The 70,865-nt window shown below is 44.2% G+C and overlaps 3 protein-coding genes across 5 annotated transcripts; 2 read left to right on the top strand and 1 right to left on the bottom strand.

The window, feature by feature from the left end:
* Positions 1-2,123: 2,123 nt before the first annotated feature.
* Positions 2,124-6,959, bottom strand: Tex38 (testis expressed 38). The gene is made up of 3 exons (XM_008828528.2): positions 6,796-6,959; positions 6,277-6,411; positions 2,124-2,860 (listed from the first exon to the last, which is right to left on the bottom strand). Exon 3 carries the CDS (start codon positions 2,733-2,735, stop codon positions 2,256-2,258), a length of 480 nt encoding a protein of 159 aa, XP_008826750.1. The 5' UTR covers positions 2,736-2,860; positions 6,277-6,411; positions 6,796-6,959; the 3' UTR covers positions 2,124-2,255.
* Positions 6,959-34,008, top strand: Atpaf1 (ATP synthase mitochondrial F1 complex assembly factor 1). Its single transcript, XM_008828527.2, has 9 exons — positions 6,959-7,526; positions 10,044-10,152; positions 13,318-13,368; positions 14,138-14,200; positions 20,912-20,962; positions 22,566-22,613; positions 23,704-23,799; positions 25,956-26,063; positions 32,819-34,008. Exons 1-9 carry the CDS (start codon positions 7,201-7,203, stop codon positions 33,011-33,013), a joined length of 1,047 nt encoding a protein of 348 aa, XP_008826749.1. The 5' UTR covers positions 6,959-7,200; the 3' UTR covers positions 33,014-34,008.
* A 25,460-nt stretch (positions 34,009-59,468) lies between these two features.
* Mob3c (MOB kinase activator 3C) lies at positions 59,469-66,916 on the top strand. 3 transcript variants are annotated; one of them, XM_008828526.3, is made up of 5 exons: positions 59,469-59,558; positions 59,896-59,975; positions 63,382-63,849; positions 66,003-66,205; positions 66,500-66,916. In XM_008828526.3, exons 3-5 carry the CDS (start codon positions 63,432-63,434, stop codon positions 66,527-66,529), a joined length of 651 nt encoding a protein of 216 aa, XP_008826748.1. In that variant the 5' UTR covers positions 59,469-59,558; positions 59,896-59,975; positions 63,382-63,431; the 3' UTR covers positions 66,530-66,916. The 3 variants fall into 3 exon arrangements, with proteins under 3 accessions (XP_008826748.1, XP_017652498.1, XP_029417163.1); XM_029561303.1 differs by having other exon boundaries at positions 59,505-59,554; XM_017797009.2 differs by lacking the exon at positions 59,896-59,975 and having other exon boundaries at positions 59,471-59,558.
* The last annotated feature ends 3,949 nt before the right edge of the window (positions 66,917-70,865 follow it).

Below are 70,865 nucleotides of genomic sequence, written 5' to 3'. Positions count from 1 at the left end.
CTAGTACCTGTAAGCCCAAACTAAAGCCTGTCACTGGGGAGGTCATAGGCCGTACTGCAGAGGCTCATCGCCAATCAAAAGTAAATGCAGCCAGGCGTGGTGGTGCACACCTTTAGTCCCAGCACTTGGGATGCAGAGACAGGTGGATCTCAGTGAGTTCAAGGCCAGCCTGGTCTACATATCGTGGGTTCCAGGACAGCTGGGGCTACAGGGAGACCCTGTCTCAAAAAGACCGAAAAAAAATAAAAGTAAATTCCTATCCATAAATGAGACATCTGTATATCCTTTCCAAGGCTCAGGGAACATCATAGAAGGGTAGGAGGAATGTAAAAGCTAAAGGAAGTGAGAATGGCATGGAACACTGACTTCTGGGCTTGATGTGAGCGTTGCACTCAAACTCCACAGCTGTGACTACTTGCACACAATTGGGCTGTTGTGGGAGGGAGGAGCTCATGAGGCCCTAATCCTCCCTAAGAATTTATATGTAGTTAATGGTTTTTGGAAAAGGGAGTTATTTTCTTCAGTGGTGTAGCCTGGTAAGGTGTCCATACTCCCGTAGACAACCCCTTGCCTCCTGTTCCTGATAAGCAGCACTAATGACACTCAGTAGGTAATTTTAAAACAAAATAGCATGAAAGAATTCTGTTTGAAACAGTGAAGGCTCGGGCTTTAGGTATGCGTAGAATGAGAGGGAGCAAAACGAAAGACCAGAGATTGCTCTGGCGTCCACCACAGAAGCTCTTTGATACTTTGAAAGTTGATTTAAAAGAGCTTTTTTGTTGTTCTATTGACTTTAAAAAATACAAAAAAAAAAGCTTAAAATCCATCGCAAGAGAGAGGTCAGATAGACAGGACTAGGACTTTTCCATACAAAAGAAAAAATTAACTCCATGTGTTTACTAACTTCTGAGATTCCCCTTGCCTCTTCTCACTATACATGCACAAAATCTGAGTGGCCCTTCCCCTTAAGGAAGTTTATACATAACGCTTTTATCATTTATAAACAGGTTTACTCATTTCCAAAGTGAAAAGGAGGGCTGGAGATATATTTCAGTGATAGAGTACTTGCCTAGCATGTATAAAAACTTGGGTTCAATCCCAGCACTGGAAGCGGGGGGCAGAATGAAAAGAAAAATTTTACATTCAGTGACTGAGTTAGTCCTTCTAATCTTAAAGCTGGGAGTATTTGTTAGTCCTGTTAGGACTGTTTTCAGAAGGTATGGAAATGTTTAACATCCCTGTGTAGATCTTCACTTTTGAAAAGACCGTGTGTGGGGACACAGGCCTATAAACCCAGCGCTCAGAAGACAGGATCAGGAGATTGAGGGCAGTCTGGGACACATAAGTTCCAAGCTGGCCTGAAATGCACAGTGAGCCTCTGTGTCAGAAAAGAGGGCAGGAGAGGAGGAGGAAGGGAAGGGGAAGGAAAGGTAGAATCAAATATAAACTACAGGTGTATTTCTTTGTCATTTTAGAGGGTACACCAACTAGCCAGTCTGTCAACCAAGTTAATGACAACCCACACACACTAACTGTTCTAACAAGACATGATTAGGGGAAAAACACCATGAGATATGATAGATTATGAACTTAGATACCAGAAAAAATGTAAACTGGAGAACTGGCTCTGGAACAACCGAAAGGTATACATACACTCTTGGAACCTGTGTCTTCATCTATAAGAGGGTCATGACGGCTATTTGGCAGTGTTCTTGGGAATATTAGAAATAAAGTATAAAGACAACCAGCTAAGAATCAACACGTGGCAGATAGCCATTCAGCCTCTAGGGTAGTGGAGTGTGTTTGGCCTACGACAGCCACTGTGGACTGCCATAGTTCTGTGCCTTCAGCAGCTGGCCTCTTGTGCATCTGTGCTTCCCATCCTACAGAACAGTGTATTTGGGAACCTAGGCCAGGGCCTGGCACACATTCAAGCTTAAATACTAAGGTGGAGGGATACTGAGTCCAGTTACAACTACTGGTTCAGTATGTCTCCCAAAAGCTAACCTCCAGTTCCCATATGTATCATAAGGCTCACAATCAGCTTGATTTGCAACTTGCCACCATCAAATAAGAAAGACATTGTCCTTCTAGGAGCAAATAAGACTGAAGAGAGACTTGGACTTTTTTTTTAATCTTTCATAATGTGACATCCAGAGGGCCCTGACCTCTATGTCAATACCACCTCCTTGAGGTCAGCTCTGTTTTCTATTATGCTTTTGTTACCTGCTGCTCCCATGCTCAATAAGAGGAGACTACAGTTCTGAAGCAAAAGGCTTGACATTGAAGCAGTTCGCTCCATGGGCCATTGTTGGGAGGGAATAGAAATGAATATTCCTTTCAGGACAGTTGACCAAAGGATAGGAGACAGAGTGGTTCTGCATGGGAGGTAGGTTGTAGAAGGATAGGGCAAAGGGCACCTCCTGAAAGATGGGAACTGGGAGTGGGGAGCCATTCTGGGGCTGTGGTATTTGTGAAGGCAGGGACTGCTGTGGGACTGCCAGGACAGGTTGCAGGGGATGAGAGGCCTCAACCGTGGGGCTGCTGTCTTGCACAGTATAGCTCCTGCCTTCAGGGATATCCAATTCCCACAAAGAACCTGGATTCTGGACTGGAGTCTCAGTCTTGGTGCCAGCAGGGGGATGGCCAGTGTTAACGTCTGTGTTCATGCCATAGTGACGTCGCTTGTTTATCCAGTACACCAGTGGACTGTAGGTGAACGTGGCTGCTCTCATCACCTCTACCCACTGATGGGCACGTTCTTCCCACTGCAAGTTCTTCTTCCAGTGCAGAAAGAGAATGCAGCCGCCTGCTACCACAGAACACAGCCCCAGGAATCCAAAGTACAGGGAGATCCACACTAAGGCAGTAAGAAAGAAAAAGGAGGCTGGCTAATGCTCTAGCTTAGGGCCTGAGCTGTTTCTCATTCCTCTTTTTGACCTAGTCATCAGTCACTCTATCCACTTACACACTCAACTCTCCCCACCCCCCATAGACTTGTCCTTTCTTGGTCAATAATAGATTTCCAGGTTACTAAAGAGGTCATTTTAACTGTACAGGTAAGAAACAGTAGGTCTAGAAGTGGTATGACTTGCCCATGCAAACTCAGTCAGCCTTCAAGGAATCCTTATTTTTCTAGATGAGGTTATCTTCCAACTGTTTAGTTCTTCAGGCAAGCAACCACCACTCCACCCATGCAAAGGGTCGTCCCTAAGTATTTGTCCCTGTGCCTAAAGGCACAAAGCGAGGGGCAGGGACTGGGGATGCATTTACTGCCAGGGAGGCTCAAACCCTCCTGTTGGAAATCTATAAAGTTTAGCGTTGGTACCCAGCCTGTCGCTCTGGGGAAAGGATATTCACCCACTCATCTCTCCTCCGATAGGAGTCCTCAGAAGGCCCTGGGCTTCATTGCTCAGGTCCTCCTGTTGGGAATCCATAAAGTTCAGTTTTGGCACCCAGTGTGTTGCTCTGGGGAGAGGAAATTCACCCACTCATCTCTCCTCCAATAGGAGTCCTCAGAAGGCCTGGACCTCATTGTTCTCTAAAGGAAAGGTCACCAGGTTCTGTGAACTGGGCATTCCATGGGCAGTGCTTGTGGAGTAGTCCTGAGTTAGTGGGATAGAGAGACTCTATCCATGACAACTAATAAGCAATGTGTACCCACTACTTCTATCAAAGACTGATCCACTAATAGAGCTGTCTGTCCTCATCTGTATGGTAAAGCCATAGAGCAGGCCCCAGGAAAGGCCCCTTGCATCCTCAAGGGGCTTACCCCATGTTGTTGATGATTAAGGACACACTGCTAGGTACCCTCCCCAGTGAGGATTAAGGTAGAGAGCACTCAACATTGGACATTCCTTTTTAACTTTTATTTATTTTGTGTGTATTATGTCTGCATGCTTGAACGTGCACCTGTGTCATGCAGTGCCACGGAGGACAGAAGAGGGTGTCGGATCCCCCTGGAACTGGAGTTAAAGACAGTTGTTAGCTGCCATGTGGGTGCTGAGATTTGAACCCTGGTCTGCAAGAACAGCTAGTACTCAACCGCTGAGCCATCTCTCCAGCCCCAACAGTGGGCCTACTTGCCCTCAATAAATCTCAGACCCAAATTGTCAGAAGAAAATCTGCTGAAGGGAACCAAGTGGTCAGCACCTGCTTTGGCTTCTACAATCTCTTATTTCATTTCCTTCCTTCAATAAGTACTAGCAAGTGTTCTTTGCACCCTCCTGGAGCTTCCCTCTATCTGATCCTACAGCCCTTTCCAGCCTAACCTCCCTTCTTATCCTTCATTCTCTGTTCCCTCTGGCCAGGCCAGACTCCCCAACAGTCCCCTCCTACCCCATACCTCTCAAGAATTCTATTCAGTCTGTTCCCTCACCCAGGAGTGTTTCTTCCCACACTTATACCACTGAACACCTACATATTTTCCCCAGCTCCATCAGTCATTTTCCCAGAAATCACTTCTCCAGTTGAAGAGACGAAGAATTGTCTAGTCCAACTCCCACCAAATGCCTGAGCCTTGTTGGGGCAAGTCTTACCTACCCAGCAACCAATTCCCCAAGACTCATTTGAGTCTCATCACCTCTTGAGCTTGATGGATTAATGGACAGCTCCATTAGAAAGCTGTTTATCAAACCACGTTAGCTCCCAGTAGAACCTGCCAACTGCTCCTAACTTGACTTCTTGCATCATTTAGTTACTCTCCTCTTTATAGTTTCCCAGTGTGTGACTTAGGACACTGTTGGTTACTTGTGTTTCTGTGACTCAAATGCCAGATAGAAACAATTTAAAGAGGAAATGTTTAGTTCGATTCATGGTTCAGCCCATAGTTGCTTGGCCCCATGTGGGTGGGCAGAACATCATGGCATGGCGGGGTCAAGGGAAAGACAGCCAATCACATCATAGCAGGCAAGAAGCAGAGAGCAGGGCCAGAGGCAGTATCTGGTCTACAACCTTCGAAGTCCTGACCCTTGAGACCTTCTTCTGCCCAACCTCTTAAGGGTTCCACAGCCTCCCAAAATAGTGCCAACAGGTGGGAATCAAGTGTTCAAAACATGAACTTGTTTGGGGACATTTCAGATTCAAACCATAACAGACACTATTTACACAGAGTTCTTTCTCCCCAAGGTCCATTTTCCCTTGGCTCTACCTTACTGTTCTCTACTTTTCATTCTTGACTGGTATTTTCCTCTTTAGCCTGATGTCTATGTGTTGGCATGCTCCAGAATTCATTCTTTAGCATTCTATCTATAGTCCCTTCTCTGTGGCCTTATCCATATTTGTTACATTAAATAACAAATGCATTGACAATTCATAACTTTGTATCTCCAACCTGGAACACACCTCAGAACTTTAGACCCAATAACCTGGTTGATGTCCTTCCTTGCTAGTCTATTAAAGTTATCTTAATCCTAGGTTAAAAGTAAGACAAATTGATCACCCTTAGAAGAACTCTGTATTTCTCCCACACACCTTGAATTCCACTAGCAGCCAGAATAAGCCTTTGAAAAGTAAATCTTGTTACTCCTCTGCTCAAAACCTACAGTGACTTCTCATCTCACTTAGATTGAAAACCAGTCCTTTAGGCAGGCCTCCAAAGCCCTGCACAGTTTAACCAACCCCTCCACCCACCCAACTCAGTCTCATCTCTAGCTCTATCCCCTCACCCACTGAGATAACCTTATTGTTCCACAGCTGTGTAAGCTTGCGCCTGCATCAGAACTTTGCATTTGCTGCTCTCCTTAGCTTGAAGTCTGTTCCTACAAGTATCATACAGTTGTTTCTCTCACTTCCTTCAGGTCTCTGCTTGGGTGTCCTATCTGTGTCTTTCTTATCTTCCTTTGTTTTTCTGCATAGCATACATTGTCACTTATCTGTTTCCACTGAAATGCAAACTCCATGAAATAATGTAAACAAGATTCTAAAGAATTTTGGACAGTGATAATTTCTGTGAAAAGAATAGCGTGAAATCACAGAGGAAATAGAGGAAAATAGACTATAAAGGGATGGAAAGGGTAAAAGCACTTGTCATCCAAGCTTTGTGCCCTGCATTTAACCCCCAGAACCCACGATAAAGGTGGGAGGAGAGACCCAACTCCACAAAACTGTTTTCTGATCTCCACAAAAGTGCTGTGGCTGATGTGCCTCCCACTCACCCCAACACACACACACACGCACACACACACACAATTTTTTTTAATGAGGCAAAGATTCATCAGAAAGGTCCCTTTGTGGTGCTGAGATGTGAACTGAGCCCAAGATGAAGTGGATGCATACCTGGGCAGAGGAAACAAGTACAAGAATCCTGAGCCAAGTGCAGACCAGCAGTCTCCCGGCAATGGTGAGTCTGATATCCGAGCACAGGCTGTATTGAGCAGAGCTGGGAGTCTATCCTTGTCTCTAGACCGGTTCCTATCAACAAAGACTCAGGTAAGGACTTCCATGCAAGGCAAACTAATGACTGCCCTCACAAAGGGTCCACTCACACTGGGAGAAGGTGAGACAGATATTGATGTCACCACCCCTAAGCTCACATTTGGTTCAGGAAGTGAAGAAAATGGTGACATTGTTGAGAACCAAAGGATGAAAAGGGGTGGGGGGAGCTAAATAAGATTTGTCAAGGACAGTTCCCAGTGTCTCTTTGAAGGGAGGAGCGTTGGCTGAAGCTCCAATCGGACGCCAGGAAGCTGAAGCAAATAGGCTTCTAAGGCATTGCCATCTTAAAAGGTGCTGGCTTTTGGGACTTTAAACACTCGCAGCCACAGCTTGGTTTCCTCATCTGTAAAACGAGAATACCTGTTTCAAGGGCTATGAGGTCAATGAAATGTTCTGCAGACAGAAACCTCAGTAAAGCTGCATATGTGATGATGATCAAACATCCTTTGCGGCTGAAGGGACTGACTGGTACAGCGAGTGCCAAGTAAATTTGGAAAGGAGCAAGTACAGTGAGAACCCTAAAGTCCTAGCCGGATTTCCAGAGACTTGGCACGCAGAGGCTGCTGGTCCCGAGGGAAGACGTAAATCCCGGCAGTCTCCCGGGAGGAGACGCGCCGTGACACCCACGGAACCGCCAGAGTTCGCGGGCGGGGCCGGGGGCCGCCAGCCCCTTCCTGTACCCCTGTCCCGCTTCTCTCGGCGCCCGGAACCTTGAGCGCACGGAACCTCGGTGGCGAAACCCGGGCGTCGCGGACCTGGAAGGCGATGGAGCAGGCGCGCGGGCCGGGAGCCGAGGCCGACGCGCCGGAGGAGGAGAAGGCGAAGCAGGCGGCTATGGCGGCCGTGGTGTCCGCTGCGGGTGGCGCGGGCCCGGCGGTCCTACAGGTGGCCGGCCTCTACCGGGGCCTGTGTGCGGTGCGCAGCCGCACCCTGGGGCTGGGGTTCGTGTCACCCGCACAGCTGCGCGTGTTCCCGGTGCGCCGCTGCTCTGGCCGGCCCTCTGGGGGCACGGACGGCAGCGGGGTCGGGGCGGAGCTGGAAGCCAACCCCTACTACGACCGCTATCGGGATAAGATCCAGCAGCTGCGCAGGTGCGGCCCCCACAGCATGGTGCGGGTAGGGACAGGCTGGCGGCGCGCGGCCTGGGCTCCTGGGCCTTTAAGACTTCCCTGCTTGGTGGGCGCTACTACTGTCCCCACTCTACCAGAAGTGCGTTTCAAGGCTCAGGTCAGGACACCTGCGTAAGGGCTAGCCTCTGCCGAGCCCTGGGCTCTTCCACTGTTGTCTTTTCGTGCTTCAGTTCTCACAACGTAGGTGGACCCTTGACAGCTCTGAGGGAAGCAGCTCAGAGAGATTTGTCCCCTATATGTGAAAGCGAAGCCTTCCAGGGAAAGAACTTGACCTGTTCAAGGTCACATGTTGAATCAGTGGATACCTGGCCCGAAGTTCAGGTTCCCAGGCTCCTGGCATAGGGCCTTGACTGCATGGGAAGGAGCCTTGGGGGAAGAAAAACGCTGCAGACAATAATAGTGTCTTTCACATTTGGCGCATAAATTGAACCCTTTCCTTAAAGTAATGAAACAAGTCTGGAGAGAAGTAGAGGCTAGTTAGGATTTGGCCAGTTTTCCTGACGTCACCACTCAGCTTCCAGAAGGTAAAATCAGGAGATTGGAAGGGGTGTAGTTTAGTGGAAGAACCGTTATGTAGTATGCACAGGCCTTGGGTTTCATCTCCATCCCCAGCACTGTGTGTGTGTGTGTGTGTGAGAGAGAGAGAGAGAGAGAGAGAGAGAAAGAGAGAGAGAGAGAGGGAGAGAGAGAGAGAGAGGAGAGAGAGAAGGTGGTGTACTGGGGGCCTAGTTCAAGTGCAAAAGTTGAAGTTCAAAAGGAGCCAGGGGGGTTGAAGGCAGTTATGAAAGGAAACCAAATTGTCTCTGCACTCTATCTCATCTGAGTTCACCCCTTTAGTTTCTCCTTCATCTCCATGAGGACTGTGTCTTCCTCTAGTGCCCAGCACTTCCAGTCTTAGAACTCTTCACCCTTGTCCATTTCACTGTGAGTACAGATAGTGATCTTTCTGGCTTTTTGAAGCAATGATGGACCAAGAAAATGAGAGTAAATGAGTTCTTTTCTTCTTCAAACAATATTTAGATATTTTCAAGTATTTGTCATTTTAAAATCATTTCTTAACCTACATTTCTCTCCACCTGTTTCACTTTTCCTTTTTTTTCTTTTTTCTTTTTTTTTTTTTTTTCTTTTTTCTTTTTTAAGTGTAGCCCTGGCTGGCCTGGAACTCACAAAGATCCACCTGCCTCTACCTCCTGAGTGCTGGAATCAAAGGCGTGCACCACCACATCCTGCTTCTTTGATCTCTTTTATAAGCATCTCCAAAGAGTTGTCTACTCCCATTCTGAATACTTAACAGTTCCATTCATTCTTACTCAAGAACAAATAATGGCTTTTCTCGCCTTCCTTACTAGATCATTCCCATCAATATTTAGACAGACTGTTATTCCTGAGAGTGAATGATCCAGGGTGCCCCATTGAATTCTGGATAATGTCCAAACTTAGTGTCCAGACTTATCTAGTATCAAAACTTCCTTTGAGTACTATGGTCTATGTCTAGCTCTAATTAGAGGGAGAGAATGGGATGTGTTTCAAATAAGGGAAGCAACACAGTCAAAAGTACAGAGTCACAGGACCACCTCAATCATTAAGGAATTTTTGAGCAAATTTTCATCATGAGTGGCACTTGTGTACATATTTATTTATCTGTCTCCTACTAGGTAGTAAGCTTCTTCAAGTAGGGACTGTGTTTTACCTATTTTCAATGTCCCTAGAGCTCAGCTGTCCAGAATGCCCTGTGCTCTCCATACATTCACCATGGCAGGCATCTGTGTATCTGTGGCTGCTGTCTGGACTGACCTAGTCCTTCTGAGTGGAATGAAAAAGATCATCCCATCTATATGGCAATGAAGAGAGTAATATTTGGTAGCATTTCCAAAATGAAGCGCTATGGAAGAGGGAGCCTCCTATAATGCCTTGTCTGGGAGGTCTACCAGAAAGGATAGCCAAGATGTACCTGGCTCTACAGACCTCACCCACGGTACTGTAGGTCTCACAGCCAAGAGCTAGAGTGTCCCTCAAGTTCTAAATCTTCAAAAGAACCTGCTTAAAGTCTGTGAATTGCCAGGATCTGAGGGGAGAGGGAGAGGGAGAGGTCAGAGATCTTAAAGTAAAACCTTGACACCCAGTAGACATGCTAAAGGATGCCTGCCTGAGGAGGTGACTAAGATGACCTAAAGTATCCTTCTCACCTTGAGGAGTCTTAAGTACCTATAGTATTTAAGTACCTGAGAATCTAAGCCCTATGTCACCCAAGGGGATAGCCTACAAGGGGAAAAAAGAAAAATGTTACACTGAGCCCTTGAATAACTGGCTTTGCTTTCCACTTGACTTTCAGGCTTAGATCCAGTTCTTGCTGAGACAAACCCTTTAGCCTCCTGAGTGCCTGTGTCCTTCTCTGTAGAGGTAGAACATGATATTTTCTTATTTCAAAATGCTAAAGGGCCTAGAGAGTGCTTTACCCTTTGATTTACCTTTGGTCAGGTCTGACCCAGCTGCCTTTGAGTCCCGACTAGAGAAGCACAAAGAGTTTCGGAAGCAACCAGTGGGACACTCCAGGCAAGGTGATTTTATCAAATGTGTGGAGCAGAAGGTAAGGCCTCCCCAGTGATTTTTTGTGTTGTAAGCTTACTAGCGACTACCCAATATTTCCCTCCAACCTTTATCCTTGAAGTGGGCTAGTTGATGGAGTAACAGATGACATCAGAGCTTTACTCATCCTCCATTTATAAATGTGTGTCCTACTCTTCCTGAGCAAGATATTGTAACCATGGTAGAGATATAGAGGCATGAAAGGGTAATCCCAGATGCCAGGGACTAAATCATAGCTCACAAGGGGTGCAGTCTAGTGATCAAATCAAGGTACACATAGCACTGGGCTATAGGGATCGAGCAAAATTTTTCAGTTAAGTTAGAACCTGATCTAGGCTGGTAAGAGTCAGGGGAATGTGAATTAAATAGGAGACTTTAATAGAACAAGTATCATCAGACATTTTCTGTTTTAAAAACCCAGTAAATATTTTAGGCTTCATAGGTGTATTTTTTTTTTTTTTTTACTTTTCCTGCTGATATGACCAAATATTTGACCAGAAGCAACAAGGAGAAAGGGTTTATTGTGGCTCACAATTCAGAGGTATGTAGTCCACCATAGTGGTGAAGGCATGGCAGCAAGTGCTGCTTGATCTGTTGTGCTGACAAGAAAGCAGAGAAGAGCTAATGTTCTTTTTATTTAGCTGGGGACCCAACCTATATAGTAACGCCACCCACATTCAGGTTAGATCTCCCTCCTCAGTTAAACCTCTCTGGAAACCTCCTACAGTCTATCATTCCGACTAAACTTCCCTAGAAACTCCCTTATTTTAAATCCTCAGATACCTCTTGATGTGTCCCCTAGGTGATTCCAAATCCTGTCAAATTAACAATGGAGATTAACAATCATGGTGGACCATATGGTCTCTGTTGCAACTATTAAGCTCTGCTATTATAATACAAAAGCAAGAGTAGACAGTGAATAAATGGATGAGTATAGTTATAGTCTAATAAATCTTTATTAACAAAAACAGTAGGCTGCATTTAGTTTGGTGATAACTGACTCCCTCCCGCACACTTCATTCTTACCCTTTTGATAAGGAATTTGCTTAAACAAAAGAAAAGCTTTAAGAAGTTGATTTCGGAACACAGTGGGGTACTTTGTTCAATTTCTATATAACCAGAGCCCTGCAAGAACTCCACTGACTAGAATACTCATGGCTGGGAGAAGAGGAAATGTGGAAAGAAGAATCAAGGCTAAAGAAGTAGGTTAGGTATTAACCTACAGGCTGAGGCAATTGAGTTTAAGAAGCAGAGGCAGGGTAACTTGGTAAGAAGGTAGGCTCTGGGACCAGATGCCAAGGACTGAATCATAGCTTTCACTTATCAACTGGGTAATGAATTATAACTTCTCTGTGCCTTCATTGCCTACCTGTGAATTAAGAACAATAATAATACCTCATAGAGTTGTGCTGAAGATTAAACAGTATCATGCAAGACTTAACACTGTCCCTAGCATATAACAAGAACTTAATGTATTATTAGTCATTATCCTTAACCAAACCTAGGAAAAAATATGTGGAAAGCTGTATGTAGGAAGATTAATAAAATGTTTTTCAAATTTTTGACCATGGTTCACAGTAAGAAATAGATTTATATTGCAATTTGGTATATGTGTGTATGCAATAACAAGTGAAGTTTTTATGAAACAGTGCTCCTCTGACATATAGTGTATTCTTTTTCTTTTGTTAGGCAGGTTCTCAGTCTTCAGTACAGGCTGTTCTAGAACTTACTATGTAGCCCCTCCTTTTTTATTTTTTAATTTTATTATTTTTATTTTATGTGTACGACTGTATTGCCTGCATGTATGTGAGTGCACCCATGCCGTGCAATTCGGTGGAGGTCAGAAGAGGCTTCGGATTCCCCTGGAACTGGAGTTAAGGACAGTTCATAGTTGTCATGTGGGTGCTGGGAATTGAATCCGGGTCCTCTACAAGAGCAGTCAGTGATCTTAATTGCTGAGCCATCTCTCCAGGCCCTGTAGCCCCTCTTAAATTCTCAGCAGTCCTCCTACTTCAACCTCCCATGTGCTAGGATTACAGGTGTGAACCACCATGCCTGGTTAGTATATTCTTATTTTTCATCTTCTAAAAAATTCTGGTGACAATCCACTGAATTGATTTTATAACCTATAATTTGGAAACTTCAAGTTGGGGAAGTGCACAGAACAAATTGGAGTGGGAGAGACTTTAACCATGTTGGAACCACTTTCAGTAGTTCCTAGCCTTTTTAGAGAGGAAGTGTATTGGTTATTATTGTTTGTCTGTGACCAGAATACCTGACATAAATAACCCAGGTGAAGAAGGATTTATTTTAGCTCATAGTGCAGGAGTTTCAGCTCATCATGTCAAAGAAGGCATAACAGAGTAAAGCAGTCCACATTCTAGGCCCAGGAAGCAGAGAAAAGGGGATATAGGAAGGGGCCAGGACAAGATAGAGCCCCTAAGGGCATGCCCTTCATAACAGACTTCCTCCAGCTGGGTCCCACCTTCTACTTTTCATCACTTCTCAGTATCCATAATATTATGAATCCAACAAGGAATTAATCCATTCATTAGATCCGAGCCCTCATCATCTAATCATCTCTGGAAGTGTCTGGAAGACAAACCCAGAGGTATACTTTATAAATCCCTAGGCATCTTTCAGACTAATCAATGTGACAAGGAATATTAGCCATCACAGGAAGTCTAATTAATGGAGGAACTGAAGACTCAAAAAGACTCTAGTATGCTGAGGACACCTACCATCAGAGGTGATGTCAGAGATAAGCAGTCTTAGAAAACACATCCTTCATTTCTCACCTCCTCCACGGCTAGTATGGAATAGGTCAGAGAACCAAGGACAGAAAACCCAAAAAGAATGAATTGAGAAGGAATCCTTCCTGTTCCTTCATAATCGTTCACAGTAGCAGCTGTAAACTCCCAGTACTGGGTTGCAATGATTATTAACATTAACAAACCCTTTCTCATCTCTACATCTCAGAATCTTAGAATAAGGAAAAATTGTCTGATAAACAATAATCTTTAGAATAGTATGTACAGTTGTTATAAAGAGCTGAGAGAAGTGAGTTCTCAGATGCAAAGTTACGAGATTGGCTGCCTCAGTAGCTTGGTTTTCTTTTTCTTATGAGTAAGTAGAGCTGAATTTCCTATCTCATTTTGTATTTTAGACAGATGCCTTAGGGAAACAGCCTATGAGCAAAGGATTCACTAAGGACAAGGTAGGTTTCTAATTATATTAGTCTGATCATATGGAACACCTGTTTACTGTGTTCACTGATTTTTGTAAGGTGACTTTTCCAATGGTAGAAATGAGGAATATTTTTCTGGATTTTTGTGTCCTTGACATGACCCCTAGCTTAAGTATGGGTCTAAGGATGTTAGAGGAAATTTGAAGGAAATGTAGTGACATTTTTTCCCACAGAAAATAACTTTAAAAATCAAAACACCACCAGGCGTGGTGGTGCTTGCCTTTAATCTCAGCACTCAGGAGGCAGAAGCAGGTGGATCTCTGTGAGTTCAAGGCCAGCCTAGTCTACATAGTGATTTCCAGGCTAGCTGAAGCTACAGGGAGATCCTGTCTCAAAAAGACCAAAAAAAAAAGAAAATTAAAACACCATATTTGGTTTGCCCCTTATCTTACAAATAAGGAGCTGCGCTGGTAAATCAATAGCCAAGGTTTCTCCTTTTTTACCAGCTGCAAAGTGCTGCAGGACACTCACTGGTAAGAGCTGAAGCATTTGAGAAGTGCATGATGACCTAATAGACACTCCCCAGGAATAGACCTGTGAAAGTGTGTGGGCTGGCAGCTCACATTCTCTGAGCATATGAGGATTTTTTTTCTGCTTATTCTATACTTCAGTTGAAGGTCTGCTTCTTTATGTTGATATCCCTTTCCATGGGGCTTTAAAGACAGAATTTATCTGGGACTGTTGTTGCTGTTGTAGTTTAAATTATCAATGTTAATTGCTTTATATTTCTTCTTTCAAGACTCTCAGTTCAATCTTTAACATTGCGATGGTGAAAGACAAAACTGCAGAAGAAATAAAACAGGTAATGGATGAAAATGATTTGGCATACTCCATGAAAATGTTCACTCTGCAAACCAAATCTGAGAATAGAAAAGATCAGACATTGACACCTTTTTCATCTCAAGATGAAAAATAAGTCATAAGGGGCACAAGGGATGAATCACATGAACAACAGAGGGATTGGAAACTTGCCTTTCTTTGTCTCGCTTTTATGTCTAATGTACTTAAATTTGCCCTTTCTTTTTCATTCCTGTTTCCCCTATCTTATTTTAAATCATCAATACTCCAGACCTGGATAACTAACTGTACTACCTTTCCAAAACGGTTTCCCTGGTATGGCATTAGTAGTAAATGGTAAGCATAGCTGCTTCCCGAATAGGTATCCCATTACCTTATCTTAGCTGAGTCCTCTTAAAGTTCCACTTGCCTTACAGAAAACATAGTATACTAGTTAAAGCATAGACTGTAGAAACAAGCTTCCAGGTAGTTTAAGTCCTGGCTCTGCCACTTACTTTCCAGAGCTGTCTAAATGGACAGGTTCATTTCTCAAGGCCCCAGTTTTCCTACTGTAAAGTAATATCAACAGTAGTACATCTACTTCACAAGTTATTTGAGAGTTAAATGAGTTAGCATTTGGGTTTTTTAAAAATATTATTTTTGTTGTATGTATATGTGTATATTGCTTGCGTGTATGTAAGTGCACCCATGTCATGCAATACCCACAGAGGTCAGAAGAGGGCATTAGATCCCCTGGAACTGTAGTCAAGAATGGTTGTTAGCTTCCATGTGAGTGCTGGGAATGGAACCTGGGTCCTCTACAAGAGTAGCCAATGCCCTTAACTGCTGAGTCAACTCTTCAGCTCCATGAGTTAACATTTGTAAAGCACTGAGAACAATGTCTGGCACAGAATAAGTGCTATAGTTGCATTTTAAAATGAATGAATAGAAATAAATACTATGTTAGGAACCTGTTTACAAATGTTCGGTGACAACACCTGCCCCTCATACTCATTTTCTTGACATTCCTACCCAAAGACCTTACAAGAGAAAGCTTCCTAAGCATCTCCCTTCAAAGCATTCATGGTCTGGCCTTCCTGTTTGATCACTCTGTGTACCTTGTTTGTATTGCTTGTTACTCTGTCTTGTGTATGATTCTTTTCTCTCTAGCCTATATGGAACTATTTTGGCATTCTTTATATTTCTATACATTATATATTTTAGATATATGTGCTAAGTATCAAAACAGTAATAAAAGGAGCATAAGGTGTCAAGTATTATGACTTGCTTCATAGATATTTCTTCATTAAGTAAATTCTGATATCCACCCTAAGAAGTAGTTGCCATTATTCCCAATTTTACAGTTGAGGAACTCTGACTTAAAGAGATTAAATGCTGAGCTTGGTGGTGCACTACTGTAATTCTAATACTCTGAAGACTATGACAGGGAGAGTCCTAATTCAAGGTCACCCTGGGCTACAGAGTGAGATGCTGCCTCAAAACAAAACAAACAAAATGAGAGCGTGTAATTTAACTGGTGTAGACTTTAATACATGTCTATTTGACTCTACATCATGTTCACATCTAGGAATTTGTACCAGATGCCATGTTTCCTTTGGATGCTATATCATTTATTTTAGCAGACATTTATTGAATCCCTATTAAATGTCAGGTCCATTACATTGTTTTGGCATGCTAAGGATTAAGATCCAGTGCCTTGAGCATACTAGGCAAGCAGTCTACCACTGAGTATATCCTCAGCCCAAATGTCAGACTCTATTCTAGATAAAATTCTCCACCCTCAAAGACTTTAGCATAATAGAAGGAAAAACACAAAAACAAGATCATCATTGGGATCTAATTTCTGATAATACAGGTTTAAGCAAAGTCTCAAGAAAACCTCAGGTAGTATCTCTGCGGAAAACTGACAAGGTAACATGGGCACCAAGCATGCTATTTAGGAAAGGTTAGGCACAGAAGGGCTAATCATATAGTTATTATTTACACTTAGAATTTTAGATGCAAATTTGTGTTAGTTGAAATGATTTTTAAATAAAAAAGATCAGCAAAACTTAGAAGTTTCTAATTCTTATAATTTTCAGTATTGGTTCATAAACTATTTACTAATATCATTAATCAGAATATACTGTCCTTAAAATAAGAGGACAATGTCTTGGCATGCTCAAAAAAAGCAAAGTAATCTTCCTTAGACTGCATTAATGAAATGGTCTGCCTAGGTCCTCAGAGGGAACAGCCCTTTGCACTCTGTATTGGTCAGACAAGTCACACACATCCTGCTCTACCTGTTACCTTTCCAGCCCTCCCTGTTTACCCTACTCACTCCTAATTATGCTTCAGTACAGTTATTCTGAAGTTTTCTGGCACTCTTCCCTAACCTGAATCAAGTATTGCTTTCTATAGGTCTGTTTCAGAAACCAGGACATGGATCACAGCTCGTTGTAGGTCAAGACCTCATATGGGGTCTCATATCAGAATGTGGGAGTCATGTGCCTTTAATTCCAGCCTTCAGGAGGCAAAGGGACATGGATCTCTGAGATCAAGGCCAGCCTATTTCACATAGTGACTTCCAATCTGGCTGGGACAAGGGAGACCATATCGAATATGGGAGTCATGAAAAATTTAGCAGCAATAAAAGGTTTCTGAATATATAACAACCAAAAATTAATTCAGAATCAAATGCTCATCTGTATTGCATCTCATAACTTCACAGAATCCTTGGTTCTGAATACAATTTATACACTTTGCACAGCCCATTCTGTCATACCCAAAACTTCGGCTCAGATTTGAGACTATATGTTATAAACCAGTGTTTTTACTGTACATGCAATGTTTTCTGCTGTTAAAGAAACATAATGGGGGCAAAAAAAGAAACACAATGGAGGCTGGAGATATAACTCAGATGGTAGAGTCTTGCTAGCATGTAGGTAGCCCTGGGTGGATCTCTGTGAGTTCAAGGCCAGCCTGATATACATAGTCCCAGGCCAACAGGGGCTACAGGGAGACCCTGTCTCAAAAAGATCAAAAAAAAAAAAAAACAAATCAAGAAACACAATGGTTTGGTTATAGAAAACAGCCTATTACTATTAGGGCGTGGTGACACAAGCTTTTAATCCCAGCACTCAGAAGGCAGAGGCAGGTGGATCGTGGTGAAATAGCCTGGCCAAGTTCCAAGCCAGCTGGGACTACAGGGAGATCCTGTCTCAAACAAACAAACAATAATAATAATAATAATTTTGATATTCTATAGTCTGTCATTCCTCAGCAGGTATCAAATTAGTATATCTTTGGATTGAACTGTGTTAGAATGCTTAATTTTTAAAATTGCTGTTTGAATGCTGATGGGTTTAATTTTTTAAAAAATCATTAAATGGGGCTGGAGAGATGGCTCAGCACTTAAGAGCACTGAGTGTTCTTGCAGAAGACTCGGGTTTGAATCCCAGCACCCACATGGCAGCTAACAACTGTCCGTAATTCCAGTTCCAGGGGTTCCAACAGCCTCTTCTGTCCTCCACGGGCACTGCACGACACAGGCGCACTTACCTACATGTAGGCAATACACGCATACACATAAAATTAAAAATAAATAAATAAAATATATTTTTTTAAATCATTGAATGAATTTTAGCTTGAGATTAAGGCAGAATTTTCAACAGTTTCTGAAATGGCTCTATGGAAACATACTTCTGCCGTTTTGTATATATTTATGTGATATGGTATTCTCAGCATTGATAATTATAAAATTTAAAAGTCACCTCTGGAAAATGTTGAAGATTCTCTGTCTTGTAATATCACTTTTCAGCCAAAATTCAGTTCTTTATTTAAAAATAAATAAGCATCAGGTGTGATGGCGCATGCCTTTAATCCCAGCACCCAGGAGGCAGAGGCAGATGGATCTCTGAGTTCAAGGCCAATCTGGTCTACATAGTGAGTTCCAGGCCATCTGGGACTACAGGAAGACCCTGTCTCAAAAACACTAAAAAATAAATAAATAAATAAATAATCAAAAATCAAAAAAAATAAATAAGCACATCCCTCCCCATTAGTATGCAAATTTGATTTGTCTTTATAAATGATAAAATTATGTTTATGAAAGAATTGTTTTAAAATAAATTTCTTTATGAGTAATAAATCAGTAAATGTTTGATTTGTATACCTATTTTATATTGTGTATACCCACAGTCTCATACAAATTTCTCAGGCGAAAGAAGTCACAAATGGAAATAATTTAAGCCCTGGTATAGGCCAAGCTCCTCCTAATGTGTCTTCCACCCCCAGCAGTGCTAGTACATTTAACCCAAGACCTCATGCAAAGCAAGTGTCAGTGATATCCCCAGCTGTAAGCATATTTATTATATCACGGTCATCTGACACTATTGAGTTGCAGGGCATTGGTGACAACATGGGCAAATATTCTGCATATAGATGACTTGCAAAGTAGTCAAGGAGATGGAGTCATATACAGATGGCTATATTATGAACTGTCATATTCTAGGCAATTTTAGGGAGCTATGAAGTGACAAAGACAATTCATTAAAAAACTTCTGACTGAAATAATCAAGGAAGACTACATGCAAGAAAAGGTATATAAGCTCAACCTTGAAAGCTAAGAAGAACTGGCTGGAAGGGAGTCAGATAGGGAGAAGAAAGCTTTCTAGCAAGGCCAATAATGTGAAAAGCCATTCACATGGAGGATAATAAAAATAATAAGAGTAAGAAATACGAACACAGAGCATAGCTATGATCTCCCTAGGTAATTTAAAAGGCAAGACATAATGCAAATATGCTATATATGTATAATGTATTACAAAATAAATTATTTCTTAAGACACTAGAAACATCAAAATAACAATTTTATAATAATAGAATGATGAACATTGTTTCTTTGTTCTTATTTTCTGATTTTTTTTTTGTCTTTTTTGAGACAGGGTCTCCTTGTAGCCCCAGCTGTCCTGGAACTCACTATGTAGACCAGGCTGTCCTGGAACTCACAGAGATCTGCCTGCCCCGCCTCCCAAGTGCTGGGACTGCAGGCGTGCGCCACCACGCCCGGTTTATTTTCTGATTTTATAATATGTAAATTTATTCTCTACCTTTGAGTATTTGCATCATAAAAATCAACTATGCCCTCCCTGTTTTCTGATGCCAGGCAGAGATAGGACTTCTGACTGATATATATCCTAGTCAAACCCAACAGACTCTATCTGTTCCTTACTCATAAGACTTTCTGGAAGCAGGATTTCAAAAGCTGCCTGTAATATGGCAGTAAAAGCTAACATTTTTAGTGTTTACTCTGTGCCAGTCTCAGAGTTATATTAGTTCAGTTAGTGTTCATAACAATCCTGTGTGGTTGGTGTTACTGTTATTTTATTGATGTTATTTAAGACATTTCAGTGATTTGCCCAAGGTAGCATAGCTAGTAAATTATCAGGGCTGGGATTTCCATCCAAATCCATCTGACTCTAGACCCTAAACTCTGAATGGCCGATGTCCTGGCTTTCTTAGAAGGACCACAGTTCTGGGTTTGGGGAGAGAAGGAAGAACCTATGAGAAAGGGGTTGTCTATCATACATAAGGAACATCTTGAGAAAAATTATTTCAGAGGTCATAGAAGCAGTTTCTTTGACAGTTTATTATTAAAAGTTACATTTTAGGGGGCTGGACAGATGGCACTGGCTGCTCTTACAGAGGACCCAGGTTCATTTCCCAGTAACCACATGACAGCTAACAATGGTCCATAACTCCAGCTCCAGGAGAATCCAACACCCTCTTCTGACCTCCGAGGGCATTGCACAACACGGATACACTTACATACATGCAGGCAATACATTCATATACAAAAATAAAAATAATTAATAAAAAAATTACAGCTTAGGGACTGGAGAGATTAAGAGAGCATACTGCTCTTCTAGAAAACCTGAGTTGAATTCTCAGCACCTACATCGGGCAGCTCACAGCAGTCTGTAACTCCAGCACTGCAGTCACATGAACAAGCCCACATACAGAGAAACACATAATTCAAAAATAATAAGGTTGGAGAGATGGTTCAGTGGTTAAGAGCACTGGCTGCTCTAGCAGATGACCTGGATTTGGTTCACAGCACCCATATGATAGCACCTTTCCTTAACTCCAGTTCTAGGGGAGCCAATGCCTTCTGGCCTCTGTGGACATTGCACACATGGATATACTTATATACATGCAGGCAAAACCCTCATACACATAAAATAAAAATAAAGTAAAAAATTTAAATAAAATATTTTAAAAGTTACAATTTAATCAGTGAGAAGAGTTTATGGTGTTAAATTTTTTATAATCATTTACTTGTTACTTAAAGCATTGCAATGGGAGCTGAGAGACAGCTCAGTGGTTAAGAGCACTAGCTGTTCTCGCAGAGAACCCAGGTTTGGTTCCAGCACCCATATGGTGGCTAACAACCATCCTTAACTTCAGTTCCAGAGGATCCAATGCCCTCTTCTGACATCCGTGGGCATTGCATGACATGGGTACACTTACATACATGTAGAAAATATACATGTAAAATAAAAATAATAAAATTATTTTTAAAAATAAAGCATTACAATGGATTTCTCCTCCCTGTTATCAAATAGCATAATACCCTGAGCAGTGAAAACTGTCAATGTTTCTTGACATACACTGAAAAAATGACCCACATGTCACAGACTGTTTATTTATGCATTTATTTATGCATTTATTGCAGATTTGGCAGCAGTATTTTGCAGCAAAAGATACAGTCTACGCAGTTATTCCTGTGAGTAATTTGGAGGGAAAATGAAAGTGTTATAATAGCACATAGGTCAGTGCTCTAACCTTCTCAGGCAGTTAGTTGCCTTTCCTTTTCCTGTGTTTATGGCATCTTGACAGCTTACAGTTTACAGCTCTAAGAGTTTTTATTATGCCCTAAGCACCAAAGATTGGAAGCTCCATATGGTATATTTATGACTTTCGTTTTCCCTCTTTTTGGTCTAGAAATATCCCCAAATCAAGTCTCAAACAAGGGAGGCTGATGCAAGTTCATGTTTCTGAGTAATTTCTCGGTGTATTTTATTTCTTTTTCATTTTTCCAATCTACCTGTTAGAATTTAAGACAATGCCTCTAGCATAGCTTTCTTCCTTTCTTGTCTGTAAATGGCATGGACTTGAGCTGAGGTAGAACTTCCTAATCTTTCTCCAGGATGTCCACTTAGCATGTAGCATTTTCTTGGTTTTACCTTCTTGAAATTGCTGCCTTGAAGATAGTCACTGTCACTGGCCATTGCTTAACCATTAAAGCCTATAACTAGAAAAGGATGCAGTCTTATCTGGTAAGATTATATCTAGGGGCTGGCTGGGGAGATGGTTCAGCAGTTAAGAACACTGACTCCTCTTGCAGAGGACCCAGGTTCGTTTCCTAGCACCCACATGGCACCTAACAACTGTTTGTAACTCCAGTTCCTGGGGATCCAACACCCATATAGCCTGTAGAGATAGCTCAGCAGTTAGGAGCATTTGATGCTCTTGCAGAGGACCTGAATTTCTAGTACCTACGTGGTGGCTCACAACTGTCTGTAACTCCAGTTCCAGGGGATCTGGCATCTTCTTCTGGCCTCTGCAAGCACTATGGTACATGAACACCCATATACATAAAATAAAAATAAATAAACTTTAAATAAAAAAGAAACGATCCAGGCCTGATGATGCTCGCCTTTAATCCCAGCACTTGGGAGGTGGAAGCAGGCAGATCTCTGTGATATCAAGGGGCCAGCCTGGTCTACATTGTAAATTCCAGGCCAGCTGGAGCTACAGGGAGACATTGTTTCAAAAAGACCCCCCTCCCAAAATAGAAATGATTAAACAATTATAGCTTACCCTGAAGTACAACGGAAGAAAGAACGCGTATATATTCTTGGTTTACATAAGTATAAGATGAAGGAGGAAAACACATACAGAAGGATAAAGCCAGGCCTTTTGGTTTTTATAACGGTATCCGTGTCTGTTTTTTAACTTAATACATATATGCTCTTTACCTTCATGAATTCAACACCCTAAGCAGTGTACATTTTTCATCATATTTTCAATCTTTCATACCAACTTGTTTGAATAGGCCTTTTCAGTTCTCCCTTGGATTCATTCACCTGGTTCCCTGGAGAGTTTGGAACTTGAAGCACTTAATCTTCACACATAATTTGTCACCTTGAACAGCAAAGCATACATCTGGTTTTTCCCATCTATCATAAGAATGATTTGTAAATGGTGGAACTTAAAAGATTGTTTCATTGATGATATAGTTCCAAAATTCAATCTTGGCAAATTTTACTGTGATTGTAACTTTGTATTTTTCTATTTGTGAGTTAATTTTTTTTTCTAATTTACAGAAAGACAAATTTGATTTGATCTGGAGCCGGGCTCAGTCTTGTCCAACAGTAAGTCTGTGGTGACCATGTAGGATTTCTTATAAATGCTGTCCAAACAGGGTTTTTTTCAAATCATTTCCTCTCACATGATATAGTGCTCTATTTAAAAAGTGTACATGCCAGGTGTGGTGGTACACACCTTTAATCCCAGCACCAGAGAGGCAGAGGCAGGCAGATCTCTGGGACTTTCCAGGCCAGCCAGGACTACGTAGTGAGATCCTGTCTCAAAAAGCAAAATAAAAAAGTGTTCACATGTTAATTGTACTGATAAGTGATATTTTCATCCTTATGAAATCATAGATATTTGACCCAATACTTCTGGCTTTTTAACTCTTCTACCATATCTCAAGCCTTTCTGATATGGGTCTTACTCTGCCAGTATAAGTGCATATTAGAAGATACCTAAGATCTTAATGTTTGCAACCTTCTTCAAGTTCCTTCTTTGTTAGCAGTTTTCTTTATGGTTTTGGCCTTGCTATTTTTTTAATATGTGCCCAAATGTAATTATTAGATTGTTGCCAAAGTAGTGAGCCACCAGAAGGCTTCTGAGAGAAGGAATGGATAGCTGATATGACCTCTGACTTTTCTAAGTTTCTTTCTCAAACATTGCTAGCAAAAAATAAAGAATACCTAAGTAAATGGAGAGATATATCATGTTTGTGGATTGGATGACAGTATTATTAAATGTCACTTCTTCTCAAATTATATCTCTAATGCTTTCTTAATGGATTGAAATGTTTGTTGTATTATTCCATAATGAATTTCATAATTTAAAAAATGTTTTGAAAGCCAAGTACTGTGGACTGGGGATATAGCTCAGTGGTAGACTGCTTTGCCTAACATGCACAAAGCCCTAGGTTCAATCCCCAGTATCCCATAAACTGGATGTAGTGGCACGTGTTTAATCTCAGCACTTGAGGTAGAGGCAGGAAGATCAGGAGTTATTTTTGGCTACATACTGAGTTTGAGGGCCAGCCTGGGATACATGAGGCCATGTGTTTAAAAAGCCAATCCTTGAAGACATAGTGTGGTACAAGTAGTTAGACATTGAAAAATGGCATCATTTGTTCATCTGTCCGCCTGTTATCTGTTTCCACAGTTTCTTTGTGCACTACCAAGGAGGGAAGGTTATGAGTTCTTTGTAGGACAATGGACGGGTACTGAGCTCCACTTCACTGCACTTATAAATATTCAGGTAGGTTATTTATGCCCTAGGAAACACAGAATAGAGAGGGGGACAAAACCCTGTCCTCCTGTCCTTTGGTTAGACTAGGAGTCCTTCCTGAGGGTTGGGGTACAGGATATCTGCTAGCTATGGCTCTGATGAATTGTCATACATTGAATATTGAGCTACCAAGAAATTAGAACTCAGAACATCTAACATCTTCTCTGTATCTGGCTTACTTTTGTCTCTTCCTCCAGACTTCTATAGCATCTATTACATGTGCCTAACTTAACAGACATTGCTAAGTCAAGATGTTATCTTTTTAACCCAATCTATAAGCACATTGAGGAAGACTTTATGTCTTACTTGGGTTTTATTAACCAAGTCAGCCTCTTCCAAAGTGCTAGATGAATAGTTTTCATTTAATAAGTGTTACTTTATTTGCTTTTTTTTTTCCTTCGTTTTATTCTCAAGTATTGGGATTAAAAAATATAAGTCAAAATAATTGAAGCTCTTAAAATAAATGTCAGTATTTTTAATCATAATAACTAGGATTGACATTTTATATTTGGAGCCCACATCTGATAAAAACAAGCATGTGTTATATTGGCTTTTAAAGTTGAGGCAGAGGGTACAAAAATAGAATGAGGGAGCAAATTTTCACATTATTTTATGATGCATTGAGCACATACTATATTAACATTTTGATATATTATTCAGTGAGGGTTTTATATTTGTCATTTAATCCTCTCAAATATACCGCTGAAATGATTACTATTATTATTTCTATTTACAGAGAAGAAGGTGAACTTAGAGAAGCTAGTTCACATTGCTAAGTGATAAACTAGGTTTGAGTTCAGTTTATCTGACTCTGGTCTATGAACTTAAATATTGTACCATTGTCTTAGTACTCCACTAGAACTTACAGATTATAAGACAAGAAGTCTGCTATCATGAAGCTCAGACCTAAGTAGAAGAGAAAGATTAAAAGTTTAAAACATAGAAGGAAATGACAGATAACAAATACAGAACAGATGTTAATTCTAAAGTAGGATTGGAAAAGGGTAGAGAGGGATCCTCAAATTGTATCTCTAATACTTTTTAAAATATTTTATTATTTTTATTTTATGTGTATGAGTGTATTGCCTGCATGTATGTGAGTGCACCTGTGTGCCATGGGGTCAGAAGGGGCTTCAGATTCCCCTGGAACTGGAGTTAAGGATGGTTTGTAGCCACCATGTGGGTGCTGGGAACTGAACCCAGGTCCTCTGCAAGAGCAGTCAGTGCTCTTAACCACTGATCCATCTCTCCAGCCCCTAATACTTTCTTTCTTAGCTGGATTAAGAGTGTGCGTGTGCGTGTGCATGTGCGTGTGTGTATGTGTTACATTATCATGTATGAATTTCATAATTTAAACCCTCATCAAGAGCTCCTAACCTCTCAGAAACAAAATGATCAAAGGCAGAACTATTAAGAGTATCTTAGCAATAGCTAGGTATGATAATTAAAAGGAACCTTGTTGAAATTTTAGAGATGAAGCCCAGGGATCTGTTTTTGAATGTCACTGTTTCCTTTTATATTGTATAAAGGCATTAGCTTTAAATTCAGCTTCTCTTCTTAGCGTAGACAAAATCTGGTCACCTCTACACTGATTATTCATCACTGTTCCCATTTTCTCTCCTTTCTTCTCCAACCAGATGGTATTTTAGAACTCTACAATAGAAATCTAGCTTGTATGCAAACCCTCCAGTACTTGCTATAGCTTAAAAGAACTCAGTCTTCAGAGCCAGCCAAGGGAAGTGGATTTCAACTATGAAATGCACTAGTCCATAAAAATGGAAATTACAAAGGCACATTGCTTTCTTTAGAACTTGATTTGGTAGCTACTTGTGCCATTTCGTTTTTAAATATATGACTACAATGAAGGATTCACTGCCTTCCATAAACATTGTCTGGGAAAAAAAATAAGCCAAACCTTTTCCAATTGAAGACACAAATAACATAGTACAAACTCAGTTTCACTGTGCCTTTGCAGGCCTGACCTTGCCCCCACATACCAGTTCTCCAACTCACTAGCCACCCAAGGGGCTGTTAAGAGCTAGAATTTCCTCCAGACTCTGTTGCTTTGAAATTGCAGTTTGTTGTGGTGGTCCCTTATTGAGCTTTGATAAGTGTTCCTCTTACAGACCCGAGGGGATGCTGCAGCCAGCCAGCTGATTTTATATCACTATCCTGAACTTAAGGAAGAAAAGGGCATAGTGCTGATGACAGCAGAAATGGATTCCACATTTCTGGTAAGAATCTACAAATCCTCTTTGGACTTACCTAGTCAACCAGCATGTATTACTCATTTGTCAGTGCCTCCAGTCTAGGTTAGGAAGAGAGGCCTGGGGATATTTTGTTTCTTATAGTTGAAAATATTTTGTCTTGCTCACATTCTTCGAAGTTGAAGTTACTACAGATGCTTAGTCATGTATTCATAATTTTTAAATCCTCAAGCTCTGAAAATAGTTTAACGTTTTTTCATTTGTGTGTGTGTGTGTGTGTGTGTGTGTGTGTGTGTGTGTTCCTACAAGTATGTCAATGCACATGCGATGGCAAGTGTGGAGGTCAGAGGACAGCTTTGGAAGTCAATTCTCTCCTTCTACCATGTAGATTCCTAAGATCAAACTCAGGCTTTCAGGCTTGGTGACAAGTGCCTTTACCCACGCAGCCATCTTGCAGGTCCTGAAAATAGTTTTATATTCTCATTTGATCACAAAATTTTGTCTACTTTAAACTCATTTGGAGTTAAATTTTCACTTAAACTATGAGGCCATTTATAGTCCTTATTAGTCTCACTTGATGTGGAATATTGTGCATTTTATTAAGGAAGTATCAATGTTTTTGTTCTAGTTTGTTTCTCCATTGCTGTGACAAAATACTCTGACCAATACCAACTTGGAGAGGAAAGGGTTTATTTGTCTTACATCTCCCAGGTCACAATTCATCTGGGAACCCAAGGTAGGAACTCAGGGAAGGAACCTGGAGGCAGGAGCTTGAGTACAGGCCATGGAGGAATGCTGCTCACTGGCTAGCTCCCTGGGCCCATGTTAAGCCTGCTTTCTTATACAATGCAGAACAACCTGCCCAGAGGTGGCACTGCCCACAGTGGGCTGGGCCCTCCCACATCACTCAGTAATCAAGAAATGCCCCACAGATATGGCCACAGGCAGGTCCAATAGAAGCCATTCCCCAGTTGAGGCTCCCTGTACCCAGGTGTGTCAAGTTGACAACTAAAGCTATCCAAAACAGTTTTTTAAATTATGGGAAGCTTCACAACACACCATTACACAGTATCTTCACCTGTACCTTTCCCTTTATTTGGTCTTTTTGAGACAGGGTCTCCTGTAGCCCCAGCTGGCCTGGAACTCACTTTGTAGACCAGGCTAGCCTGGAACTCACAGAGATCCACCTGCCTCTGCCTCCCAAGTGCTGGGATTAAAGACGTACACCACCATGCCCAGCTTCACCTATACCTTTCTAAAATCTAATAATACCAAGACCAAGACACATCTGGCCCTGAGGATTTTAAGTAAGACTGTAGATATGTGAATACTCATGAAGTATGGAGATGAGTTCAAAGTCTAAAACAGTTCTTTTAGCTTTCTCTACACCTCCATGTGTACAACATTTACCATGCACAGGGATTTCCTTTCCTCCTTTTCCATTCCCAGTTAAGTCACTAATATAGAGCATCAACCATGTGCCCATAACAAGTGATACCCATTGTTCTCCCTGTATATCCAGCCAGAGAAGGGGTTATATCTGTCTAATGCTTGCTTATTTCAATTTCATTTGTCTGACAGTTGTTCAAGTACCCTCAAAATAGTAGGCACTGTAAAGCCTTTTCCTCTGTTATAACACCCATTTATTTTTCTTCTCTGTCTCTTACCAGCCGCATGGTAAGAAAGAAGGACATCAAGCTAGTTTCTCATGGTAACCGTAGGCTCCAGATCTAAAGCACAATAAGGTTCTACGTTCCAGACTATTATTCTTAAAAATGTTCAATTTTTTTTCCTCTCATTTTTCCTTCTTCTTAAACTGTTGAATCTATCAGACTCAACCTGAAAGTCACCAAAATCCTATCCAGAAATATATATATTTGCTATTTACTGAGATAAACAAGATTTCAGAAAGAATAGTTTTAGGAAGAAAATAAAATCAGGACCTTGCTTTTGGACATGTTAAATTCAAGGTGCCTATTAGCTAGCTATCCAAGTACTAGGCAGTTAGATATATGAGCCTGGTGTTCAGAAGAGAGGCCCAACTTGTAGCATACAAATTTAAAGTCACAGAGTGAATGAAATTACCAAGGAAATAAATGAAGATACAGAAGAGAAATGGTATAAGAACTGAGTCCTCAGAGATGAAGAAGCAGCAAAGAAGACTAAAAAAAGTAGTTGGGATACAAGAGAAATTAAGATAATAGAACACCTAGAAACTAAAATAAAATGTAAGCACTAGCAAGTATTCAGCAGGACACATCTAACTCGCTTATAGGACAAATCCTGCATGTATGTGAGTGCACCCATGTCGTGCAATGCTGTGGAGGTCAGAAGAGGGCTTTGGATTCCCCTGGAACTGGAGTTAAGGATGGTTGTAGCCACCATGTGGATGCTGGGAATTGAACCCGGGTCCTCTGCAAGAGCAGTCAAGTGCTCTTAACCACCGAGCCATCTCTCCAGCCCCAAAATTTACCGGATTTTACAAACATAGAAGTGTCTGGGAATCTCAGGCTGGAGAGATGACTCAGCAGTTAAGAGCACTGGCTGCTCTTACAGAGGACCCGGATTCGATTCCCAGCACCCACATAGTGGTTAACAGTCATCTATCATTCCAGTTCCAGAGAATCTGATGCCCTCTTCTGACCTCCACAGCATTGCACAACACAGTTGCACTTACGTACAGTCAGGCAATACACTCATACACATACAATAAAAATAATAAAAAAGACACACATGCATACATAACAAAAAATGTATCTGGGATCTTTATAAAAGTAGTTTCAGAGGAGTGGTGCAATTATAAGCATGATCACATTTAGGAAAGATGGAAAAGAAATTAAGAGTAAACATTAACTCTTTCAAGGGATGGAGAGAGTAGGGCATTAGATGGAAGAAAGACCTAAGAACAAGATGTCTTTTATTTTAAATATGGAATAAATGATACGGAAAGATCCAGTAGAGAGAAAGTCAACAATATAGGAGGAAAAAGGAATAATTTTAAAATTATGTTGGGGGTCGGGGTATGTACAAGTGAGTACAGATGTCCATAGAGGCCAGAGGCATGGGATTCCACAGAAGCCGGAATTACAGGAGTTGTCAGCCACCCAACATAGATGGTAGGAAACTCAGATCCTCTGCAAGAGCAGTACACACTCTTAACCACTGAGCCACCTCTCCAACCCCAGAAATAATATTTTTGAGGAGACAAGTCTGAAGATGAGGATTTACGGGCTACAGATACAATATAGTAAAATGGGTAGAGGTAGTAGTAGCTTATAGAAGTGCTTACCAGATTTCTTTGTGAAAAGAAAGGCCATCAGCTTAGAGTAAGTATAGAAAATAGATGTTAGATGTTTGAGTCAAAAGAGAAAGTATGAAATTGTCTGCAAGCTATAGCTTGTGGGCTAGATCCAACCCTTGCTTGTTTTTCTAAGACCCATGAATTATGATTTTTCTTTCTGTATCTTAATCTTAAAATGATTAAGAGGTAGAGAACAGAGCACATTGTGGATTAAGTCTCACATAGACATATGTCTTTCCACAAGTTTTGCCTACTTTTCTGAACTCTTCAGAAAAGCATGATCTCTTCCTTTTTTTTAAACTCTTTTCTAACCATGCTTTCCCTAATGCTTTGGGCTGCCCCCGCATTTTGTGTTTCTCTACCTTTTTCTCTACAACTCCCTTCCCCTCCTTGCCATGTGGCTGCTAGTCTACCATGTGGTGTCTCTCTTACCTCCATGCAAGCTCTAAACCAGCATGACTTTATGTCTTTTTTCTTCTCCCCTCTGTTCCCCTCCTCAAGGCAGCTGCTGAGATTTACAGCTTGCCTGCCCTGAGGATTTTTCCTTAAATTCTAATAAAATTGTCCTAGGGTTTCCCAAAAAAAGGAGTTAGAGAACAAAAAAATATTATTTCATGACATTTAAAAACTATGGAATTCAAATTTCAGTGTCTATAAGTGGTCTTTCATAAGCGTATTTTATTTACTTATTTTGTGGGTTTGAGTATATTGCCTGCATGTATGTAGGTGCACCTGTGTCATGCAGTGCCCATGGAGGTCAGAAGAGGGCATTGAATCCCCTAGAACTGGAGTTATGGACAATTGTTAACCGACATATGGGTGCTGGGAATCAAACTCAGGTCCTCTGTAAGAGCAACCAGTGCTCTTAACCACTGAGCCACCTCTCCAGCCCCCATATACATATTTTCTATCACTGCTTTGACTCTAACAGAGAGTTGAGTATGAAACTGTATGGCTCCCAAAGCCTAAAATATTTGCTATTTATAGGATGTGTTTGCCAAACGACTAGGAAAATGGAAGAGAGAATTTCTGTGCAGATATAGGCACAGAGAGGATGACAGATTTAACCAGAGTTGTGGTTTAGCCATGTGGTATAATGAAGTGATTGAAGGGCCAGGACGCTTAAGGTGAATGTAAAGGAACACTTGCACTTACCAGAGAATGAAAAAATAAAAAAGGCCTGGCGGGGGGGGGGGGAATGGCTGGAGGGATGGCTCAGCAGTTAAGAGCTCTACCTATTCTTCCAGAGGACCCAGGATCAGTTCCCAGCACCCACATGGTGGCTAACAACCATCCTTAACTTCAGTTCCAGGGAATCTGATGCCCTCTTCTGACCTCCACAGGCATTACACAACACAGCTACACATACATATATGCAGGCAATACACATAAAGGAAAATAAAAATAATAAAGTATTTTTAAAGGGGAAGTAAAAAGATAGATACACTAAGACTTGTTGAGTTGAAGATTGTTGGAGTTTAGAGGAAACTAGAAAGGTAAGAAACAATAGACAAAGTGCAGATATTTCAAGCTGAGATTTGGAGAAGACATAGCTATTGATGACAAGGTTTGATTTCAACATGGAAATATGACATAGAAGTTGTACTTTTTTGGGTGAGGGGGTCTTCAGCAAAACACAGCCTCTGACCATATTTAAAATGGATCCTGAAGTCAGGAGAGGTGTTTGTTGGTTTGTGCTATTTTACTACTTCACTCTGCTAGTCTCAAACTGCTTCAATCCTTAGTACTTTGGACAATCTCTCTTCTTTTTTTTTAATGTGTCATGAGTGTTTTGCCTGCATGTATATAAGTGCACCATGTGCAGGCCTAGTGCCCAAGAAGGCCAGAAGAGGGCGTCAGGTTTCCTGGAACTATAGTTAAGGATGATTATTAGCTACCATGTGTGTGCTGGGACCTGAACTCAGGTCCTCAAGAGTAGCAAGTACTCAACAAATGAGCCATCTCTCCATTTCTGGACAGTCAGTCTTAAGTGGGAATTTTTCCATCTTTGAAGAGGGTGTTTTGTCTGTGTAAACACAGTGATGATGGATACTTATTTCTGGCCAGCTAGAACAACTAAATATCTATTTTTTTCCTTTATTTGTTATTAGTGTGTGTATGTATGTGTATGATGGGGGAGGGCACAACACTTGAATGGAGGTCAGAGTACAACTTTGTGGAGTCAGTTCTCTCTTTTCACCTTTACATGAGTTCCAGGGATCTGAACTTAAGTTGTCAGTCTTGTGCAACAAGAATCCTTCCCTATGGTTTCAGCATAGTCCAGTTGATAGAAGCAAATCACTAAGCACAGCCCCACACTAGGAATAATATTTTATTATTTTTATTTTATGTGTATGAGTGTTTTGCCTGCATGTATATAAGTGCACCATGTGCATGCAATGCCCACAGAGGCCAGAAGGGGGTATCATGTCCCTTGGAACTGGAGTTATGATGGTGTTAGCCACTATGTGCATGCTAGGAATCGAACCTGGGTCTCTGGAAGAACAGCAAATACTCTTAACCTCTGAGCCATCCCTCCAGCTGCATGAAATCTGGAGACAAATTTTATAGGCATCACAGCTGACTTTGGCACTTTTTTTCTGACTGGGGTAACCATCAGTAGTAAGTTGTCTTCAAGTGCATGTCTGGTTAGTCAAAAAATTAGTACTTGAGGCTGGAGAGATGACTTGGCAGTTAAGAGCACCAGCTGCTCATGGTGTAGACCCAATTTTGGTTCCCAGCACCTACATGGCAGCTAACAGCCATCCATAACTCCAGTTCCAGGGTATCTGACACCCTCTTCTGGCCTCAGCAAACATTGTACACATGTGAATATTTACATATTTGCAGGCAAAACACTCATACACATAAAGTAAAAATAAATTATAAAAGTTATTTTTTTCAAAGAACTTAATACTTGCAAATTAATTCTTGGAGCCAGATGACTCTTGCCTCTCCCTCTGAGATGTATGTAATGGTTTTTTTAGGAACTGAATGAAGAGAGAAATTGTAAGTTATGAATTAATTTATTTACTCAGTGAACATTATGTTACTGTATCTAGGCACATATTAAGTCATGATGGTCTATACCTTTGAGATTTGGTTGTTTTTTTTTTTTTGTCTTTTTAAGACAGGGTCTCCCCTGTAGCCCCAGCTGTCCTGGAACTCACTATGTCGACCAGGCCGGCCTTGAACTCACAGAGATCCGCCTGCCTCTGCCTCCCAAGTGCTGGGATTAAAGGCATGCACCACCATGCCCGGCCGGAGAATCTTTATTAGAGAAGACAGACAAAAAAAAAAAAAAAAGACAGAAGACAATGTGATAATAGTGGTAAACAAGATGCCTTGGTTATAAATATCTAACCAAGACTTGGGAAGTCAGGGTGTCAGGGAAGCTTTCTAGAAGCAGTGACTCCACCATAGAATTCAGATACAAAGCCCCTGTGAGGGAAGGAACCTCACTACTCTTATTGTCTTACAGAATGTTGCTGAGGCACAGTGCATTGCCAACCAGGTTCAGCTTTTCTATGCCACTGATCGAAAAGAGGTCTACGGGTTAGTAGAGACCTTTAACTTCAGACCAAATGAGTTCAAATATATGTCTGTCATCGCTGAACTGGAGCAAAGTGGACTTGGAACAGAACTGAAATGTGCCCAGAACCAGGATAAGAGCTAGAGCTGTCTGGATTTGCCTTCGCAAAGTCAACAAAGCCCTGGATAGTTTGAATCCCACCCACATCCTCAGCTCCAGAGCTCAGCATCTACAGTAAGCAGTCTGTAAAGAGTTGCCCTGTAGGCTTATTGCCAGAAATGTTTGAAGATGAGCTCTAATGCTTGATATTCAGGAGCAAAATATACAAATATTCTGATAATTACCTCTCAGCATACTTAAGGTTTCCTTTAAATGTTTTTCTGAGCACTGAACAAGAAATATTCAGGGATCTTCAGCACAGTTAACAGGATTTTTATATAGTGTAATGCTGCAGCTGCATTCTGGCCATTTTGACCTCATAGCTTCCAGTACATCTTTATAAGCTTGTGGCAATAAGCTCGAAGACTTTCTTAATAAGATATTGGCTTTATGTACTCTTTCCAGGTACCAGTGAGTTGGCCAAAAGCATAGCCCCAAAAGCCTGGCCAGACACTGAACAACCAGGTATTTCCATCGGGATAAAGACTTCTAGATGCCCTTCCAGAGTTGCCTTTAGTGTAATTTAGCAAATTTCAGGGTTAGTTAAATAAGCAGATACAGTGCCTGCATATTGTTAAACCATAGCTTATGGCACCTGCTCCTTGAACTCTGCCTGTTAGAAGCTGGTGAATCAGTGCAGTGTAAATAAAACATTTTTATAAGGAAATCATTCCAGATTTGCATGATTTTTTTTTAATTACATATTATATGAAAACGTGACTGGAAGCAAATGTCCCCAAATTGGGCATATGGGAAATGTAGCAGTAAAACAAGTCTGGCTTACAGTCTGTTACACAGAATGCTGGAACTGAGCTGGATGTGCTCCATAATGTCAGTGCTGTGGGTTGGTTTTTTTTTCTAAATTCATCTTGTGATTTAGCAATTTCTTGAAAATACTGGAAATAAGCAAGTTGTCCTCCAGCACTAGATATCTGTGTGTAGTCAGTAGTGTCACTGTGTGGCTCCAAGGTGAGTGATTTCAGAAGAGAATAGCGGTTACATACCAGCCTTCTGAACTCAAGGCCTGGTCTGTACCCCCACCCCCATCCTCACCCTCACCTTTAGTATTCTTGTCAACCACCTGTACTATACCTTGATTTCCTCAATCTGATATGTTCCACCTTATCTCTTGTCCCTGCTGGATCTAGCTGGATGCCACTAAATTTGGTGAATATGTATTTATGTTATCTATGTGTTCTGTATCACAGAAAACTAGAAGACTGTTTTTTTGTTTTGTTTTGTTTTGTTTTTAATTTGGTGGGTTTTGGGGAGGGGTTGTTTTATTTTGTTTTTGGTTTTTTTGTTTGTTTGTTTGTTTTGTGTGGTTTTTTTTTGTCTTTTTGAGACAGGGTAACCCAGCTGGCCTGGAACTCACTATATAGACCAGGCTGGCCTTGAACTCACAGAGATCTGCCTGCCTTTGCCTCCCAAGTGCTGGGATTAAAGTCATGCGCCACCACGCCTAGCTTCCTTTTGAGAAATTTAAGTTCTGTCAACTTTGTGATTTTCTTTAAATGCTTTCCAAGCTTTTGGATGTTTTATGTCCCAAGAATCTTTGACATGACATCAGGTGGGGCTCTTTTGTAAGTATCCAGCTATGTTTGCTTTTCCCTCCAGATGGACTCAGTTCTTAGCCATAGTACATTTTCATAACACCTCTACCAGAGGGTAAGATGATAAGAAAAAAATAAGAAATGGATGCTTATTTTCTGGTTCCTCCTGGTTTTGCCCTCAATCCCAACTTACCAAAGAAAGATGATGCATCCATGGGTCATTATACTAGATGTAACTAAAGGACCATCTGGCTGTTTTTTATATTTATTTAGCCAAGGATATCTAACAAATAACAAATGAAAATTGTAACATTCTGTAACTTTGTTCTATGGTGCCAGCATAATGTTTATAGGAAGTTGATAGGCTTTAGGGTTAAGTGAATCTGGGTTCCGATGTCAGTCTTGCTTTTATTAACTCATAAATGATAAACTACTTAAACTATCTAATTCTTAGTTTTTCTTCCGTAAAATGGGGATGATATCTACCTCATAGGATTATTATGAAAATTAAGTTAACATATAGACTACAATAGAATTTAATAAATATTAAGTCCCTTCTTTTCTTCTCATTTTCCTCATTCAAGACAAACACAGGGGCTAGGAATATAGTCCAGTATTAGAGTACTTGCCTAGCGTATGTGAGGCCCTAGGTCCTGTTCTAAGCACAAGAGAGAAAGGAAGGGAAGAAGGGAAGTTGCTTAGCATAATGAAGATTATTCTTCATTTCAGTTTTTAAAAACAAATCCTAGTTCACTGATGCTCAACTTGAAGATGCAATGGAGTCACCTAAAGCACTTTAGAAAGCAAATTCCTGGGCCCCTGACCTACTGGATCAAAATGTGCAAAAAGCACTGAGAATCTACATTTTAGTATGTACTCTACATAATTTTAATATAGGTAATTAATGAGCCTTCGAGTATCATTCCTTTTGAAAATGTCCACTAGACCAATTGTGCTGGATAGCTTTAATGTCAACTTGACACACCTGAGTTGAGGGAGCCTCACTTGGGGAATTGCCTTCATTGGACTGGTCTGTGGCCATGTCCATGGGGCATCTTCTTGATTGTTGAGTGGTGTGGGAGGGCCCAGCCCACTGTGGGTGGCGCCACCCCTGGGAAGTGGGCCTGTTTTTCGTAAGAAAGGCTGAGCAGGGGCCAGGGGAGCAAGCCAATAAGCAGTGTTCCTCCATGGCCTATGCTTCAGCTCCTGCCTCCAGGTTCCTTCCCTGAGTACTTACCTTGGGGCTCCCTGATGAACTGTGACTCTGGGAGATGTAAGATAAAATAAACCCTTTCTTCCCCAAGTTGGTATTGGTCAGAGTATTTTGTCATCACAATGGAAAAACAAAACTAGGACACCAATCTTTTCTTACCTATAGACACTGACATAGAACTTAGGTTCCTCTGCTCTTTGTCTTTCATAGTGGTTCCTTTATATGCCCTAGTTATATTACATTGTATTTAATTTTTGTGTGTTTATCCCTCTAGACTGTGAGCTCCTTGAGGGCCAGGATTTATCCTTTTTTTCAGTGCCAAGGGCATGACCTGAACCATAGAAGAAACTCAGTTGTTGAACAAATAAATAAGAATTTTAACTAGAACATTTATTGGCTATGTGTTCTTCTGTTTAAATACTGTCGTGTGGCTTGAGCATAAAGTCCCCCTATAGGCTCATGTGTTTGAACACTTGGTCCCAGCGGGTAGCTGTTTTGGAAGGCTGTACAACCTAGCTGGCAAGGTAGGTCAGGACCTTAAAGGTTATACCAGCATCTGGTTCAAGATTACTGTTTGCTCCCCAATCCACAGCATCTTATGTGAAGAAGCCTCTGCTACCACTCCTCCATGCCTTCCCCACCATGTTGGACTATGACTGCAGAGACCATGAGCCCACATAAATCTTTCCTTCTTTAAACTGCCTTTGTCATGTCACAGTGAGCAAAGGTAACGTTTGAACTTTCCTTCTCTTTTTCTTTCCCATCCTCTCCTTCCCTCCCTCCCTCTCAGTTTAAAAAACTTACTTTTATTTTATGTGTATGAGTGTTTTGCCTGCATACATGTAAGTGTACTGTGTGTGTGCAGTGCCCTCTGGGGCCAGAAAAGGACAGCAGATCCCCTAGAATTGGAGTTAGAAAGGGATCGTAGCAGGTCTTTAGCCACCATGTGGGTGCTGATGCCCAAACCCAGGTCCTCTGCAAGAGAGGGGTTGCTTTTAACTACTGAACCATCTCTCCAGCCCCCATCTCAGATTTTTGAGACAGGGTCTCATATCGCCCAGTCTGGTTTCATTATGTAGCCAAGACTGCCTCCTTCCACTTCCTGATTATCAGGATTACAGACATGCACCAACACCCCTGGCTTCCTCCCTCTCTTCCTCACTCTGTTTTGGGAGGCTGTGGCACTGTTTTGGGAGGTTGTGGGACTTAGCTGGCAAAGGTAGGTCAGGGAGCAGGGCCTTCTACCTCACCTTTCCTTCTTCCCTCCCTTCTTCCCTTCTTCCCTCCTTCCTTCTCTCTTTTAAGCAGAGAGAGAAAGAATTGTTCCAGTACTTAGAATTGAACCTAGGGCCTCACATGCTAGACAAGTACTGTCACTGAACTGTGTACCCAGAAAATCTCATGACACACATAGACAAGTAGAAATACTTGCAAACCAAGATACCAAGTTATACACAATATTTTTGTATCTCACCTAATCTCCTGGTGTTGTATTGATGGATGTCTGCCCCAATACAACTCAACAGTTGCTCACAAAGTGCTTACCACTATGTTAAGTATTGCTCCTAACCTCTGTACTAGCCACCTGTTTCTCTCTTGCCTCAGATTTCAAGCCCTACATCTAGAACCTGGTCTTTTTCCCTTGTCTTCTCAGTATATTCATACTAGTACTTGCTTCTCTAACGTATTTGGATGATGGAGCCACATGTTCAATTTTTGCATTCTCCACATGGTGATCTTCTGTTCAGTCTGAGAGAAGAGATACAAATGCCCACACCTGAGTCCTTTGATATAGCTGAGAATACAGCAGTGTATAGGACAAACAACACCTTTATTCTCATTAGCTTATATTCTCATAACAAAGACAAAAAGTAAACTAATAGATTATCCCAAATACAGGCAGTGCTAAAAAATAAAAAAGTAATGTGATAATCTGTGGAGTGAATGCAATAACAGTCAGAGAAGCCAACTCCACAGAGGTCACAGTTGCTATGTGAGCTGGGGAAAGGGTTCCAAATAGAGAACAGCAGGTGTGGAGATTTTAGAACATGGCCAAGCTAAGCATGCTTGTTTCTGGACACAGATTTAAAGGTTTAGTCCCTGCCCTTGAGGAGCCTACAGTTCAGACAAGACACTGGCATAAATAATGGCAAGGCAAACTGACCAGTGCCATCTCAAGGAAGGCTTGCCCCTATTTGGTGCAATGGGATGCAGAGCATGGTAACCCCTAAGGAGGTAGTTTATGGCCTAATAGAAAATAACAGGGAAACAATATTAAAATCTCAAAAGATACGTGTTTCCATGTGTGCCCACCTGCATGCATATACTTACAAAACAATGGTAAGCACAGGAAGGGAGGGAAAAAGAGAGGGTGATAAAGATGGAGATGTGTGTTTCATGTAGGAACAGAGGCCCTATGAGTCCAGAACTGGCTTCTTAATGTGTATGTGTTAGCAGCAGTATCCACTACCACCCCCCCTGCAAGGGGGGAGCTTACCATATGCCAGGCACTGAACTAATCCCCATCCCACCCCACCCCCTTTTTTTTTTTTTTTTTTTTTTTTTTTTTTTTTTTTCTCGTCTTTTTGAGACGGTCTCCCTGTAGCTCCAGCTGTCCTGGAACTTGCTATCTAGACCAGGCTGGCCTCAAACTCAGAAAGAGCCATCTGCCTCTGCCTCCCAAGTGCTGGGATTAAAGGCGTGTGCCACCACACCCAGCTGAGCTAAGCCCAACCTGCTAATGGGGACATGAACTGCCCACTCTTCTTATACCATCCTGCCCTCCCTTCAGCTCCTGCCCAGAAGAGCAACCTCCCAATCACCTCTAACCCCAGCTTCAGCAGTAAGTTTAGAAGGTATAGGTGGTGGCAAAGTCAAGCCAGAGAAACATATCTGCCAATTTTCCCAGCAATGAAAGAACAATATGCAAGCATTAAATTTTTTGATTCTGGGCTGGATGCACATCTTTAACCCCAGCACTCAGGAGGCAGAGGCAGGCAGATCTCTGTGAGATCAAAGTCAGCCTGGTCTAAATAGGGAGTTCTAGGCTGGCTGAGGCCACCAGGAGACCCTGTCTCAAAAATACAAAAAAAATTTATTTTTTTTTTTTTTTGCCTTTTTGAGATAGGGTCTCCCTGTAGCCCCAGTTGGCCTGGAATTCACTATGTAGACCAGCCTGGCCTTGAACTCATAAAGATCCACCTGCCTCTGCCTCCCCAGTGCCAGGATTAAAGGCATGAACCACCACACCTGGCAAAAAAAAAAAAATCTGATTCTTCCAGACTTTGAAAGACACCCTGACCTAACTGGGGAAAACTTTCTTGATGCTCTGCTTTATGTTCCTGGAGCACTTTGGTCCTCTTAGCTCTGCTCACATGGCAGCTTGGTGGCAGCATTTTTACCCCTGTCTGCTAAAGGAGAGATTTCAGGCACATCAAAAGGAGAGATGACTTCAGCTACTGCCTGCATCAGAAACCAATTCTGTTATAGAAGCACCTATCTGTGCTTCAGGCATAAGGTTATCATCATTTGTAATGTTTGCTGAGCAGGCTCATTTCTCACATGCGTTCAAATAGGGCTCTTCGGGTCTCAAGAACTGGAATATCTACAAGAAAAACTGGTTTAAAAAAAAAAGAAGAAGAAATCTCCTAAGCTCCCCAGAGCATTCAAGATAAAGTCCCTTTGGTTCACCTGGCAAGGGCTTCAGGATCAGGTGCCTGGTAACTTCTTCAGGCTCATCGATCTCCTGCTGAGCCCCAACTCACTCCTTAGCTCCTGCCATTCTTCTGACAATTCTCTGATCATGTTGTCTTCCTACCTCTCTTAGGGTCTTTTTGAGTACTTTTGTCTGGTTGAAATGCCCATCCCCCTTTCATCAATTCTTGTCTTTCAGAGCTCCATTAAAGCATCTCTACAGAAGCCTTCCTCCGCCCCCCTCCCCATCACACACACACACTTTGCCCCTGCCTGGGTTCTATGTTCTGTTTCCCCAGCATTTTGTGCTCAGCTTTTACAAAGATGTCCCCCTCTGCAGCATGACTCAGTTCCGACCCATGGAAACTGCCACGAAGTACCTGGATTGGGGAGTGGGGACGTGGATGAGGCAAGCGACAAGAGAAATGGAGACAAGACAGGGCTCTGATCAAGTCTCGTTTATTAAAGCACAAGCATGAGTTTAAATAGAGAATGAGAACAAAGGAGCAAAGACTGCAAATAATTGCATCAGTCAGAACACAGGGGTCCAGATGTGCTCTAAGGGAGGAATCTACTGATAACTAGAAAGGAGAACAATGTTGTGGGCCAAGGTTGTGGGCCAAGGCTATTGGCCCCGGCTGTGAGCCAAGATTGTGGACTGAATGGAAAGGTCACCAACTCAGGTCTGCCAGCAGCCCCGAGAAATGGCTGAGCCTCAGGCTCCCAACACCCCACTAAACTGGACAGCCCTTAAAGACAGGGATTATATTCACATGGTCCAGCATGAAATTTGTACACAGAGACTGGAGACCCTAGATGTTCTGAAAAACTTCCTCTTGAGTGGAAGCTGCCTAAATCTATAAGTGACCCTGAAGTCCAGCCTCAGCAGATACATTGTGATTATGTCCCCATCTCAGGCAGTGGCCATTTTGCTCCCACTAGAGGCTACATGTGGAAGACAAAGGCAAGGCAGCAGCCAAGTCTAGAGTTGGGAAGCAGAAAGAACTGAGATGATGGCTAAACTTTTGGAACAAAGCAATCATTTTAGAGTAGCAGCCTAGTATGTTGGAGTTCTTGTCCTGGCTTACTAAGACTCCACATTAAAAGGTCCTTAGAGGCTGTGCTTCACAAATTCCAGGAGCTCCCTAGAGGTGGAAAACCCTAGAATCATTACCCACAACTCAACCAGATAATCGATGCTTTATTTACTAAGTTTAAAATATTATTACTCTGCAAGAGCAGTCAGTGCTCTTAACTGCTGAACCATCTCTCCAGCCCCACGACACGGGTGTACTCGCATACATGCAGGCAATATACTCATACACATAAAATAAAAGTAATAAAAATATTTTTTAATATTATTATTGAGTCACTTGTCCGCTGTAATCCCAGATTATTTACGATATGGCACAAACCCCACCTTGCATTCTCATTTCTTCAGTCATTTCCCCATTTTGACCTGTGATCAGATGAGAGGTAGCAGACACATCTTAAATTTTGGCTCAGATGTTGCAGGGAGAAGAGAGGTATTTGCTGCGACTCACTTGGTATATGATTCCCAGCAGACTGACAGGTTTGCTTCCACTACCTAAGTTTTTCATTTGATTTTGCAACAATAAGGGTAATATTAACATTCCCATTCTATAGATGAGGACACTGGGGAGATGACATTGTAAGTGTTGAGTCAGATCTAAATTAAATCCCCAGCTTTGCCTCTTATTAGCTGTCTGACAGTGGACAAGCTAATCACTCTGAGCCTTTGAGTTCTCATCTATAAATAAAATAATAGTCCTGTCTCCAAAGTCAAGAAATAATAAGACAATAGAGTATATATAGAGTACCTACCACTCTAATAAAATAAAAGTACAAAGTAGTAGCTGCTGGATTAATATCTGGCCTCTTGTCATGCACATCTTTCTAGAGAGGTGGGACTTTCTTCTGGAACATAGATCTGCTTTTAGAATATAGACTTCTACATCTGGAACCCATGTATTTATTATGTTCTTTCCTGTATCATGTTGTCATTTTCAGAAATCCTCTTCCAGGAATTTTGAAAGGCTTAAACAGTAATCATCATATCAGACCTAGGGGCAGGTCTTGGGAATTTTGGAGTCTTGAAGCTGGACTTAAAAGCTGGAAGGAAGCCAGGTGTGGTGGCACACACCTTTAATCCCAGCACTTGGGAGGAAGAGGGAGATGGATCTTTGTGAGTTTGAGGCCAGCCTGGTCTACATAGTGAGTTCCAGGACAGCTGAGGCTACAGGGAGACCCTGTCTCAAAAAGACCAAAAAAAAAAAAAAAAAAAAAAGCTGGAAGGATAAGCCAGGTGTGGTGGTGCATGGCTTTAATCCCAGCACTTGGGAGGCAGAGACAGGCAGATCTCTGTGAGTTTGAGGCCAGCATGGTCAGCTAGGGCTACATCAGGGAGACCCAGAGACCCCTTTCTCCAAAAGTTTTTTTTTAAAAAAAAAAAAGCTGGAAGGTAAGAATAAGGAAGGGAAGGCCAAATCATACAGGTTGGGTAATGATTTATCAGTCATTAATCACTAGCCTGCTGGACCCAAAGCCCATACTTGGGCAAAGGCAACAAGAGGGTAGGGTAGTAAGATGTAGTAAGACTGCTGTGCAACCAGCAAGCAGACATCTGGGTCAACAACCAGTTAACATACGAAGTTTTGAAGGAAAGTGCCCCTCAGACCCCCTCCCTATCCTCTGAGAAAAAGCTGCCCTCCCTCTGACTTTGGAAATCCCCCTCATTGTTCAAACCCTTTCCTGGTATCTGTTTATGATTTCTATGGAAATGGTCTGGGGCAGAAGAGATAGAATGTTCTGCCCCAGGTAAGCTAGCCAATGGCAGTATACCTGATACATCTGTGTATGGTTTCTATGGGAATAATCTGAGGCAGAAGAGAAAGAACATTCTGCCCCAGGTAAGATAGCCAATGGCTGTGTAGGTAAAGTCTCTGGAAATCAGCCCTAGATTGTTCCAATCCTTTCCTGGTTATTCTGTGTGTAGTTTCTATGGATATCCCCTTGTTTGTGGTTTTTGTGGGTTTTCTGCTTAAAAGGCCTGGTTTTCACTGCTTGGGGTCACAATACAGCTCCCAAGACTATGTCCCCAGCTGGTTGGCCTCAATAAAGCACTTCTGTTTACTGAGACTCAGTATCCAAGTGGTCAATTTGAGGAATTCCTCGGACCCCGAACATTTTGGGGGCTTGTCCGGGATCCCCAAAAGGCCCTCAGTCTTTTCCTGTCTTTTTCTGTCTTCCATCTGGTGCCAGGAGATTTCAGTTCTGATTCCTCCCATGGTGAGTCCGTTTTGGTTTCTGTTCTGCATGTCTGGACTTCTGGGGGGCTCAAAGGAGAGAAACTGGAACCAATATTGCTCTCTGAGCTGGAGGACGGGGGATGCTCCAACCTTCCATCTGGTTGGTTGACTGTGCCCTCTGGGCATTTGGCATCAACCCTAGTCATTCCCACAGCAACCATCGAATGCGTAGTGATTCCCCAACGTGCAGTGCTTTTGTTCTGTGTCATCCTGGTCTCAAGTCTTTGTTTCCCGTTTGTCTAGTTCTCATTAGTCTTTGTTTTGGATTAATCCTCTTCTTTTCCATCATGGGTCAGACTCCATCATCTGAAGATACTCCCCTTGACTTAATTCTTTCTCATTTTAAAGATTTTCAAAAAGCAGCTGCGATCTCTGGAGACACTGTTTATTCGGGGAAATTCCAGACCCTCTGTTCTCTTGAATGGCCGTCCTTTGATGTGGGATGGACCTCTACTGGTTCCTTTGAGATTAATAAGCTTTCTTCTCTTCAGGCCATAACTTTTGGAAGCCCAGGGCATCCTGATCAGCTCTCTTATGTTATGGCTTACTTTTACCTTTTGGATAAACCCCCCCAAATGGTTGAGACCCTATTTATCTCTATCTATCTCAAAACCCTCCCTCTTGTCTCTGGGTCCTTGACAGACTCTCTCCCAGTCTTACCCACCTCCTGTCCTCCTCCCTTCAACTGAGGACCTTCTTTTGGATCCTCCTCCTTATTCACAGCCCCCAACTGTGCCTCCTCCTTCCCCAGCTTCTCCTCCTTCCCCAGCTTCACCTCCTTCCCCAGCTTCTCTTCCCTCCCCAACCATCCCTCTGCTCTTCACCCCTCCATACATGCATTCAGGACAGCCCTATAGGCCTGAGATGACTCCTGCTGTCCTTCCCCTCTGTGCTATGGCCCCACCAGATGCCTCTGGCCATAGTTTTCTTGTTTATACTCCCTTCTCAATTAGTGATCTTTATAATTGGAAATTTCAAAAAAGAAAAAAAAACCTCTGAAAAACCACAAGCCTTGATTGGCTTGTTGGAGATGATTTTTCTTACCCATCAACCCACATGGGATGGTGTCCAGCAGCTCCTCCTCACTCTTTTTACCACTGAGGAACGTACATGGATCCTCTCAGAGGCCCAGAAACAGGTGCCGTCTGAAAACGGCCAATTCACTGAGGATCCAACAGAAACCGAGGAGGCCTTTCCTAGACGCCACCCCAGATGGGACCCCAACACCTCTGAAGGTAGGGAGACACTCAAACTCTATTACCAGATTCTTATGGGGGGTCTCCAGGCTGCTGCCAAAAAGCCCACAAATTTGTCAAAAGTCAGGTTTTGCAGAGACAGACAGAAGCTCCAGCACAGTTTTTGGAAAGACTTATGGAAGCTTATAGAGCCTACACTCCTATTGACCCTGAGGCATCAGAGAACCAACAAGCCATAAATATAGCCTTTGTGACTCAGTCAGCACCTGATATCCACAAAAAGTCACAGAAGCTGGACGGTTTTGAAGGTAAGAGTCTTTCTGAATTGCTTGAAATAGCCCAAAAGGTTTTTAATAACCGTGAAACCCAGGAGGAACGTGAGGAACATCACAACCGAAAATTGGCTTGAGCTCTGGTATTAAGAGAAGGAGAACACCCCCCAAGAAAATATTCTCCAGGAAAGCAGAGCTGGCAGACTGGACCACCTCCCAAAAATGGCCCTCTCAAGAGAGACCAATGTGCCTACTGCAAGGAAATAGGACACTGGATTCGGGATTGCCCTCGATGTCATAAGGGAACTCAAAAGGTACTGGAACTGGATAACTGAGGGGGTGAGGGCTTGTCTCCCCTCCCCGAGCCCCGGCTAACCCTAAAAGTGGGAGGGAGGCCTGTTGACTTTTTGGTTGATACTGGTGCCACCTTCTCAGTCTTGAAAAAGCCCCTTGGCCCACTAGCCTCACTGCGATACACCTATATTCAAGGAGTTGCAGGTAGCCACTCTTATCCTTGGACTACTCAGAGAACTGTCAATTTGGGTACAGGGCAGATTTGACATTCCTTCATGGTTATCCCTGACTCTTCCTACCCACTGTTGGGCCAAGATTTGCTAAGTAAACTTGGTGCCTCAATCCATTTTGACAAAGATAAGGTCAATGTAGAGACCACTGGATTTGTTCTCACCCTGTGAGCTGAGGACGAATACTGTCTTCATGAAGGGCTCCCTCTGGATCGATTGCCATCCCTAACTGTTAAATTGATGCAAAGGATTCCCCAGGTCTGGGCTGAGGGAAATCCCCTAGGGTTTGCAGCCCACTGACCACCTGTGATAGTTACTCTGAAAGCCACTGCTAGCCCTGTTCGGTTATGACAATACCCAATATCTTTTGAAGCATGAGCCTCCATGCAGGTTCACTTAAAAAGACTACAGGAATCTGGCATCTTAGTCCCCTGTCAATCTCCTTGGAACACTCCCCTACTCCCTGTGAAGAAGCCAGGGACTAATGACTACAGACCCATGCAGGATCTGAGAGAGGTAAATAAGAGAGTCATGGACATACACCCCACTGTGCCAAATCCTTACACCCTCCTGAGCTCCCTGGCCCCTTGTCCTCTTGGACAAGGGGAGTCAACTTATCTTTGCCTTTGAATGGCAAGATCCTGAAGAAGGGTTTAGTGGCCAACTGACATGGACAAGGCTTCCACAAGGGTTTTAAAACTCTCCCACCATCTTTGATGAGGCCCTACATGAAGACCTCCAAGGGTTCCGAACTGCCCACCCCCAAGTTTCCCTACTACAATACATAGATGATTTGCTCCTTGTCACCCCAGATTACAATATGTAGATGATTTGCTCCTCGCCACCCCAGATCACCCCTCTTGCTTAGAGGCTGCAGTAGACTTGTTAAAGGAACTTCAATGCCTGGGATACAAGGTGTCAGCTAAAAAGGCAGAGATCTGCCAGGAGAAGGTACAATATCTGGGGTTTCAATTGGAAGGGGGTATGCACAGGCTCTACTCTGCAAGGAAAAAGGCCATTCTGGACATCCCTATACCTCAAAGTCAGAGGCAAGTCAGGGAATTCATGGGGTCAGCTGGATATTGTCGTCTATGGATACCTGGTTTTGCAGAGCGAGACAAGCCTCTATACGAGGTAACAAGGGGGGGGGGGGCCCCTCAGCATTTTCCTGGGGAGAAGAACAGCAACAGGCCTTTGACAACCTAAAACAGGCCCTCACTTCTGCACCAGCCCTAGCCTTGCCTGGTATCTCGAGGCCCTTCCTTTATGTAGATGAACAGTTTGGTGTAGCAAAGGGCTCACTTGCTCAAACTTTGGGCCCTTGGAAAAGACCAGTAGCCTACCTCTCAAAAAAATTAGACTCAGTAGCGGCCCCACCTGATCGCTGGCTCACAAATGCAAGACTAACTCATTACCAGTCTCTCCTGCTAGACATGCCCCGCCTGACATATGAGTGACCAGTGCCTTAAACCCTGCATCCCTGCCCCCTGAGACTGAGTCTGAGATGACTGTGAATCACGATTGTTCTGAATTGCTGCAGCATGTCTAGGGAAGTAGACCTGATCTCACCGACATACCATGGAAGAACCCTGACTTGGTGATCTACACAGTAGGAGTAGTTACATCAGAGGTGGCATCAGGTATACAGGGGCAGCAGTAGTCACCCAGGAGGATGTTTTATGGGCAGAAGCCCTACCCAAAGGAACATCTGCTCAAAAGGCTGAACTAATAGCCTGATTCAGGCCCTAAAACTGGGAGAGGGTAAGATTGTCAACATTTACACTGACAGTAGATATGCTTTTGCCACTGTTCATGTACATGGAGCCATCTAATGAGAAAGAGGCCTCCTGACATCAGAAGGAAAGACTATTAAAAACAAACAAGAGATTGTTGATTTATTAAGAGTTATATGGATGCCAAAAAGGGTGGCAGTCATTCATTTCCCAGGACACCAAAAGAACAACACACCTGAGGCCCAAGGAAACCAAAAGGCAGATCAAGTTGCCAAGGAAATAGCAGAATCCCCGTCTGAACCTGCTCTCCTAGCCCTGCCAGATCCTACGTTACCTGAAGAGCCTTCATACACAGAAGAGGATGACAAATATTTCCAGACAATTCCAAATGGGTATGTCTCCTCGGGATGGAGACACACTGCAGATGACAAGGTCATCCTCTCCCACCACCTGGGAGAAATGCTAGTTTGCCAACTCCATGAAGGAACCCACATGGGAAAAGAAAAGATCAGGTTATTACTAACCAGATGCTTCCAGTTTCCTTCCTCCACACAGGACAGGACATCACCTCCAGATGTATGGCATGCAGATGACTAATGCCTACCCAAAAAATGATAAATCCTCAGGAAAACGTGAAAGAGGGACTGCACCTGGACTCCACTGGGGGGTGGACTTCACTGAGGTAAAGCCAGGACATTTTGGATATAAATATTTACTGGTTTTTGTAGACACTTTTTCAGGATAGGTAGAAGCTTTTCCGACCAAGAAGAAAACGGCAACCACAGTTGCCAAGAAGTTGCTAGATGAACTCATTCCCAGGTTTGGTATCCTAATGCCCCTGGTGTTAGGATCTGACAACGGACCAGCGTTCATCTCTCAGGTAATTCAGGCCTTAGCAAAGGCCCTGGGGACATATTGGAAACTACATTGTGTAAACCCTCCCCAGAGTTCAGGACAGGTAGAGAGGATGAATCGGACTCTTAAGGAGACCTTGACTAAATTAAGAATCTGGCGCAGACTGGGTGACTCTCCTCCCTTTTGCCCTCCTCAGGGCTGGAAACTCCCCCTATATTCAGGGAATAACTCCTTCTGAGATTCTTTTCGGAAGACCCCCTCCTCTAGTCCCAAGATTAAAGTCAGAACTGTTGGCTGAAATATCTAATCATGAAATCCTCCAGTCTATTAGGGCATAACAGATGGTACAGGAGCATCTCTACCCCCTGATCTGGCATGTGCACGAACTGCCCCTGGTACTCCACATCCTTACCAACCTGGAGACATTGTCTGGATAAGACACCATCAGAAGCAGACACTGGCCCCTCAGTGGAAAGGACCAACCCCAGACTTACGTTTGGAGATTATCGGATACACAAACAGGAAAATCTATTATGGAAGTTACATCTCCTAGCCCTCAAGTTGCTCCCCAATTTAAAACTGACATGTGTTCCTTATGGCCGACACTAGGCTCCCTAAAACAATTGAAGGCCCACAGTGTCTATGGGGGATCCTTTGGGGGATCAGTAGCAATAGCAATGTCAGGAGCATCTGGACAAACATCCCTCCTTGCTACTGGATGCAGAGCCAGCACCATACATGCAGAGAAGACCTTGGGAACGGCCTTCTATGCATGCCCAGCCAAAACTGGGACTAGTTGTGATGATGAGGGCAGTTACTTTTGTGCATACTAGGGATGTGAAACATGGGCCCCGACATGGTTGAAGCAACAAGATCTATACATAAATATTCAATTTAAAAAAATACGTCTTGTACAGTCCCCAAGATTTGTAACCCTCTTATTATAACCCTAGAACAATGGGACACAGGCCGCACATGGGGACTGAGGGTCTATGTATCTGGCGTAGACCCTGGAACCGTATTTACAATTCAAACATTCCCAAAACCCGTACCACCTTGACCTATAGGACCTTTGGCAGAACTTAAACCTGATTCAGCCCCCCTCCTCCTTCAGAAACCCCGACTAAACTGATTTCCAGCCTGACCATTCTCCCGAATGGAAGGCCAACACCTCTGAGGGATGAAGATTTCTCTCCCCTTCTAGACGGAGAGCCCCTCATAAATACTGTGAAAGACTGCTGGCTCTGCCTGGATCCCCAACCACCCTACTACATAGGTTTTGCTCTCACTGCAAAAAGACAAGAATTAAAAATAGTGCCCCTGAATGACACTGCTTCATGTCCCTGGGAAACTACTTTCATCCTAGGGGATTTGAAGGGGCAGGGGCTATGCTTTATGTCAAAAGAATATCCGTTAACTACTTCCCCCTATCTCAAGGTTTGTAATCAATCCTTTATAGTGCCAGGAAACACCTGATCTATAGGAGACACCCAGTTGCTTGCAGCCCCCCGGCTCCACTTGGTTTGCCTGCTCCTCTGGCCTAACCCCATGTTTACACTCCCAGTATTTCATAGGAAAACAGGAATTTTGTGTACTAGTACACGTTATGCCCCAGGTTTATTACTATGAGGGGAATGCTGGAAGACATCATATGGGTCTCTCTCGGCCTTGAAGAGCTCTGGAAGCCTCCATTTTGGTTCCTCTCCTTGTGGGGACAGGGATAGCTGGGTCTGCTGCCATCGGAATGGCAGACTGGGTCACGAGCGACCGAAACTTAAAAGTTTTAAGTGAACAAGTTGATAAAGGTATCAGGAGATTACATGCCACCGCTTCCTATTTAGAACAATGGACTCAGATAATGGACTCCTTAGCTGAAGTAGTCCTATAAAATACAAGGGGCTTAGACCTACTTTTTCTTAAGGAGGGTGGACTCTGTATGGCTCTAGGAGAAACATGTTGTTTTTGTGCCAATCATTCCGGTATAATTAAGGACACCCTGCCAAAGGTAAAACAGAGTCTCCTAGAACAAGAACTTCAAAAAGTTTCCCAGAACTGGTTCGAGTCTCTATTCTCCTGGTCACCTTGGCTTACCACCCTTATCACTGCAATAGCTGGTCCTCTCTTAATCTTTATAGCATTGTTAATCTTTGGACCCTGTATCCTAAATGCTCTAGTTAAGTTTGTTAAACAAAGGGTCTCTACTGAACAACTGATGGTTATGAGGGCCCATTATAATCCCCTAGACACTACATATGAATTAATGCGAGCCCATTACAACCCCCTAGACAACCCATATGAATCAATGGTTTGATTCAAGAATTTCCAAAAACAAAAGGGGGGAATGAAGGAGAGTACCCCTCAGACCTCTGAGAAAAAGCTGCCTTCCACCTGACTCTGGAAATCCCCTCCATTGTTCAAACCCTTTCCTGGTATCTGTTTATGGTTTCTACAGAAATGGTCTGGGACAGAAGAGAGAGAAAATTCTACCCCAGGTAAGCTAGCCAATGACAGTATACCTGATACATCTGTGTATGGTCTCTATGAGAATAAGCTGACCATTGTTCAAACCCTTTCCTGGTATCTGTTTATGATTTCTATGGAAATGGTCTGGGGCAGAAGAGGGAGAATATTCTGCCCCAGGTAAGCTAGCCAATGGCAGTATACCCGATACATCTGTGTATGGTTTCTATGAGAATAATCTGGGGCAGAAGAGAAAGAACGTTCTGCCCCAGGTAAGACAGCCAATGGCTATATAGGTAAAGTCTCTGGAAATCAGCCCTAGATTGTTCCAATCCTTTCCTGGTTATTCTGTGTGTATTTTCTATGGATATCCCCTGCTTTGTGGTTTTTGTGGGTTTTCTGCTTAAAAGGCCTGGTTTTCACTGCTCGGGGTCACAGTACAGCTCCGGAGACTGTTTATGTCCCCAGCTGGTTGGCCTCAATAAAGCGCTTCTGTTTACTGAGACTCAGTATCTGAGTGGTCAGTTTGGGGAATTCCTTGGACCCCGAACAGTTTGGGTTCAAGGTATAAACTTGTGTCATTATTTAAGTATGGCTTATCTTTAAAATCTCTATTTAGGGGCTGGAGGGCTGGCTCGGCAGTTAAGAACACTTGCTGTTCTTCCAGAAGACCCAGATTCAATTCCTAGCACCCATATGGCAGCTAACAACTGTCCATAACTCAAGTTCCAGGGAATCTGACACCCCCTCTTCTGGCTTCTGGGGGCCTTGCATGCATGTGGTACACTTAAATACATGGAGGCAAAATACTCATACACATGAAATAAAAATAATAAAATATTTTAAAATGAAAATAAAAATCTCTAATTCTCTGTCAACTTAGACATAACTGTTTATAGCTTAAAGAACCCTTATCCATCTGATCGTGTCATTTTCCCACTGACTACGCATCAGAAACACCTAAAATTTTTGTCAAAGATGTCAGTTCTTGGGACCTACTACTGAGCTGTGGATTCTGTTGGTTTTCTGGTAGAGGACTGGAAAACTATCCCTCCCTCTTGGCTTCTCTCCTCCCTCTCTTTCTCCTCCTCCTCCTATTTCTCTGTTTCTCTCCCTCCCTCTCTCTTCCTCTCCCTCTCCCCTCTCCCCTCTCTCCCCACTCTCCCTGTCCCTCTCTTCCCCAAGCTCATCTTTTTTTGGAATCCCTATAGTAAGTTAGTGATTGTATTTTAATTTTACATCTGATGAAAAAGGGCCCAAACCAGGTAAAGTAACTTTCCTAAGGTCACACAGGATGTTGGTGTCAGCATTCCTCCTGTCTATACAAAATTTTCTTTGTACTTTGGTCCCAAATAACCCAACTAAGAAATATCTTTTAAAAACAAAACAAAGAAAATTTGGTAATGATCTGGCTTTAGGGAAATTTTCCAGAATGAAACACTATCGCTAGCATGCCTCAAGTAAGGACCTCAGTGGGACACAAAGGAAAAACAGGGGCCTTTAGACCTGTGGGGCCCAGATGTTTTCCTTGTTCGACTTTGAGAGCTGAGACTTTCCCTGGCTCATGACCCCTGAAGCCAAATGCTATATTAGCTGTAGCACTGGATTATCTAGGCCTGACCCCTGTGCTTCTGTGAATTGCGTATTGCCTGTACAGGCTGCAGCCCTCCATCCATCCTGTGTGCATTTGTCCTCGCCTATGGTTAGCAAGCAGAGGCGGATGATGTATGGAAAGCCAGGCAGGCAGCTGTGGGGGGAGTAACAGAATTGATGGGAAGCCAGATACAGAGCTCATTGGGAAACTCACACCCCATTGGAGCTGGGATTTATTAGCTGGGACTTTCTCACCCTTCTCAGTTTGTTTCAGAGCCAGCAGCCTGCACTGTGTCCACTGGGTGTCCCTACAGAAAGGAGACTGTGCTCAAGGTCTCTTGGTGGTGGTTTGCTTCAGGCATTCATTCTAGAAGTAAGCAGCCCCCACTCTAGAAGGCAAGTGACCCTTGGAGAGCTTTCTATTTTCTTCCTTATTTTCACTTTCTGTGCTTGGCCTCTGTTCTAGTTTGATTCTCCATCGCTGTGACAAAACACACTGACCAATACCAACTTGGGGAGGAAAGGGTTTATTTGTCTTACATCTCCCAGGTCACAGTTCATCAGGGAGCCCAAGATAGGAACTCAGAGCAGGGACCTGGAGGAGCACAGGCCATGGAGGAACACTGCTTACTGGCCTGCTCCCCGGCCCCTGATTAGCCTGCTTTCTTTCATTTTTTTAAAATATTTTATTATTTTTATTTAATGTATGAGTGTTATGCCTGCATGTAGGTAAATGCACCCATGTTGTGCAATGCCTGCAGAGGACAGAAGAAGCTGTCAGATCCCCTGGAACTGGAGTTAAGGACAGTTGTTAGCTGCCACGTGGGTGTTGGGATTCGAACCTGGGCCTTCTGCAAGAACAGTCAGCTCTTAACCACTGAGCCATCTCTCCAGCCCCTAGCCTGCTTTCTTATGCAACACAGGCCCACCTGCCCAAGGGTGGCACCACCACAGTGGGCTGGGCCCTCCCATATCACTCATCAATCAGAAGATGCACCACAGACATGGCCACAGGCCAGTCCTATGGAGGCAGTTCCCCAATTGAGGCTCCTTCAACCCAGGTGTGTCAAGTTGACACTAAAGCTATCCAGCACAGCCTTCCTATTTCTGTCTCCTCTCACAGCACCTATCTCAGCTCACACTAAATGACTTTCTCCCTTGGGTGGCAGCTGTAAATTGTGTGGAATATGACCTATCCCAGCAGATTATACAATGGTATCAAAAAAAGAGTGAGGAATCTAGTGGAGGGTCAAGGTTTCTGAGGGTGGCCAGTGTACGTAATGCTGTTAATTGCTTTAACATGCATGTAGGTACAAATCACTTTCCGAGGACAGCATTTTTGGAAGTGACTAGCTCATTTACAGCTGATTTTTTCTCCTTTCTCTAGCTCTCTGGTATATAAGCTAGCTCTTTAAGCAATACATTTGCTAAGTGTTTGGTTGATATGAGGCAGAAGTGTTGACCCTGTGATCAGGCATGGGTTTGAGTCCTAGCTGTTCGTTTTCAGCCTGTGCTTCTCAGCAAAGTCATTTCTCCTTTTGGAGTCAATATTCACCTCTCCTGGTTGTAGAAGGACTCAAAATTGACCAGGGTAGTAAAAACACTTTGTGAGGCAAAAGATTTCTTTTTTTTAAAATAATTTATTTATTATTTTTTATTTTATGTGTATGAGTGTATTGCCTGAATGTATGTGAGTGCACTCATGTCATGCAATGCCGCGGAGGTCAGAAGAGGGCTTCGGATTCCCCTGGAACTGGAGTTAAGGATGGTTCATAGCCGCCATGTAGGTGCTGAGAATCGAACCTGGGTCCTCTGCAAGGGCAGACAGTGCTCTTAACCGCTGAGCCATCTCTCCAGCCTCAGCAAAAGATTTCTTACAACTGTTAAGAGTTGTTGAAGGGTCCCATGGGAGGAAGTAAAATAAATATAAATCCACTTTTAAAGGTTTATAGTGCAAAAGGGAAAACAAAAATCTCTGTGGGTTTAACCAAGGAGCACATCTGCAAAACAGCAAGAACTTTTTGTGTCAACAGCTATTCTTGAGGAGACTGATTCTGGGCAGCTGGGGCTATTCAGGAAGACCCCTAGAAGAGAACACACCCTTGGTCCGCTCAGCCTTGGGTGAGGTGAACTCCCCAACCTGCTTCTTGATAAACCTCATACACAGCCTGGCGATAAGCTAGATAACAACTACAGGAAGTCACGAGCTGTACTTGGCATGGAAGCCAGACTCCATGGGTCAGAGTGAGTCTCCACCAAGAAGTGAACCACACCCACTGCGGAACTGCTGCCTGTTAGCTGCAACTGACACAGTCTTCCCATCTCCTAGACATGGCAGCTGGAGGGGACCCAGGGAGAACTTTCGGGGGGGTGGAGTTTGGGACCTTATCCAGGTGTTCAGCCCCTGTATGCCACATGGTGGAACTGTCTCCCACTCCTCCATCTTTCCTCTGGAGGGAAGACAATTTCAAAGCTGTAAAAACATACACTTCCCAGGTTGCCAGAAGGGAGAAATGAGAATATACATCTCAAGCACCGGTCAATAAAGTTTCAACTGAAGGATTTTTTTTTTTATGATTTAGCCTCAGACCAATCCCTGTGCCTCAGTTTTTCCATGTACTTCAATGAGATGGGACTATGTGACATCTAAGGACCCTTCCTTCTGTAAGAGCCACCCCCTTTCCGCGACCTGTTTGCTCACTAATGTTCCATTGCGGTCTCGTCTTCTCAACTAGGAAGTGGAACACTTAGGTCAATGAGAGTTCCTTAGACAACTGAGCTGCACAAGTCAGGTCTGCTCCTAGCCCAAACACAGTGCCTCTTAATAGGCCCTCAGCAAATACTTGAATGGAAAACAGATGAAAATTGAACGTACAGTTTGCATCCTGCCATGCTGTCTCTTTACATGTTAAAACTGCACTAATTTCCTACTATTATTACCCCAAAATACCACTCTTGTCCTCTGGAAACTATAAGGCCCCCACCATGGCCCCAATGGCAACTCTAAGGCAGGTGTTATTGACTACACTTGGAGAAAAGACACTGTGGAAGAAAGAATAAAGTACCGTGGGGACTGAGGTAGTTCAAGGAGTCTTCCTGTAGAAGGGCTTTGAACTGAGTGCTTTAGGCAGGTGGCCCTAGAAGCTAAGGCTGAGGACCCACAGTGGCAAAGGAGGGGATAGGGTTGAACTGAACTTTTTTGTGCAGCTTTTATATGAAAGGCTGAACCTGGGACACTGGTGAAAGCCACTTCCCAACTGTTACCTCCATTCCTGGGGTGCCCCTGGACTGGGAACTAACCCACGAGAAGGATTATCAGTGTCTCTCAGAACTATGCTGAGGTTCAGGTCTGGGGAAATATGAATTTTCTCAATTTATGCAAACCAGGCTTCTATCACAAGCTATAGAAGTCTCACTCCCAATCCTAAACCTAAAAAGTGGGAGGGGAGAGCTGGAAGGGAGGAGGACTTTGGAGAGAAGAACGTGGGAGGCTGAGGTTCTTGGAGCCAAGTGTCCTTCCTACCCTTCAAAGTAATGAAAGACACTGAACATGTTATCACAAGGGGCTGGTCCACTTCGGCTCATACATCTCCCTCCCAAAAGGGAGTACCTCCGTCCCATCAGGCTTCATGTCTGGACAGCTCGAGTGTGCCAGTGACCCCTCATGTCATCTGAGCCCTTGCTGCTGTCCTTCAGGGCTCCAGAATAAACTCAATCCTAGTTCTACACAAATGCCTTGAAGGCAGCACCCCTGAAACAGACTGGCCAGCCTTCTGCTGTTTACAAGAGCTGTCACATTAACAGCTCTTCAGTGGAGCAGGTGTTTCTATTTTAGAGAAGAGGAAATAGGCTCAAAGAGAATAATTGCCTTGTCCAAGGTCACACTAAATCTTAATGTACATCCTTGTCAATCCTGTCTTCTCTGGTCATATTTCCTTGAACTTTGTCTTCTTCCTGCTAAAGGAAGTCTCACCTCCCTTCCTCTGACTGCCATGCTTTCTCTCAATAGGAGAATAATAACAGATATTAAGAGATCCTGCCTCTTGGGCAGGAAAGGGCAGAAGCAGAACTAGAAACTTTCTCAGGTGAATGAAGAGAGGGATGACTCTAAAAGCTCTAGTAGATGCCCAATGCTTGGTAAAGTAAACTGGGGGGACAGTAACTCATTTCAGGAAAGAGATGGGGACCTCTCCTGGCATGGGAGGGACTGGATAGTCCCCAAGAAGAGGCCACCCTTTACCTGTGGAGTCACTGGGTGCTGGCCCAAAGGGGAATGGGGCTGAAAGCTAGTACTGATAAGGCACTTGGAGTAGCACTTGGCATGGGTCCTGTTTGAGCCCTCTGGTGCTACTTAGCACATTTATGACACAGTGGCAGGGAACAGTGCCTTTGCTGTATATGCATTCAGTGAGTGCTATAGGATTACAGTGGGCCATCAGAGAGGACAAGACTAACCCAATGTCACACAGCAAATACACAGTAAAGTGAGGACTTTGTCTGCAAGGTCTGGGTCTTCTTGAAAGCATACAGGCATTTGAGGAACTTGGCTACCCCTGGTTGTTCCCGCCGCCCCAATTCTTCTGTCTCCTGTCCCACAGACATCCAGGAGTATGCAGATGAAATTCCTTCAGAATGGAAAACCTACAATTTCCACAGGGTAAGAGTGTGCTTTTCACTCTTCACCAAATTCCTGCCTGCTCTATAAAACCTAGCTCGGAAGTACAGAAAATGACCATGTACAAAGCCACACAGGAAGTTGCATCAAATTCCAAAGAATCTCACAGACTAAGATCTCTGACCACAAGGCAGTGTAAGTGGAAATCAACAAGAAAAACATAACCCTTCCATAGGTTAAGAAACTAAAAACCAACTTCTAAATCATCCAAGAGTTAGAGGGGAAATTATGACATTTGTAAAGTGCTTAAAAATGAAGGAAAACACAAGCAGTTTTTAAGTCATCACCTCTAGTTCTAAGTTATCCTTGACCCCACACTACTCCTCCAGATGACTCTTTGCCCTCTACCTAGCTCTGCATCCAGGAGGCTGGGCTACAACAACAGGTTCCCTTGTCCTTGGCTTCTGATGTGATTCAGCTATGGGGACCCTCAGAGATGGGAGGAAAGGCAGAGGAAAATGAGGCCCTTATTGACCGAGAGTCCTCCCCTTATGACTGCTGCGGGCTGGGTACACCCTCTCCATTGGGCCACGGAGCTTGCTGTAGCCCTCTCATCATCTCCCACTCCATGTATCTCAGCCTAATGTTGTTGACAGCTACCCACTGCCTTTGCTACCTCTTTGGTTATACACTTGCTACATGGTTTCCCTACACCCTAACTATACCTATAAAGCAGTGACTTTATTATACTCAGGAACTCCATTTGTTTCCTGGGACACCCCACTCTTGTCTAGTAGTCAGCTATCAATGCATTACATTATCCCCTTCTCACTTCTGGATGACTAAGCTCTGACCTTGCTATCTATATGTGTTCTGTCCCAATTGTTGACCTGTCAGCACCTGAGTTCAGTGACTGATTCATCGCCCAATCCCCTGATCACAGTGCACTATCAATCTCAACAAAAGATACTGATTAGTTTATCAAATTAAATGGTAAATGTGAATTCCCTCAATATGTATTTGTTTATAGGAGATTGGGTCTAGATTGACTCAGACATAAAAATACAGAGAACTTTAGGCTGGAGCAGAAATAAGCCCTCACACAAAGAATGAATCCTCAATTCTGAGCTAAAATTCTCTTTTTAAAAATTTTTTGATTGGTCCAGGCCTGGTGGCACACAACTTTAGTCCCAGCACTCGGGAGGCAGAGGCAGCCAGATCTCTGTGAGTTCAAAGGCCAGCCTGGCCTACATTAGTGAGTTCCAGACCAGCTGGGGCTACAGGGAGACACTGTCTCAAAAAGACCACAAATTAAAAAAAAATTTTTTTATGTGTTTGAGTGCTTTGCCTACATGTATGTAAGTGCACACATGTCATGTAAATCCCACAGAGTCCAGAAGAGGGTGTTGAATACCCTGGAACTGGAGTTATGGACGATTGTTAGCCACCATATGGGTGCTAGGAATCGAACCCAGGTCCTCTGGAAGAGCAGCCAGTGCCCTTAACCGCTGAACCATCCTTCTAGCCCCTGAGCTAAAATTCTTAAGGATCTAAATGTGTTCTCATGCCACTAAGCAAACAAATCCAGACCCAAGGGGAACCCAATGGGGCATCCATGCCATGGTAAGAGACCACCTACAGCCTCCATCCCCTACCCATGGCTGTTCACCATTTACTCCTCCCAGGGTAAAGCTGACTTTGGCAGCCCAGCTGTCTGCCATAGCCATCTGTACTAGTTACTTTGGGGGAGGGGTATTGTGAGGGGTCTCCCTGTAGCCCCATCTGGCCTGGAACTCACTATGTAGATCAGGCTGACCACCTGCCTCTACCTACCTCTACCTATGTAGATCCACCTACCTCTACCTCCAGAGTGCTATTAAAGGCCTTCACCACCATACCCAGTTTACTTTTACTGCTATGGCAAAATACCTGGGGAAAGCAACTTAAGAAAGGGTTTATTTTGGCTCCAATTTGAGGATACAGTCCATCATGATGGGGAAAGCATGGCAGGGAGAGCGGCTCTAAGCTGTGCCAGCAGGAGCACAAGGAGGTTGGCCAGGTTATGTATGTGGTCAGGAAACAGAAGCATGAATGCTGGTGCTTGCCTGGCTGTTTTTCTTTTTTCCCTTTTACATCCAGTCCAGACAGTGGGAATGCTGTGATCCACATTCAGGGATCCTTTATTAAACCTCTCTGGAAATTCTCTCTCTCTCTGTCTCTGTCTCTCTCTGTCTCTCTCTGTCTCTCTCTCTCTCTCTCACACACACACACACACACACACACACATACACACACACACACACACACACACACACTCCCAGAGATGTGTCTCCTTAACAATTCTAAAGCCAGTCAAGTTGACAATGAAGATTAACCACACACCCACCTGATCTAGAAAGTCTCCTATTTCCCCTCTTATCCCAGACAGAAGTTTCTAGGCGTGAACAATGATGTCTACTGAGCACTGATGTGGCGTTATCTGCCTGTTCTCAGGGGAGGAATAGAGGTAGACAAGTAGGCAATCCAGATCAAGTATAGAAAGGACTGGAAGCTGGGTGTGGTAGCACAGGCCTTTACTTACCCAACAGAGGCAGGCAGGCAGAGGCCTGGTCTACATAGTGAGCTCCAGGCCAGCTGGGGCTACAGGGAGACCCTGTCTCAAAATGACCAGAGAGAGAGAGAGAGAGAAAGAGAGAGAGAGAGAGAGAGAGAGAGAGAGGAGAGAGAGAGGATTGGAACTTGTTGCAATGAGGGAAAGAAGCTATTTGGAAGAGGAAACAACTGAGACCTTAAAAGGTAGGAAATGGGATGGTTTGGGGTGGAGTGAGGAGAACCAACCGAGCTGACAAGTTCTCCAAGCCCCAGTGAGGAAGGTGAAGTCGGCTTATTTGAGCTTTCATGGAGGGTACTCTCAGGAATTATTATCCCTACCAAGTCATTCACTCATTCAAATGGGGTTTTGAGTGCTATGTGTAATAGTGGGCTGGAGGCTGAGCACACAGTCACGGAAAGACAGCTCTGATCCTTGAGTTTTTAGAGACAAGTGGGGCACGCATGACTCCAGGAGGGCAAGAAAACCACCATTTCTCTAGCAGCCTCTTTGTTTCTGCTTCAGATAAAAGCTGGACTTGTCCCCATTTTACAGTCTAGGAATCTGAGGCTGCCTCCGTAAGGAAGATCCAGAGCCCCCCAGAGGGCAGCTGAGCTAGTCCTCTGCCCTCCGCGGAGGCTGTGAGCCCGACAGGGACTTCCCGGAAAGAGGGAGAGGCCTGTGTACTGGGGTTGGGGGGGTCCCTTTCCCCGCCCCTCCCCGCCCCGTGGCCGCGGCGTGGCTGAGCCCGGGGCGGAGCTGGCGTGGCCTCGCGGGTGGGCCGGACGGCGGCCGCGGCCCGACGGGGCAGGCGGGCGGGGTTTTGCTACAGGTTGGAGGGCGACCCAGCGCGGCGCGGTATAACCGCGGCCCGAGGGCTGGAACACCCGGACGGACCGCGTGGGTGAGCGCCGCGTCTCCGCGGCCCAGTCTTGCTTCCACTTTCTATTCTTGGGCCCGGAGTGGCACCTTCCGGAAGCGACCCTGGCCCAAAGGCAGGCTGGCCACAGTTCTCAGCCTGGAGTCCGGGGTCGGAGAAGTCCGGGGATGGGCGGTGGGGGTGCTGGGGGGCGTGTCTTCGAGAGCGGAAATGTCAGACTGGCGCCTCTGGGTCCTATGACCCGTTTGGCCCTGACAGCTGGTGGTACTGGGAGGTTCTTAGTCTGGGGAAGGTGGGGGTGAGCATGGCTGCCAAGCGCTGAGTCTTTTCCTCTACTTTTCGCTCCGATCTTCTTCTACAGGGCATTCCTGGCTGGATTCTGAGTTCAAGCTGGGGCCATCTTCTGACTGAGATCCTGAGCCAAGCCCAGGGGAAGGGCAGGTGTGTCCCTGACAAGGGGCCAAATATTAGGAAAGGGCAGGGTCAGTCAGCCAGGGGTCTTCATTTGAGAAGCTGGAACACTCCTATCCCAGATGCTCAGTCAAGGAGTGAGCAAGCCACTGGCCACTCACACACCAACACTGAAAGTGGAGGTTTCAAGATAGAAGGGGCAGGGAAAAGGAGGGCAGAGGTTCTGTGAGAAACAATCTTGAAGGCATGAGGGTGTGTCCTGGACAGCAATAACAGACATGAGTAGGAGGGGACCAGCTCTCCTAGCTTACCTCCTGTACCCACCTCCAAAGCCTATTCTTTCTGGAAAAAGTTCCAGGCCTATAGCAGGGAGGTGGGACTCCCGCTCTGTCCTCAGAACACCCAACTCGCTGGGAGAGGGGGCTGTGTTTTGGGTAGGAAGCAGGTTGGCTGATGGGTAGGGAAAATGCTGCACTTCTCTGCTCCCTTCCTCTGGGCTTATCTACACAGCCCGGTGGCCAAACAGCAGAAAAGGGGGCCTTTGCACCTGGCCACAGACTAAGCCCCTCCTTATTCCAGTCCCCACTTCTTTTAACTTGCTATGAACAGCAGATTCCTTAAATCCCCTTTCTGGGCCTCAGTTTTCTCATCTGCTCATGTGGCTCGGAACAGTTATTTCTCAGAGCTATTTCAGCTCTAAGACTTTTTTAGGCTTATGTATTTGGTGTGTGTGTGCATGTGTGTGAGGGTGTGTGTGTACCTGTGTGATATGTGTATTGATGCCTAAACTTGATATCAAGTGTCTTCCACAAATGCTCTCTACTTTAATAAGGCAAAGTCTCTCTTTATCTTTTTATTTTTATTTATATATTTTTTTTATTTTTTTGAGACAGGGTCTCCTTGTAGCCCCAGGAGGCCTAGAACTCGCTATGAGGACCAGACTGGCCTCCATTCTCACAGAAGGCCACCTGCCTCTGCCTCCAGAGTGCTGGAATTAAGGCATGTGCCACCACACCTGACTCTCTTTAATTTTTAAATTACATTTATTTATTTATTATTTGTGAGTGCTTGTACCATGATGCACATGTGTAGGTCAGAAGACAACTTGTGGGAGTCAGTTCTCTCCTGCCATGTGGGTCCCAGGAATCAAACTCAAGTGGTCAGGCTTGGCAGCAAACACCTTTACCCACTGAGCCATCTTGCTAAACAAGGCAAGGTCCCTTGCTGAACCTGCTCACAATTCTGGCTAGTCTAGCTAGCCAGCTTGCCCCGGGGATCCTCTGCTTCTGTCTCCTGAGTGTTGGAATTACAGAGGGTTGCCACATCTGCCAGGCTTTTCATGGGTGCTGGGAAGCCATACTCTGGTCCACATATTTGCACTGCAACTGCTTTATCTACTGAGCCATCTCCCTAGTCAGCTCTAAGACTCTTTGAGTCTAAGTTTTCCCTGAAGCCCGACTACCAGCTGGGCCAGACCTGACTTAAACTGGGCTGGGGTGGGACAGCAGTGGTCAAAGACCCAGCTTCTACACAAGAGTGAAATCTGGGCTCAGTAGACGAGGCTGTGGAAGGAAGTAGCTTTCGGCCTGATAGAGTAAAAGACAGGCAGGAACCAGCAGAAGACACAAGCCAGGAGAGTGGGGGCATGGTCAGAGGTCAAGGAGAAGCCCAGGGTGTCTGGTGGTGAGGGTTGCAGCAGGAAAGGTAGGATGTAGCGTTAAAAGGTAGGGTGAGGGCAATAGTAAGAGATGGGTGGGGGAGGCATACCAAGGTAGAGAACCTGATCACAGTGTAATTTTGGAAGCACCTGTCCCAGGCAGACTTTAAAAGAGAGATGGTAGTGTAGTCAAGTGTAGAAAGCTCTTCTATTCTCAGGAAGCTCAGATTCTACCCTGGCACTTCTCTGGGAAGAAGTTGGGGGACCAGGATAGATGAGAGGAACTTCCACATCTTCAGGCTTCTTTCAAGAGGACAAGAATTGTCTCTTCAGACTGCCCTCATTTTTCCTGGTTGTCACATCCCATCTGTCTGTTGCAATTATAAGGAAGAAACTCTGTTCCAAGGGTCTTCATAAGTTTGATTTGTTGCCAGAAGTAACATCCCCCTGTATTCCATACCTTTGGTTACGCCCAATTCCACCTTATTCCTGCCTCTTCCCCAATCCTTACACAGCTGTTACCAAAGGTAAAATGAGAAAGGAAACCTCAGCCAGTCTGAGATGAAGGGCAGCTTTGTCTGTGGCTGTCTTCAAGCCTCATTGTGGGACTAGAGTCAGGGCTCAGATTGTCCAGGGTCAAGGCCAAGTCAGAGTTCAGCCTGGAGCCTGAGCTCCATGCTTATTTTATACTCTACCTAGTGCTTCAGGGTCTCTGCTCAGTTTGTGGCTGGCTGTTCAGTTCTTGGCAGTTGTCTGGGTCTGCATTTCCCAGTAGCTCACACATTCTGGGGGAGATGAGATGACTAAGATACTCAGAAACCTGGCTATATCAGGGTGTCCAAGAATTTGCATGGACCAAATCCAAGGTGATACAAGTAAGCCAATTTTGAAGCAGGGACTAGATCCCAGGACTCCTCTTTATTTAGGACTCTGATTGCTGCCCCCCTGAAGTCCATTTTGAGTCTAGGATCCTTCAGTTCTAAGAGGCAAAACCTCTCTAAACTCCTCATGGGCCAGCAAGGGTGGGTCTGACTGCACTCTCCCAGCCCCCAGTGCCAGGTGCATTAAGTGTGCTAGGAATCTTGGAGTGTCAGGCACAGGTTTGGGGCTGGGCTTGGTGGGAAGGAGTTCCAGTCTTTGTCAGAGGAAGTAGTATCCTTATAGCCCTGCCAACTTCCTCCTCCTACAGTGCCTGCTGCCACAATTAAAAGCCATCCAGCTGGCTATGTGAGGGCCTTTTCCTCTTTCAGGGTAAAGAAAAAAAGGACATTTTGGGTAGAAAAGTCCCTTCTGCTCCCTGGGAATCCCCGGTGGCCGGATGTACTTCGGGATATCCCAGAGGAAGTCAGAGTCCTCGACCACCCCCTCACCCCTAGCACAGTATAGCCAGGCTCTCCCACGCAGTACAGCTGGCCTGTGGGGATCATCTTGTGCAGGCCCCTGTACCCTAGTGGACCCTGCAGCAGCCTCTGCCACTTCTATAATGGTCAAGTCCTATGAGCACCTGTTTGGAGCCCAGGCCACACCCTCTGCAAGATGTAGTGAAAGCATAGTGGAAACAAAAAAGATGAAAGGCATGTGGGGCCCCAGCAAGGGGCGAGCTGAGGTATCTGGAAGGAGATTGGGCACTGGACCTAGGGGATAAGGGTTTGAGTTCTAGGTGGAGAGTACAGTAATTGCCCCAAGGCTGACAGCTGAGAGGGAAATGATGTATTTGGAAGTCAAACCCATTTGATAAAGCCCTGACCACCTCCTTCCCCCTGCCCTCGCCCCTGGCAGGGCATCTTCAGGTCCCTGCTCCTGGACACTCAGCTCCACCGGGCCTGGCTATGGCACTGTGCCTAAAGCAAGTGTTTGCCAAGGACAAGACTTTCCGGCCCCGGAAGCGGTTTGAGCCAGGCACACAGCGCTTTGAGCTGTATAAGAAGGCGCAAGCCTCTCTCAAGTCTGGCCTGGACCTGCGCAGTGTGGTGAGGTTGCCGCCGGGGGAGAACATTGATGACTGGATCGCAGTGCATGTGGTGGACTTCTTCAACCGAATCAACCTCATCTATGGCACCATGGCTGAGCACTGCAGTGAGACCAGCTGCCCAGTCATGGCTGGTGGGCCCCGCTATGAGTACCGCTGGCAGGATGAGCGTCAGTACCGCAGGCCTGCCAAGCTCTCAGCACCCCTCTATATGGCATTGCTCATGGACTGGATTGAGGGCCTCATCAATGACGAGGATGTCTTTCCCACCCGTGTTGGTAAGTGACACTGGGGCCAAGAGAGAGCCTAGCCAAGAAGGGTTAGTCCCATATTGTAGAAGAGGAAAACGGATTGAGACAGGGTTTTGCTTAAGGTCAAACATAACCAGGAGTATCTGACGCCCATTTATGGCTCTTATTCAAAGCATAAGTGTTCTGCTAGTGACCACCCCAGCAAGACCACAAATACAGTGGTTCATCGAACCTTCCAGAACAAGTACCCCAAGGTATTTGTAACACTTTGTCTTGATTGGTCTGGACTTCCAGCCTCCTGGGAATTCCCTCTAACTCCTGGCCCTGGGAGAGGGAAGGGTTGGAAGTTGGGTGGGCCCAAAAGGTATCTTTTCCTCAGACTGGAGCTTTAGGTCCCAGACCATAGGGCATTGTCTTATCTCACCTGGGCCTGGGCCTGGGAGGGTGGGGAGGGGAGATGAGTGATGTCACCCTGGTCTGGATTCCACACTGAGGAGCTGAGCAGGCATGATACTGTGTTCATCACAGCAGCCCCACCTGCAACTGGAGTTGCAGCCCCAACCTGGGCTATGGGATTCAAATGGGTGGGGCAGGTGGTGAAGCCCAGAGGGAAGAAGTCTGAATGCTGAGGAAAGCTGGGCTCTGAGTCACAGTTTAAACCCATTGCTCCTCCCCAGCCATAGCTGTCATTTCCTTGAACCATCATGTCCAACAATTCCCTTCATTTTACATAGGGAAACTGAGGCCAAGAAAGAGAAGGATCATTGAATTACTAAGGATTTAGAACTGGAACTCAGGTCTTGTGGGCCCCATGACCCATAGTTTAGATAGATAGGATAAATGTATGTGGTCTGGGCTGGACTCCCAGGGAGGCAGAGCTCAAACTCTGAGAGCAATGAGGAGGAAGAGGGTCTGTGGAGGTATGTAGGGTACGTGTCTTTATGATGCTGCCTCTTATTCCCTTCTAGTCTACATTCCTGGGTTATATTAGTTCACTGATAGCTGAACTAATTTGTTTTTTTGTTTGGTTGTTTGTTTGTTTTTTTTTTCGGTTTCTTTTGAGACAGGGTCTCCCTGTAGCCCCAGCTGGCTGGAACTCGCTATATAGACCAGGCTGGCCTTGAACTCACAGAAATCCACCTGCCTCTGCCTCCCAAGTGCTGGAATTAAAGACGTGCTCCATCACCCCTAGCTCTGAACTAGTTTTTGAAGTAATAATTTTTAGCCTTAGGGTATGAGCCAGCTCTGTGAATATTGAAAAGAAGAGGAATTGAAGGTGAGGCTGGAAAGGGAGGTCAAGATTAGATCATAAAGCTTTGCTAGGATATTAGGCCTTAGTCCTGAAGGCCCATGTTTTTATTTTTATTGTTTTATTTATTTAATTTTATTGGTCTGTTTGAGACAGGGTCTCCCTGTAACCCCAGCTGGCCTGGGACTCACTATGTAAACCAGGCTGGCCTTGAACTCACAGAGATCTGCCTGCTTCTGCCTCCCTAGTGGTGGGATTAAAGGCATGTGCCTTTATAAAAACTGGCCCACCTGCTGAACTCCCCATTGGATTATGCAAGAGATGATGATGTGCATGTCTCCAAGGATGCAGATTTCTGTACAGAAGTTAGGCCATGTTTCATCATGCTCTAAGAAGAGTTGACAAGCTTGCAAAGCCCTGCTTTAGGCAAACTGGAAGGTGATGAGCAGGAGTTAGGCATCTTCAAATTTATTCTCCATTAAAAAGTGTGGAACAGGGGCTGGAGAGATGGCTCAGCAGTTAAGAGCACTGACTGCTCTTGTAGAGGACCTGGGTTCAGTTCCCAGCACCCACATGGTGGCTATAAACTGTCCTTAACTCCAGTTCCAGGGGAATCCAAAGTCCTCTTCTGACGTCCACAGCATTGCATGACACGGGTGCACTCACATACATGCAGGCAATACACTCATACACATAAAATAAAAATAATAAAATATTTTTTTTTAAAAGTGTGGAGCTCAGTGCTATGAATGCCTGGGTTCAATCCCCAGCACTAATCCCTACCCCCAAAAAAGGAAACTATGGGAGAAAGCAAAATCTCTTGCTTTGTCGTGCTTTAAGGGACCTGTGTTGCGAAGTGATGAGTGCTGCCTGTGGGGAAGGGCAGTTTTGTCCTTAGGATGTTGATCCCTCTATCCCTCTCCACCCCCAGGAGTTCCCTTCCCCAAGAACTTCCAGCAGGTCTGTACCAAGATTCTGACCCGCCTCTTCCGAGTCTTTGTGCATGTCTACATCCACCACTTTGACAGCATCCTCAGCATGGGGGCAGAGGCACATGTCAACACCTGCTACAAGCACTTTTACTACTTCATCCAAGAGTTCAGCCTGGTGGACCAGCGGGAACTGGAGCCACTGGTGAGGCTAAGTCTCTACTACCTTCACTGCAAGGCTGTCCTCTGAGTTTTCAGATCCAAAGGCTGCCTGCTATAAGAAACTCTTAATACCCAAGTAGATAAATGAGGGGACGCAACTAAATGGATTCTGTATTTTCATGGAGAATTCATTCAGATGTCAGTTTACAAACTCAGATCTGCTGCTATGATCTGCGGCTCAGTGGGAAAGAGTATACTCTTTAAAACCCATGGTTTGGCAAGGGATTGCCTGGCGGTCTGAGCTCAAACTAACCCTTCCTACCTTGTGTCTCTACAGAAGGAAATGACAGAAAGGATCTGTCACTGAGTCCAGACCTGGATGTTGTCACCTGTCAGATGGACCATCTGAACACAGTGTAGCTGGGAGAGGGAACCCTCAGGAGCCTGTTCGTAGAGCAATCTGAAGGCCTATAGGACCCCTCTACAAACCCACCCTCTAGGCTTCTCAGGAGTCTGCCTATGTGTCCCCCACATGTGAATGGAGAAGGGAGGGCTTCAAGTAGGCAACAGGAGAAAAAGAGGAGTTAAACCGCTCACAATAAGCCTGAGAGTGGGGTAGGCTACCAAGTTTCTGCTCTGATACTTTACCGTTCCACCCTACCATGGCAGTTCCCAAGTCTGTTTGGGGAATATGGATATGGCTAAGGTGATGACAGAAAAGTTAGAAGAGAGTGAGTACCTGGATCTGAGCAGGCAGGGATGCGAAAGAGAGAGAGAAGGTCAGCCTAGGATATATGAGACCCTAGAGAGAGAGAGAGAGAGAGAGAGAGAGAGAGAGAGAGAGAGAATTTTGACTGGGGTTTGTCTGTGAGAGCTAGGTGCTTCCTGGCACAAAGTAGGTCCCTCCATATTGGACGGGTAGATGGACAGAGAGGTAGATGTCAAGAGATTGGGACCAGAAGACCATGACTGCTGTAGGGGTGACAGCACAATGCCCCCAGTTCAGGTATCTAACCATTTGTGTAAGTGTGAAAATGTGGTTGTAGTTGGAATTGTACATCTGAAACTTCCAGACTACCGTCTTCCACCAGCATGAGTCACGGGGAGCTGGGTGGAGGTTAAAAGGGGAAGCCTTGCCCTGAGTTCCTTAAACCCTGACCCACCACTATGTAGGCTCAAATTTTCTCAGCCAAGGATGCCCATGAGTTGTCTCGCTTTACACATCTCTCTGCCTCCAGGAGGGCCTGATAACAATGAGCCTCTGGGGTTTGGGGTTGATCCTGCATGTACAAGGTCCCCTGGCTCTTGAACTGGGACTCAGCTACTCTATCTGCCAGAACCTACAGACCTGAAGGCCAGCATAAAATAATCCTCTGCCAGAGAGCCAGTGGAACTTGAATTTGGAAATTTGGAATCTTGTCTCCCATCCCAGGACACTGAGGATTATGTAGCTGGTGGAGACCCTCCCACCTGAAAAGTACCTGCCTCCTTCCTAACCATCCTTGAGACATTCCAGCTACTTGGATCTCCAAGTACAGCTATCCAGAGAGGCTCAGTTGTTCACTCAGCACCTATTACTCAGGACCTCCATGCTGAGCCCTTTGTATACACTCACAGCTGGGGAAACCAACGCAGAAACAGGTTTCTGCCCTCCCAGAGCCTCTATCCCAAGAGGCCAGGACAGAGAACCAGAGAGACCTAAGAATCATCCCATCTGTCTCAGTGTGCAAATGAGAACACTGAAACCAGGAGAAGCTGTTCAAGGCCTTCGTGAAGCTGATGTAAAAACCAGGGGTCTTGACTCTCTCTCTAGGACCCGTTGATTGGGATACACAGATGCATGCAGAAATACAGTCTGACAGACCCTCTCCAGAACTAACAATATTCCTACTTTGAGCAAGGATTTCTAGCCTGATGCTAGAGGGCCCTCCCACCCCTGGGTTGGCTGGGGCTGGCTGCTGAGCCAAGCCTTCAAAACCATGCCCTTCTTAATGGCCTATGAATTGCCTGCTCTCAAGGGAAACAGGCTAGTCGGTGGAACCTGGAACTTCTGTCTGCTGCCCCAGAGAAGTTCCCAAAGGAAATATGCTGGCCTGGCAGTTTTGGCAGCAGCTCTGGACTGAAGAGTGAGAGGTTCCTCCACGATGGGCTGCAGAATATATTCTGGATTCTAGGCCATTGTAAGGGATGGTTGGGGGTTGAGGGAGGGGAAATTATTTTTGTGAAACGGAAGATTTTATTGTTGCTAGTTTTGGTAAAAATAAAAGAGGCAAACTAAAGCAGCCACTGGTGAGAAGCTTGTGGTCTGGGTGCCACATGGGTCTTGGCAGACTATTAAAGGAACAGGGCCAGAATGGGACTGGAAAGGCATTTTGTCCTAAGATCCTGGACCATGTGGATGCCTGGCTGGCACAGTCATGTGTGGCCTAGCTTTCCAGTATGAGGATACCCAGGTCTCCCAGGGTTCCGTGACTTCTAGACCAAGCTAAGTTAGGAGGCTTGGGGAGGGGAGGCCTAGCCCTTGCCTTCCAGGAACTCAATCTGATCTGATAGGTAATCTTTACTTGTTTCAGTTCAGGTCACCTGGCACTGGCTATTCCCACCCCACCCCCTTCATCTCAATGGTTTGGAGAACTCAAGGCTAAGGGGCAGTGGGAATATAGCCCCAAGCTTAATTATAGGGCAGGAAGACACTCTTAGGACTGGAGATCAAAGTTGAGAAATGGGATAGATTTCATGCCAGAGCTTAATTCCCAGGAGACACCTGGAACGCTTGGTTGAGGTCTTGCTGTCAACCAAAAACCCCTAAAACCACAAGTCACCCAGATGGGAGTTAAAAGCTGGTCCCTCTATACCTATAAAAGAGCCAGCAGGGACTCCTCCTGGGAGGTGGAGGCCTGAGCTCCAGCTCCCAAAGTACCATGGCAAGTACCTTCCCCCTAAACCAGTTCCTGTTTTGTGGAAGTTCTAGGTTGTCAAGATTGCTCAGTGGATAAAGGTGTTTGAAACCCAACAATGCAAGCTCGATGACCTGAGTTCAATTCCCAGGACTCCTGTAAAGGTGAAAGGAGAAATACTTGCTATGGAATGTGTGACACACACACACACACACATACATTTAAAGAATGGACTGAAGGTCTGATTGATCTCTAAGCTCCTTCATTATTCAGCCTGTGAACACACACAATAATTCCTAGCTAACACTTACTGTGTACCTGAGGGTACAGCTCCAAGCGCTTGACTTATAACCAAGTCTCTCTTTAGCCAGCTGCCTGACTTTCCTCCCAGTTCCCATTAGCTCTCCCTTTTCCTGCTCCAGAATCTGGAAGGCTCTCCATTTTGCTACACCTTTTTATGCCCAAAGCCCAGCATTCTAAAAGAGCTGTTTGCAAACCTCCTATGACAAACCAGTCACTATTTCTGTAATCACTGGACAGCTCAGACTAAGCAAATCCATGCACTGAGCTTCTGGTCATTTTGAAGCACACCATGGAAGTAAAAGATTTATCTCAGAACTGAAGTATGAAATATATTAGGAAGCCAACACACATACACACACATGCACTTGCTCTGAGACTGAGAAGGATGTCTAGAAGACAGGAAGACAGAGCTGGGGCCTCAGTAATGAGAGAAAAGAGCCTCTCCCCGCACCCCCAAAACAGGCAAAGAGAAGGAAGGTAGCTTGCCTGGGAAGCCAGGCTGGGCTGTGTTTTCCTGTGACTTCAAGATCCACAACAATCTCTGGGGCAATGAGCAGGAAGTAAGCTATCTTCTCCACCCTGGGGCAGAACATGCCTTGTCAAATCAAAGATGCTGAACCACCCTTAGCTCCCAGGAACACTGCAGCCTCTTAGGTTCCCCGCTGTCTCTGTATGGAGGTATGGGATATAGAATAGGCCACAAACATGTCAGTTCCACATGGTTTGACAGCCTGCCTGTGAGTCCCCTCACCGGTCCACAGCCTCTAATGGTTGCCATGTGTGTTGGGGAGGGCATAGTAATTTTGAGAATACACCTGAGTAACTTAGGATCAGTTGACTGTTGATAAATTGGAGAACAGGCCAACAAAGCCTGAGAATTTAAGGCTGGGATGGGCCTGGAAGGTGATGAGGGAAGAGACTGGGATGAAGGGCCTTCAGGAAGTACTCTGGAATTATGGAAGAGATTAAGCACAGAAGCTTGGAGAAAGACTCACCTTTCCAGCCATCACACAGATTGGAAATCTAGCAGTCTTGAATGTTCCCCACTTCCATCACACTGATGAACAGATGGACCAGAGGGAAAGAGGGAACAGATGTTCCTGAGATAAGGTGTTCGGAAGTCCAAGAAGCTCATAAAGCAGCACTGGTTACCAGACCCTCAACAATACTGAGAAGGGAAGGAAGGGATGTTTACTTTCATCTCAGAAAGAAAAACAGCAGAACCTGAAGTGAAGCCAAGTCAGCACTGTCTTCCTTCTCTGGCACCTGCAGCATGTGGAAGTGTAGCAAGGAGCTGGTTGAGGTAGTGATCTAATTAGTTCCCCCACACACAGCCCCCCGACCCCCCCGAAAAAAACCCTACCTTTTAAGTTTTTCGGTCGTTTTAAATTACTGGAGGTAAAGTTTTACTCAAACTGTTCTAAAATACTGTGCACACAGACCCTTAAAGAAATTTTACGGAGTTACGCCTGGTGGTATACGCCTGTAATCACAGCACTCTGG

The sequence above is a fragment of the Nannospalax galili genome, unplaced genomic scaffold (genome assembly GCF_000622305.1).
Source record: "Nannospalax galili isolate Female #2095 unplaced genomic scaffold, S.galili_v1.0 scaffold1233, whole genome shotgun sequence".
NCBI lineage: Eukaryota > Metazoa > Chordata > Mammalia > Rodentia > Spalacidae > Nannospalax > Nannospalax galili.
The sequence above is the reverse complement of the archived record's forward strand: the minus strand, read 5'-3'. Positions and strand labels throughout refer to the sequence as shown.

Bases quoted from the DNA above. Each gene is read 5' to 3' on its own strand.
- Atpaf1 (XM_008828527.2), top strand. From the start codon at position 7,201: ATGGAGCAGGCGCGCGGGCCGGGAGCCGAGGCCGACGCGCCGGAGGAG. The intron at 7,527-10,043 runs GTGCGGCCCCCA...ACCTTTGGTCAG, and splicing joins AAGATCCAGCAGCTGCGCAG to GTCTGACCCAGCTGCCTTTG. The intron at 23,800-25,955 runs GTAGGTTATTTA...TTCCTCTTACAG, and splicing joins CTGCACTTATAAATATTCAG to ACCCGAGGGGATGCTGCAGC.
- Tex38 (XM_008828528.2), bottom strand. From the start codon at position 2,735: ATGAGAGCAGCCACGTTCACCTACAGTCCACTGGTGTACTGGATAAAC.
- Mob3c (XM_008828526.3), top strand. From the start codon at position 63,432: ATGGCACTGTGCCTAAAGCAAGTGTTTGCCAAGGACAAGACTTTCCGG. The intron at 63,850-66,002 runs GTAAGTGACACT...CTCCACCCCCAG, and splicing joins TGTCTTTCCCACCCGTGTTG to GAGTTCCCTTCCCCAAGAAC. The intron at 66,206-66,499 runs GTGAGGCTAAGT...GTGTCTCTACAG, and splicing joins AGCGGGAACTGGAGCCACTG to AAGGAAATGACAGAAAGGAT.